Source organism: Gossypium raimondii, chromosome 7, assembly GCF_025698545.1.
Source record: "Gossypium raimondii isolate GPD5lz chromosome 7, ASM2569854v1, whole genome shotgun sequence".
NCBI lineage: Eukaryota > Viridiplantae > Streptophyta > Magnoliopsida > Malvales > Malvaceae > Gossypium > Gossypium raimondii.
In genome coordinates this window covers 9,964,445-10,036,533 of record NC_068571.1, presented here as the reverse complement: position 1 = coordinate 10,036,533, position 72,089 = coordinate 9,964,445, and the positions used below count along the sequence as shown (strand labels likewise).

General features: G+C 32.3%; 3 protein-coding genes and 1 long non-coding RNA gene across 6 annotated transcripts; 1 reads left to right on the top strand and 3 right to left on the bottom strand.

Moving 5' to 3' along the window:
- Window positions 1–14,134: 14,134 nt before the first annotated feature.
- LOC105801948 (protein JASON) lies at window positions 14,135–17,388 on the top strand. Of its 2 annotated transcripts, none has more exons than XM_012633322.2 (7): window positions 14,135–14,417; window positions 14,605–14,653; window positions 14,798–14,862; window positions 14,948–15,162; window positions 15,408–16,155; window positions 16,235–16,317; window positions 17,051–17,388. In XM_012633322.2, the coding sequence occupies exons 1-7, from the start codon at window positions 14,247–14,249 to the stop codon at window positions 17,157–17,159; spliced, it is 1,440 nt and encodes a 479-aa protein (XP_012488776.1). In that variant the 5' UTR covers window positions 14,135–14,246; the 3' UTR covers window positions 17,160–17,388. The 2 variants fall into 2 exon arrangements, with proteins under 2 accessions (XP_012488776.1, XP_012488768.1); XM_012633314.2 differs by having other exon boundaries at window positions 14,948–15,192.
- Window positions 17,389–18,353: 965 nt separating this feature from the next.
- LOC105801939 (uncharacterized) lies at window positions 18,354–23,133 on the bottom strand. Its single transcript, XM_012633303.2, has 10 exons — window positions 22,904–23,133; window positions 22,708–22,821; window positions 22,474–22,535; window positions 22,301–22,384; window positions 21,995–22,026; window positions 21,805–21,886; window positions 20,993–21,221; window positions 20,225–20,452; window positions 19,695–19,987; window positions 18,354–18,994 (listed from the first exon to the last, which is right to left on the bottom strand). Exons 1-10 carry the CDS (start codon window positions 22,925–22,927, stop codon window positions 18,637–18,639), a joined length of 1,506 nt encoding a protein of 501 aa, XP_012488757.1. The 5' UTR covers window positions 22,928–23,133; the 3' UTR covers window positions 18,354–18,636.
- Window positions 23,134–34,198: 11,065 nt separating this feature from the next.
- Window positions 34,199–43,953, bottom strand: LOC128042372 (uncharacterized). 2 transcript variants are annotated; one of them, XR_008197680.1, is made up of 2 exons: window positions 43,810–43,953; window positions 34,199–34,529 (listed from the first exon to the last, which is right to left on the bottom strand). It is a non-coding gene; the product is annotated as an uncharacterized LOC128042372 (long non-coding RNA). The 2 variants fall into 2 exon arrangements; XR_008197679.1 differs by lacking the exon at window positions 43,810–43,953 and adding an exon at window positions 34,819–34,962.
- A 9,976-nt stretch (window positions 43,954–53,929) lies between these two features.
- LOC105801964 (GDSL esterase/lipase At2g42990) lies at window positions 53,930–55,362 on the bottom strand. The gene is made up of 3 exons (XM_012633337.2): window positions 54,959–55,362; window positions 54,377–54,866; window positions 53,930–54,296 (listed from the first exon to the last, which is right to left on the bottom strand). Exons 1-3 carry the CDS (start codon window positions 55,325–55,327, stop codon window positions 54,103–54,105), a joined length of 1,053 nt encoding a protein of 350 aa, XP_012488791.1. The 5' UTR covers window positions 55,328–55,362; the 3' UTR covers window positions 53,930–54,102.
- Window positions 55,363–72,089: the final 16,727 nt, after the last annotated feature.

Here is a 72,089-nt window from a genome sequence, read left to right as displayed (position 1 = left end):
GAAATTTTAATGTTCAAGTAGTTAATTAAATAAAAAGAACTAAATCGTAAAAAAAGGTAAAAGTTGAGTTCTAATAGCTAAAGGAGCCAAATAGCTATGAAATCTTAAATTAAAAGACTTAAATGGTAATTAGACCATTTAATGAGTTAGTGGATGTACATGGAATGGTTTTATTGAAATTTTAATGGTTTAAAAGGTTAATTTAGTCATTTGGTAATTAAAAAGAAAACTAAATAATAAAATATGAACAAAACATTGTCATCTTTATCTTTTACTAAATTGAAACCTAAAAACACCATTAAAGAAAGGGGATATTTGGTCAAGCTAAAATTGAGTGAGGGGGATATTTGGTCAAGCTAACATTGAGTGCATGGTATGTAATTTTGTCTCGTTTTTAATGATTTTTATGTTTTTGAGGTCGGTTTAGCTTAACCTAGCTAGCTCGGGGTTAATTTGTAAAACTGTTAAAGGTTGAGGGTTATGCCATGAATGATTCTTGAATGGTTTTGATGTTAAATGATAGATTATGTATCTTTGTTGATAAGTAAACAAGTTTTGTAAAGTAACTTTTGATGAAAATGGCATTTAGGGATAAATTGTTAAAGATATAAATTATAGGGTTTTATTGTGAAAAGATGATAAATATGAGTACTTTCAAGTCCCTTTCATGTTTGGTTAATATGGAATTTGATTAAAATGGTTATATTTTAAGTTATAAGTTTAAGGACTAAATTGTGAAAAGTTAAAATGTTAGGGGCAAACTGATAATTAAGTATAAATGTGAATTATGGATTGAATTGAATGTTTAAGGTTAATTGAAGTATAATTATCTATTTAGATCAAGATAAACCACGTACGGGTCTAGATCATGAAAAAACAAAAGCCTCAGATTAGCTCGACTTCGTTTCTACGCTTTAGTCGTCGAGGTAAGTTCGTATGAACGTTTATCATGTTTATGTTATTCAAATTGAATATTATTATGCTATTTATAATGTAAATGTATTGAATTATAACTTTATCAATGCTATGATGAATTGACAGATATCGAGTCCATGTTGAACCTTACGAATCTATAGGATACAAATGACATGTCATTAGGGATTTCATGTTTCGGGTGCTAGTCTTGAATGTCCTACCGATGGCTGAGATCCTGCATTTGTTGTGAATACTCCACAGCTCGTGTGAGCAGCATCGTGTAGCTTACATTTCGACCCACAGCTCGCGTGAGCAATGATGTAAAGGAATATATAAAGGCATACTTCATGTGAGCTTCTCAGGTATCCGATGTAGTTTTAAATGGTTCGACGTGAAAGAAAAGGGAACTAATTGGTAAGTATGCAAAGGGATTGATTCATGGTTTATGGAAAGAAATATTGAGTTAAATGATGCATTTACTTATGAAATTCATATACTTTATGGTTGATTTTATTTGTATTATGAGCAAGAACACTAATTTGTGATATGGTGATGTTATATAGGCTATTACTAAGCATGTGGCATTGATGATGATTTATGTTTAACCTTTGAGTTGTTATAATGACATGGTAAGTTTAGTTTTAGTTTATACGAACTTATTAAGCAATGTTGTTTACTTAGTTTCTTTCTATTGTTTTATATATCATCGGAAGCTCGATTTGGTTAGAATCTCGTTGGAGATCTATCACACTATCCGAAGTTTTTTCTGTAGCTTTTGAGCATTTTGGTCAATGGTTTATAATGACATGTATAGGATAGTTTAAAATGATGTTTTGATGAACATGTAAATGGTAATTTGGTATGATTGTGCATTGATGTTTATGAATGGTTGTTGGACTTATCATGCTTGTTTAAGTAAGTCATTTTGGTCACTTTCATGTACTTGTATATAAGGTTCCTTTTATGGTATGTATGAATGGTTTGAATTGGTCATTGATGGTATGTTCTAGTAGTTTATTTGGTTTAGGTTGATTTGCATGAAAAGTGGCATTATTGGCATGTCTTGGGTAAGTAAATGAATAGGTTGTCATGTATGAATTGGTACATTATGGACATGTTTTGATGGATGATGTCTTGATATATTGTGGTACCCTTGAATGGCATATTGGTTAGTAGAATTAGGTTCTTGAAATGACATTTTGAAGGTGAGGACAAGGGATGTGTTGAGACACGATCGTGTGTCCCTATTTCGAAGGTTTCATGGCCTAAGCCACGGGCGTGTCTCTCAGCCTTGTGAGGCACACGACCATGTGACCCCTGTTTCCAAATTTTTATAACTTTTTCCTAATCTTATCACATTGTTTCAGATTAGTCTCAAATTGCTTTTAAGTTATTTTTAGGGCCTTAAAGGCTCGATTTAGGGACGGTATGTATGTATATGATTGGTTTACAGTGTGAGTACATTATTGAATGATGTTAAGTTTAAATGTTTACGTTTGTATGGTAATGCTTCGCAACCCTAATCTGGCGACGAATACGGGTTAGGGGTGTTACATTAAGGGTGTTGTTGACCAAGTTCTATGTTCAACGAATTCTAAGATTATTCAAACTAAGAGACCTAACAAGTTTGAACACAAGGATATGTAATGGGTATTGAATCCACTAAAAATGAATTCCTACGCCTAAGCAAAATATAAATTACAGTATAGGGAGTAAAGTTGATCCCATATGGACTGATCTATCTAAATTTGTAATTCATTATATCTAGGGCGTTTCCTAGGCAGTTTTTGTGCCCAAAATTTTTCAAACTTGTATAAAAAATAAATGGGGATTTAATATGAATATAACTAAATAATTGAAAATAAATAATAATGCAATAGAAATAAGAAAATCATGATTAAAATTGAATAAACCAATAAGAAGGAAACTCTAGCTTCAGGTGTGATTTTAACTCGACTTCAAATTGATCTCGGACAATGGATTTTCTCCCCAATCAGTGAGTCGGTTATAGTAATTGAGGAATAGCCTCAGACTATCAACCTTTCCATATGTAAATTTCTTGCAAGAACAACCCAACAATAACCCTTACCAAGTGAATAACCTTGAAAGCAACTTCCACAATTTAACTCCTCCACAACCTTACGAGCTAGAAGAACCTAAATCAATGGCCTCAACTAAGCGGGTCATTTAAACTTGATTGTTAACTCCCTTGATGAATCCAACCACTCGCTCAATTAGTCACGTCAATTTGTTCTTCGATGGGACAAATACTACAATTACAAATCATATCGAATCATCGTAGTTTGCTATCCAACACGAAATAAAGGGCACCCTTCTCAATTTGATGTTAAAATGACATTATGAGATGACCAAGTCTATCTCCTAAATTGGAGAATTAACAAATACGGAAATGAAGAGTGTTGGTGCATTTTCAGGCCTCACAATTCTAACTAAGATTAATTATCCGAATAAAACCAAAATTGAAATTTAGTTACTCATAATAAAAATCAATCAAATAAAATAAAATAGAATTTAATTTAATTAAAAAAATGGAGGAGTTAAGAGAACACGGTGCGAAAACAAAGAAAAATAATAAAAGAAAATTTAACTATTTACTCCACTCAAAATCAAAAGTGTCGTTCCTATCTTTAGCTTTTAAAACTAAATTAAAACCAAGTATTCTACTTAGTAAAGATAAAATTCAGCATTTATCTAACCAAATAAAACAAATATAAATAATGAATGATAAAACCTAATCCTAATTAAACTCTAAAATATATTATTTTTACAAATAAGGTTTAAATAAAAAATAAAAATATCCTAAAAATCGTGTTCTCTAATTTCTTTGCCATGCCAAAACTTACCAGTAATTCACATTTCAACTTGTATTCTAACACTTTGGACACGTGTTGCGCCTACATAAGAAGTAATTGATAAAGTACCAAAATTAGTAGCAACAATATCCCAAATTAATTAGAATTAACCACCAAAATTTGTCAATTAACCGCATTTTCATCGTGTATCATTACTATGGTGCCTTAAGTTATATTAGGCCAAGATGATACAAGCTTTGAAAGGATCCAAGAAGAAAACATCCATTTACATCTCACATTGCAATTCGAGTTTCATTTGATAGAAGGCAAAAACAAAAGCTTGTATGGAGAAAAAAGGACCAAAAGTGTCTCATTGTTACACATTAATCTTTAAAGGCTACCACTAATTATGTTTGGTACTTTGATAGTGGGTGTCCCAGGTACATGACCAAAGATGGTAGCTTCCTTAAAGGATTCCAAGAGAACCACAAAGGTGGGGTTGTAAATTAACCGAGTTTGAAAAAAAAAATTTTGTTCATGATCATTTGTTTATTTTTAAGCTTGTTCGTATTTGATTTGTGTTCATTAAGAAGTTTAAATTTGTGTTTGTGTTTGTTTATTTTAAATTATGTATATTCATGTTCGTTCGTTTAAGTTAAATGAATGTGTTGGTGAACATTAAACGAACATGTTCGTGAACATGTTCAAAAACATATAATTGAACATGTTCACAAAAATTTTCACAAATAATAAACAAACATAAAATAATCAAATATAAGTATTAATAATTATATTATAAATAAAATAAACACACAAACAATAATAATATATAATAATCAAATAATAAACGAGTTTTAAACAAACTTTAAATGAATATAAATGAGCTTGTTTACCATAAATGAACTTAACAATTTTTATTCATGTTCAGTTTATTTAATAAATGAGCCTTAAAATTTTATTTATGTTCATTTATTTAGCTTGATAAACCAACATAAATGAATAGAAACTAGACTATTCATTAACTATTTATCAAACTCTCTGTTAGTTTACAACCCTACATGAAGGTAAGGTGACCTATGGTGATAGCAAAAAGGGAAGGATTCTTGAAAAGGTGTTCTTAATGTAGAAGGCATGACTCACTGTTGAACGCGTTTCTTCTTGAAGGATTAAAAGCAAATCTATTAGGTGTCAGTCAACTTTGTGATCAAGGATACTTGTACACTTCACATAGACAAGTAGAAGGTGATTAGCAAGTTTGGTGAGTTAGTAATGGAAGGTTGTAGGACATATGATAATTGTTACAAACTTTTTGAACCAATGACTTGCAGTCCAACTAGCTTCTTTAGTTTTGTGCATTGACATGAATGGCTAAGCTATGTCCGTTTCAAGGGCCTTCAAATATTGGTGAGATATAATGATGTAAAGGGCTACCAAAGCTAGGGGAGTCATTCCAAAAGTTTATGGAGATTGTATGATGGACAAGAAGCAATGTAAGTCATATCCTCAATTGCAACTAATCCAAACATCTGGACCTCTTGAGCTATTGCCTATGGATTTGATTAAACCTATACAAATAGAGAGCTTGGGTGGGAAAAAAATGTCTTGGTTTGTATAGATGACTACTTCAGTTATACTTGGGTAAGGTTTTTAATAAAGAAATAAAAAACATATGAAATATTTAGGGAGAAGAATCGTTTGATCCAAGATATGGCCAGAATAATGCTTAAGAAGGGAATTTCACACAGGTTTTGGGTAGATATTGATAACACAACTATTCACATGATTAACATCGTGTTGTTAAGGAAAAAAAAATGGATGACTCCTTATGAAATATGGAGAGGAAAGAAGCCAACAATGAGCTACTTTCATATTTTTGGGAGTACATATTATATTCTCGGAAATAGACTATTAGGGTAAATTTAATGCATACATTGATGAGAAGATTTTCCTTAGATACTAAACTAATAGTAAAGCTTACAGGGTGTGCATCAAACACACAAGAACTGTCATGGAATCTTTCAATGTTGCTATCAAAGATGAGCCAACCAACTACCTATCTAATAAATATGCAAATGAAGAACTTGTAGCATTAAATGTAAAGCTAGTTATAACTAGCTCTGTAATTGAACCAAATCCTAAGTTACTTATGGTTAATCAACTAGTTGAACTTGATAATGATGATGACCATCAAGTGGATGATATTTCTCAACCTCAACCATCCTAAAGAGAGAAAGGACAATTCATTGGATAACGTAATTGGTGGTCTAGACATAGGAATCAAGATTAGAGGTAAGTCAAGGCTAAACTATCATGGTATGGTTGGATTACATGTTATACTTCCTCCATTGATCCTAAGAAGCTTGAAGAATGCTTAGCTCTCGCACTTTTCTTCTAGGCATTTTATCTGCTAAACAAATAAAATAGTTGAAAGCTTAGTATACAATTATTCTGCTAATAGCACATATAAAATAGTTGAAATATATAATAAGACCAATATTTATATTATGATATTACATATAATTAAATAATCGTAAAAGCTTACTACACTATAATTCGTAAATATCTTCATTCGTATCCTGGCAGACCCATTGAAATTGTGTACTAGTACTAGGGATGTTTTCGTTTAAGTTCTGTTCCGAAAAGGGCAAAGTTTGTGTTCTATCGTCAATGCCATCTCTACTTCCACTACCTATGTCAAACAAGTCTCTAGGGATGTTACGGAGTACAATGTACCAACCCTCATCAGTTGGATCTTTTGAGTAAAACACTTGTTTGACTTGAGAAGAAAATACATACGGCTCATCAATCAATTGTTGTCCTGTGTGAATCAATCGAGTGAAGTTTACCATTGTGAAACCAAATTGATCTTGCTTAATTCCACGAGCAGTATTAACATCGGCCCAATCACCTCGAAATAAGACAACTTTCCATTTGTCGTAGTAATCCAACTCAATTATGTCAGTAAGAAGTCCGAAATATTCCACATTTCCCTCGACAGGATTATTGTCCCTAGCACTAGCATAACTTGTAATTGAGGAATTAACAACTATTCCACAATTTTGCGTTCTCCTCAATCTCTCGCGATATTTTGTATGAAATCTGAATCTGTTGATGAGGAACTCACTATATCTTTTAACCACCTGATTTGGACCTTGGGAAAGCCATTTAACTTCATTGGTGATGTTCTTCCCACTCCAAACCTATTGAATGGAAAGTAAACTGATTAATTAAAAATGTTTTGAGTAAATATTATTATTTGTCGGTGAAAGCTCCAATTGCATACCGTTTGGCTTAACCATTCATGAAAAGATTCTGTGAACAACTTATTGATATCTCGATGTTGTGTTCTTCGGAAGCGCGAACGAGATCTCAATATTTGTTTGTACTCACTATGTTAAAAATATGTTCAGTTTGTTAGAATATAAACAATTTTTAATTGATGAATATTTATCAAATTTCTAGAACTTACTTGCGTAAAGGTTCCATTGATTCGTGGTGAAATAGAACATATCGATGTGCTTGTACCCACGATAAATCATCTAATTCTGCAATTTCAACTTTGCCGATCGGTTCTCCAAAACTTTGGAACAAATAATTATCGGCAAAGTTATGATCCGTGAGTCCAGCATTTCTATTTGGTCTGTTCAACCTTGTTTCAACATCTTCCAAATATCTTGCACAGAAGGTCATACATTCCTCTGCCAAGTAGCCTTCAGCAATCGATCCTTCTGGATAACACTTGTTGTGGTAGTAAGACTTTAATTTGGATAGGAACCTAAACACGATATACAATATTATCAAAAGTTGTAACTAAAGACATATAGGTGAATGAAGGAAAATTTTAAAAATTGTAATTAACACCTTTCTATGGGATACATCCATCGATAGAAAACAGGTCCGCCAAGAATTGCTTCATGCGGGAGATAGATTATCAAATGAACCATAATAGTGAAGAAGGAAGGTGGGAAGATTTTCTCCATGTTGCATAAAGTTAAAGCGGCTCGATCCTGTACCTTCTGAAGTTATTGAACATCCAAAACTTTTCTACAAATGGCTTTCATTATATTGGATAGTTCAATTATACAAGACATCACCTTCTTCGAAATACAACATCGTAGAGCAACTCGTAGTAAATCTTGCATCAAGATGTGATAGTCATGTGATTTTAGCGAATATAGTCTTCGATCTTTAACACTAACACATCAGGATATATTTGATGCATACGCATCTGGAACCTTTATATCCTTCAACACCATGTAGAACACTTCTTTCTCTGTCTTCGACATTGAGAAAATAGAAGGCGGCAACCGATATTTCCCATTCAGAAGTGGATTCGGATGAAGATCAGGTCGAATTCCCATGTCGACTAAATCAAGTCGACTCTGAAGATTGTCTTTTGATTTTCCGTCGACATTTAAAATTGTACCGACAATGTTCTCGCAGACATTTTTCTAAATATGCATAACATCAAGATTTTGTCGTAAAAGGTGATGCTCCCAATAAGGCAACTCAAAAAAAATACTTCTTTTTTTTCACAAGTCTGCCTCATTAGGATCATCCTCTTCATCGGAGTCATCATCAGTTTCATCATTTGATCTTCTATTTCTTTGCGTGTTTGCCGGTTGATTCATCTTCCGATAACTGAAATTCATATCTTCCAACATTAACAAGATTTCAGATCCACTTGTCTGCGAAGGAGCTTCTCAGAACTCTTTAGTACCGTCAAATGACGAACTCTGAAATCTAAATCTATGATTTTTTGGTAACCACCAACGATGCCCTATTTAAGAAAACTTCTTCCCATTGTATAACCATTACGAGCATGTTGGTGCAGCACAACAAGGACACGCATAACGACCCTTGGTACTCCAACCGGATAAATTGGCATAAGCGGGGAAGTCAATAATGGTCCACATCAAAGCTGTACGTAAATTAAAGTTCTCCTTTCTCAGCACATCGTATGTCTCGACACCAGCCCATAATTGTTTTAACTCTTCAATAAGTGGCTGTAAATAAATGTCGATATCATTCCCTGGCCCTTTCTCTCTAGGGATAATCATAGATAAGATAAGGGAATATTGCTTCATGCAAATCCACGGAGGCAGATTGTAAGGAACAAGCACTACTGGCCAAGTACTGTACGCAGTACTCATGATCTTGTAAGGATTAAATCCATCAGATGCTAGGCCAAGCCTCACACTCCTAGGATCGCTTGCAAAGCTTGGAAATTTATTGTCAAATGATTTCCAAGCTAAAGAATCTGCTAGATGCCTTAATAATCCATCATCCGGTCGTCCATCATGGTGCCACGTCATTGACTCCGCTGTCTTCGACGACATGAAAAGCCTTTGAAGCCTTGGTATCAGCGGAAAATATCGCAAAATCTTGACCAGCTTCTTTCTTGGCTGTGCATCATTTTCATCGTCTTTCCCATCTTCTGTGTTTCATTTATCCAACGGGATTCGCCGCATACATGAAAACACTGTTGGTTTCTCCGATCGCCCTAATACAACATGCAGTCATTCGGGCAACTATGGATTTTTTTGTACCCAAGGCCTAAATCTTTTATCATTTTCTTCATATCTTTGCATGACTGAGGGATTTTTGCAAACGGAAACATTTCTCTCAAAAACTCTAACAGCATTGTCAACGAGTTTCCGGTAAAATGATGAACACAGAAGGACATTGATTAACGAGTTTCCGCTAAAAGCCTGTTTTGGTTCACTTTAAAGTGAATCTTTAAGAACAAAACTAATGATCTTGGAAACATCACCGAAAATAATCCTAGGCTAGCGACTCAAGGTTATACTTAGTTGGAAGGCATGGACTTTGATAAGGCATTTGCACTAGTGACAAGCTGAAAGCAATCAAACTGCGACAAGTATTTGCAACTTATATGGATATCAAGTTATTTCAAATGGATGTGAAAAGTGTATTTCTAAATGAATTTATTAATGAAGAAGTGTATATGAAATAACCTAAAGGATTTGAAGAACCCAAGCATCCTGATCATGTCTATAAACTCACTAAAGCACTCTATGGTTTGAAGTAAACTCCAAGGGCGTAGTACAAGAGACTTTCAAGGTTACTAATCGAGTAAAGATACTAAGAGGAAATGTTGATAAAACCTTGTTAATGAAAAAAGAAGAAATGTAACATTACAATTTCTTAGATTTATGTAGATGCAATTATTTTTTGCTTAACTTCTCAATAGATGAAAGAGGATTTTGTAAACATGATACAATTTGAGTTTAGATGGGCATCATGGGGGGGGGGGAGTTCCCCTATTTCTTAGGCTTCCAAATCAAGTAGCTAAAGGAAATTATTTTCTTATCTCAAGAGAAGTATGCATGCAACTTAGCGAATAAGTTTTAGATTGGAGAATTTAGGAATTGTAATAGCTCTTATGTCAGTTTCTGATAAAATATGCTTAGACGCATGAGGGAATTACAACTGACTCAATTAACTATCGAAGTATGATTGATAGTTTACTCTACCTAACTACTAGTAGCCTTGAACTTTTCTTTGGTACAAGTGTTTATGTAATGCATCAACAAACTCTTGAGGAGTTACATTTAAAAGTTGTGAAGATGATACTTCTATATGTGAAATAGACATTAGATCTTGGTATTTGGTTGTTTAAGGATAAAAACATGAGCCTTGTTGGTTTCGGTGATACTGATGGGCAAGTAATGTGGATGATAGGAAGAGCATGTCTAGTGGGTATTTTTATCTTGGCTCGAAATTAGTATTTTGGTACAGTAAGAAACAACCTTTAGTATCATTTTCAATAACTGAACCTCAGTATATAGATGCTAGAAGCTATTGTGTATAACTATTATGAATAAGGCAAATGCTTGAAGGTTTTTTGGAATTGCACTGCCAATTGAGACTACTCCAGTCGAATCAATATCTCAAAGAACCATTTTCTTCACTCAAGGACTAAGCATGATGATACAAGGCATCACTTAATTAAAGAGTTAGTGGATAATGGAACCATTGAATTTATGCATGTATCTACTAAGAATCAACTGGTAGATTTATTTACCAAGAGCCTTGAAGTTGTTAGGTTCAAAAAATTAAAGAATTTAGTCGAGATGTGCTAACTCTGACTTGGCACCTAAGGAAAAGCACTAAAATTCAAATTTCAAGTTTCATTTTGCCTTTTATTATTTTTGGTAATTTTTTTGTTCCTGTTTTTATTTTAAAGGGTTATTTTTGCACCAAAATATTCAGTTTCCTTATTTTTGGAGGGAAAAACTTGCAAAAAATTTAGGTATTTAAGTTATGAAATCGAGTTGTAGTTGTCGTTAAACTCCTTTAACTAATCCTTCAACCTTAAAGAAACATTACTCTACAAGAAAGCTTTACTGCTACTGCCAGAAATCTATGGCACAAGTTAAACAAACCAACTTATCATGCAACGTTTGAGGAATCTAATTTGAGTTCACCTTCACTTAAATCTTCATTCAGAGAAGAATGACAATAGAACCTTGTGAAGTAACATCTTTTGTGATGCTTTGAGAAGACACCTAGGAGTAGCTAGTTCGAGAAGTTCAGCTAGATGTACCACTAGTTGCAACTAAGTAAAGCGGTGTAGTTAAACACTGTTGGTACTAAGAATGATAAGAATGCAGAAAAAGATGCTGGAGCAATTTTCACTGCGAAAGCTACAAAGAAGTGTTAAATACTTAGATAGTAGAATTCACGTGAGTACCAAATTATTTATAAGACATGTTACAAGTATTAAATAATTTATATATCTTTTGAAAAAAAGAACTAGTGTAACTTAATGATATTAATGTTAAAAACTTAGATAAGTAGAATTCACGTGAGTACTTACTAAATTTTGGTAAAGCTAAACATGTAGTTTTCAAACATGTAGTGTACAAAAAGTAATCGTGTGTGAAGAGTTCGAATGGGATAAATCAAATCACATCTCATCAAAACAAGGTTTGGGAATTAAGTATTTGAATTATGGGCATTAGAGTGGCATTTACATAAGTGTTCAATTGGTATGAAAGTGGAAGATATTAATGCATTAGTACTTCATACAAAAGTTAAGTTGAAGTGGAAAGATTTTGAGGACAATGTGGTCATGTGTTAGTGAATGAACATAGATGAACATGTGATGCTTTAAATGGTATTTTCGTGTAATTTAAAGTTGGAAAATGATTAAGAATGATTGGAATTGAATAAAGTATGTATAGGGAAGTCTTTGGGTGTGTTTAAGCTTAATTTTTGGCTCCCCTGCACCCAAGTACCAATACTTGAAAGACTTGTATTGGTACAACATCTATAAAATGCAACATATGAACAATATTAAGCAAAGATATTGGTACCTAGGGGAGTTGTACCGATACAAATGCCCTATTTTACCCTAATATAAATGTTTTCTCACCAAAAAGACCTCGAACAACCTTATATTGAAGTTGGATTGTAGAGTAAGCTTAGAAATGATTAAAAAAAAGTCTTAAAAGACCTAAAATTAACCTAAAGAATGAATTGAACTTGAATGTCATGTTTGGTACTAAAGTGAATTGTTTGACTTGAAATATATCATTTCCTGCTTGAGTTTAGGTTCGGGCTCAAGTAAGGGGTGTTACAATATGTTGGTTTTAATAATTAAGAAAAATAAATGTTAAAATTTAGTATATAATTAATCAATCTAAAATGTATAATTTGCAGTACTTGTATTTTGATTTTGGTTATTTTTTAGAATAAAAGTATCTGAGGTTCGTAATTGTCCTCTCAATAATATCATCTCCAATGTTCAAATTTAAGGTTTCTCATTGGGGTTGTAAGGTGACTTACCATTGGCATTTTAATTATGTTTCTTACTTTAATATGTCGGACTTAATGGCTTTACTTGTTAAAGTCAATATGGCTAGATTTCCTATGTTATTTAATCTATGAAATGCTCTTTTATGACATTTAAAAAAATTGATTCAATTATATATATAAAAATTAATCTAATATTTTTATATTGAATAAATATAATTATTTAAGTAATAAAATAAATAAATTTAAATTGATGTCACATTGATAATAGTGTTACGGATTCCAAAAATTAAATTAAAATATTTCATGTTTATAATTATATAAAATTAAATTTATAAATCAATTTATGATTTTTTTCCAGAACATCAAATTACATGGGTAAAATACTAAAAAAAGTCACTTTTTTTTTAAATTTACCGAAATGGGCCCGGTATTTTATTATTTATTGGAATAGACCCTTTTTCCCCTAAATCGCGTCCACGTCAGTGCGAGGTCAGGGGACGTGTCAACAAATCGCGTCCACATCAGCACACGTCCCCTGACTTCGCGCTGACGTGGACGCGATTTAGGGGAAAAAGGGCCAATTCCGGTAAATAATAAAATACCAAGCCCATTTCGGTAAATTTTTTAAAAAATGGCTTTTTTTGGTATTTTGTCCTTTTATTTGTTCGACGGATATGTGCTGCTTATCAAGACGAGTCAATTCTTCGGCTATTGCTGAAATCGAACAAATTTTTATGATTTAAAAAATTTTTAAAAAATAAATTTTTTTAAATTATTTAAAAATAGGGATTTAAGAGAAATTTAAGAGGAAATTGAGAGCAAATTGAGATTAAATATGGATTTGAGAGAAATTTGAAAGGAATTTGAGAGCAAATTCAGAGGAAATTGAGAGAAAATTTGAGAGAGGATTAGTTTGAGAAAAAAATAAAGGGTGGGGGTATTTATAGATTTTTTTTGACCTGTTGGGGGGCAATGGTCAAAAAAAGACCATTGCACTGCATTTACATGACGGAAATTGCGTCCCCGGGGGCTCGTGGCGACAAATCGCGTCCACGTCGGTAGCGCTTTTTGGCGTGGACACGATTCTTGACATCCCTTGACTTTCAGTGGCGACGTGGACGCGATTTAGGGGAAAATGGTCCATTCCGGTAAATAATAAAATATCGGGTCAATTTCGGTAATTAAAAAAAAGTGACTTTTTTTTATATTTTGCCCAAATTACATTACATCGAAATTCATCTATAATTTTCATATTTATCAAAATCATTTAAGTTGAAGTTAACTGAAAAAAATTACAAAATTAAAAATTGTTAATTACAAAAAAATATGATTTACAAGCCTAACAAGCGTTATTAGTGAGAAGAAGAAAAAATGGTAAGACATTCCTTCCAAAAAAGGTTCACCTGCTTAAGTTTACAACCAACATTCTACTCGCTACCCTTTCACACTTTTCTATCATTGCAACAATTACAATTTCATACGTGGCATTCCCACTCAGCGAGTACCAACAAGGATACAGACAGGTGAGAAGATAAATGTGGGTGCATTTTAATTTTTTTCCTTAATAACGTTTAATAAAGACGTTTTTAGAGGAAATAAATCATAATAATATTTCCCTCGTTTTGTGGTATTTCAAATTTCAAAAAACGACCCAACAACTCTCTCTTCTCCTTTTCTCTGTTAAATCATCGATTCTAAAAAATAATCCAAAAAACCAAGAATCCGATAAATGAAATGGTATGCGATTTTTTGAATCGACACTCAGGGTTAGGGATAATCTCGAGATCAGTGGTGAGGTTTCTTGATTTGACGGTCTGCAGAGCCATGGGATGTTTCTTCCACTGTTTCGGCGTCAGAACCGATCGTTCCCGCCCTCACCTCGTCGCTTCCTGTTCCAAATCCACTGTAATTTTTTGTTTGTTTGTTTGTGTTTTTGCACTTTCATTTCCAGTTTTCTTGTACCTGCGTTTGGTTTCTCGGAAAATTCAGTTCAAGAAACATTTTCTTTCCTAGTCTTTTTCTTTTTGTATTTCTAAAGAGAAGACAAACTTGAATAAAGCTAGCTTCGTTTATTTTCGTTTTGGCTGAGCAGGAACGTACTGTTTCTCGAAATCGATTATCGTCTCTCTTTGTTGATGAAGGTAACTATATCTGTATCGATTATCTAGCTTATTAGTCGATTTAGCTAATTTCAACATTTCCTTTTTTTTTTTTGTCCCCTCAAATTTGATTTTTCCTTTGTTTGAAAGTGTAATTATTTTGTTTTCTTGTTTTGGTTCTAAAAGAGAAAGGAGATTCTCCATCCAACGATTTGGAGTCTCCACAAATTAATAAAGTTCTCAAGGATGAGGTATGTACATCGAGCAATTCGGTTTAGATTGGTTGCTTTGTATGTGCAATGCGAATTACAATTCAAATTTTTTACCTTCCCGTAGGCTAAGTTCCTTAAATCTTGTGGCACAATACCAGAGACTCCGGTTGAAATTCGCAAAGCATCTAACAAGTTTAAACAGTCCCCTCCTTGTGGTGGAGATTCAGAGACTTCGAAGTATCGTTCTTGGCTTCCAAACACATCCATTGATAAGCTTCAGTTGGATAAGAAATCTGACCGGCCACCCACTCCAAGTAAACTTTTCGAGGTGTTGGGGAGGTCAGATTCTCCTGAAAATACACCTAGCAGGTTATCAGATTTAACTTCAGACTTTAAAAATTTTAATCAACAAATCGAAACATGTAATTGGCTTCTCACTGAATTTAGAATTGCTTTGCGGATAACAGTTTTCTTCTTAGAAATGAAGCAACAGTATCTGCAATTTTGTTGTGTGATTTTGTGAATACATTTTCGCATAATTTTGATGTCTACCTGACAATTGACTCGTGCTATTTCTTTTTTAGTTGTATATCGAATGCAGCAAACACTGGGATGTCCTCCATTTGTTCTACTGAAGGTAGTGAGGCGACGACTGCTGATAAAACAGCCAAGACTTGTATCTTTTCAACTTCAGCTTATGAAAGGAACAAGTCTGTGCGATTTGAATGTGAATCTGATGCTTCTTCTGAGTCTGAAAATATTGGTCAAAATCCGGAGAAACTTGAAGCACTAGGTTACCAAAGTGCATCAAAGTACTCGCCAAACCCAACCCCGTTAAAGCTTTCTGATGAAATGCAAACCCCAGGAACTGTTTTTCCCTCAAACGTGGGAATCTTTGCAAATGGGAAGACTCGGATCCGGTCTGAATACGTTCATTTAGTTTTGAATCCGGTTGGGAATGCCTCTCCGTTAAATGCAATGAAGAAAGAGCCATTGAGCTCCAAAGAGATGTTTAATGAGCAGGAAGAATCTCCTGAACGATTAGAAAATGGCACCCCCAAGCTAGGAGTAAAACAAGCTTCACTTGGTAAAGATTCAGAGGATGAAGGAAGCTTGTCTTCTTGGCTGAAGCCAAAACAGATTACCATAGATGATCCTGATAAGAATATTCATGTTACGTCCAGCAAAACCCCTCAATTTAATAGAACCCCAGGGGATAGACCCATCATAGGTATGGTGGCTGCTCACTGGAACGAAGATGAGTCTTCCCGCATCTCACCCAAGTGGTGGGATGGGAATGGAATCCCAAATTCAACTAATAAATACAAGGAGGTAAATCTTTTATTTTTCTGCTGCATTTCTACTTGCAGTTTGGACACCTATGCTTGATGGATCCTTGTCCTGTTTGCAGGATCAGAAAGTGAGTTGGCATGCAACCCCATTTGAAGAGAGGCTGGAAAAGGCTTTATCGGAGGAGAGTCTCATCTCTCAGAGGTATGTTTAATTTTCCCTTGCTAAATTCAATACCTATGATGCTATTTTATGTTGCTCTAATTTGGTGGCAAGCAGTAATGACTCAAAGTATTTCACCTCTAAAACTCTTAGGAGATTACCTGGCGTGGTTTAGTTGTGTGAAGCACAGTTTAACATAGATTTTATACATTTGCAATATGCAAGCATCTTTCTGGTAATACTTTCTGTAAATCAACACCAATATCTGCTTTCTCTTTTCTTGTTTTCTATTTTCCTAAATATCTTGGGGGGCTGAATTGATTTTTAGTATCTATACGCAAAAATGTAAAGGAGATTCTCATTGATTGACACCTTTTACTGGGAAAATAATTCATTCACTTTGCTTTGACATCTTTTGTCAAAAGTGTACAAACATCATCCTAAGTAGCTAGATCACAATCCCCTATGAATTGTGATTCAAAATGCTTTGCAGAAGCATTTACCTACTTTTGATATGAACTATTTTTTAGATAACATTGACCCCTTTTGACCAATTCGGATATCCGTGTGGGGGATATCCATGTTCGATGCTTACATCCAAATCCGAGTAGCATGTTTCAAATAGATGACAGAGGGTTATTTCGATCTGATTTATAATGTTCGGAAGATTCTAACATGCCCCTTCCTTATATGATCCATTATTGAGATGGAATTTAAATTGTGTTATTAGTAATGCTAATTCACGACTATATCTAATTGCTAGTTTTAATTACAGGAAGCCTGTTGACCGAACACTCATGTCTCTTGATGAGATTGATGAAAGCGACACAGCACTGTCTCAGCTGCGACCTTCCTCACATGCCAAGTCAGTTGTTTCATTCTGATTACAGTAATTGCTTCCGTTTTCACATTTGATGAACCCAGATGTAATTTTGAGTCCTTCAAAAACCTGAATCAATGGTAGAAAATCATGAATTGTGATTCATGGTTGGTTTGGCATGAGCCATCTAGTGGAGCTTTTCTAGGGATTCCATTGTAATCCAGCAGGGTAGGATCAATGCTTGAAGTGCAAACCAACGATTTTTTTAAAAGGTTTTATATCATTTTATAGTACTTGGCACCGGGCATCACTCATGATTTTATGCATAAGTTGGAGCACATTGTCCTTGTAACTTAGCTCAACTTTTTCGAGTCTTTATTTGCTTGCTCCCATTTTTGTCTGATAAAGATGTGAGGGGAGCTTTGGTGCATTTCCATGGATTATTTCTTTTACTGATAAAATAACATGTAGTCATCGATATACATGATAAAGTATCAGTTAAATCTTTAAAAAAAAACTATTGATTGAAGCTTCCAAAATTGGTTTATTAATTTTAGCCAACCATTGGATATAATTATAAATGTATTCATTATCCATGTAAAATTTTAAATCAATTTGACATTACAATATAATTGAGGATACCATTTCTTTAATATATGATACCTAACCGTTTAACATTTTGGACATCACATTGAACAAATAGTTTAACATAATTTAAACAATAGAGGCATGATTTTCCACCAATATCAGTAGATACCTATTTTAATTCACTTTTAAGCATAGTGACAATAAATAGTATAAGTGAAAAGAAATGCTTGGACACTTCATTATGCAAAACAATGAAAATACTTTGTTGTGTATTGAAAATCAATAATTTAATAAAGAGGAGTTAAATTCCCCAATAATGTTAAAGAGACTAGAGCTCCATATTGCAAATGAAAAATCAAGTCTTCTTTGTGAGAATTCAGTTGGGAAAGTTTGAAGCAATATAATTTTTGTAGTTTACAAATTCAAGTATTATTTCAAAGTCCTCTAATGACTCCCACTAGAAATACATGGTTAAGCCTAATTACCAAATTTGGTGATGGTAGAATTGAATAAAATCCAACGGCTCACTCGATATATTCTTTTGAAGTATGCGAACATTTGGATTGTTAAATATAAAAGAAACTTTAGAATGGTTATACATATAGAATTTGAAGTCAAGACAATTATTCATTAAACAAAAACAAGTAGAAACATATTAGTAATACCTTGATTTCAAATGAAGCTCCAGGAATTGAATTGTATAAAGAAATTGAAATCATTACAAACATCTGGAATTGTAGAAAGGATAGATCCTATAAACTTTAAGACAATCCATTAATAGCAATGCTTTCTCATAATTCAAAAAAAATAAATGCTATGAAGGTGCAGAATAGCAGGCTTAAAACAGCAAGATTGAATGCCCAATTCATACATAAGACCACGAATCTTTACATTTCTCCTGTTTAACCGACCACGAAATCCCTACAATCCATATATATGTGTGCGTGTATATATCAAGGCTGGTGGAAAGAGTTTGGTCCTTGGTCGTGCTGGTTATTGACTGCAGGGCTCACAACAGAAATATCATGGCTGCTTCCCTCTGCCTCGGGGGCTATCTCTCTTACATCAGCTATTCTTGCATCTGTTGCCTGAATATCACTCCATTCACCTTCACCAACTGGTTGGATGTTAACTTCATCCGCTGCCATGTGGACTACGCTCTCCTCAGGTACCGATGCTGTTCTCGAAACACTAAGACAAGCTTTGTCTACATTCTCTGACAACTCAACGTCCTTTGTATCAGGTGGACTGTTGCTAGTATTTGACGACTCCATCTTTTCCTCGAAAATTTGCTTCGTGTCACTCTGTTGTCTGCAAACAAAAATAGAAGACAATATCAACTTTCGTTGCACTGCAACTAAGGATATTTATGCTAGCTTCAGTTCTATGACAAGCAACTCGATAATTCTGAACCAAGCTTTATTGTTCCAGTATAAAAGTAGCAGTAACAAACCATGTCAACAAATCAACTAAAAATGGAACATATCTGACTAAATGATTGACTTAACCTGGATTTTAAGTAATTTACAGATGCTTAAAGTACATGGAGAATGGATTAATCAACCAAAAGGGGGAGGAAAATGAAAGTGTTGTTTGCATTACCATAGTAAAATAATAATAATCACGGACACAGTTCTTTTCTCTTAATGACCAATGATTTTGTCTTTGATTTTGCATTTCTAGATCAAAGAAGTGAGAAGGAAGTTGGATGAAAGCAAACACATTTCTATTCAGCCGCAGAGGTAGATTTCTATCCAAATATCCCCCTAGAGCAAATTAAAGATGGCCATGAAATACACTATTTTGATTATGTGAGATGTATAGAGGGATCTGCATTCCCCAGAAGCAAGATTCCGTTAGTATATCACAAAATTAGCTTGTCTTGTCAATTATTTCTACAACTTGTGTTGGTGTATCAAGTGCATGAATGTATGAACCATGGTTCCAAGGTTTCCAGAAAGGGTAAAAGCAGGATGATTATGATAATGCTTAAAAATATAATAAGTCAAACCTTTGGAGATGTGCTTGTAACGCATTCACATATGCAAGAAGGTCTTGCTTTTCCTTCACAGCGGCTGCCTCTTTCTGCTCTGCTTCTTTTATTCTTGCTTCAGCATCTGTTTCTGCAACTCTGACCTTCTCCTCTGCTCTCAGAACTGCTGCTTCTAATATTACAACACGCTCTCGAGCCTTTGCAAGCTCATTACGCCACATATGTGCCTCCTGCATGGCAGAGTCTCTCTGCTTGATCAATTGATCCCTTTCTTCACTTAGGAACCCAAGCCTTTCTTCGGACTCCCTCAGCTATAAACACCAAGGAAAAACTCCAAATAAACACAATTATGATGCTTATATTTGGACATAGAAATCATGGCTACCTAAATAACAACTTGGTCAAGACAATTAAAAGTAACTTCTCAAAAGTTAAAATCAACATGACAGACTTATGATTCTTGGATGAGAATTCTTTTAAATTCTAAACTCTAGCCACACCATGTGAGCAATAAGATTAGAGTTGCACAATTCCAGTTTTAGCTATACCTTTAACATGAATGCTTCCCTTTGTTTTTCTGAATCTTTTGTTAAGCGCTCAATTTCTTCACAAGCAATCCTCCTATGTTCATCCATTGCATGAGCTGCAGATGCTGCAGATTCAGCAGCTTCAGCAGTCTCAGAAAGTTTATCTGCTATTTCTCTTATTGTTGAATCACGAGCACGAAGATCTCGAGCCAAATTCTGCAGTTCCTCATCCTTGACTCGTAGTGTCTCCTACAAGAATTAGCTACGACTCAGAAAACAAAATCTTGGGAGAATGAAATGTCCTTAATTGACTAAGCACTAGCCACAATATAGAGACAAGAAGTCAAGTGAGAAAGCAGATTGAGAGACCCAAACAACACAAATTATACACTTATAGCTGTCAAGACGGGAACATCCACCAGGTTTAACAGCCCAGATTGGCATAAAGGTATTCTTAGGCACCATTATAGTCAGAATATATACATCAGCATCCAATTTGGCCCATTTCAACTAGCCCTCATAATCATGCTTCAAAATCTAGATTAATATAACAAGACATGCACATTATCTAAGTGCTAGCTAGAGTTACTCTTGCAAACATTTAGCATAAATGTGCACATTCACATATCTGAATATCAAAGCATTTGCCTAACCAGAAACTACACAAGGATGAACCTAGGACCCAACAGCTAGAGGAATCACCTCAACATCCACTTGTATGTTCAAATAACTTAAAAAGCACAGCATACAAGCACAATAGGTTGAACAGATAAACTGCTCATAGCATACCTTCATAATTGTAAAATCATCCATTGGGCCATCAGTGGGTCTATTTGCCACCAATCCTAAAACATTTCTCAAGGATACCTGCATTGCGGCTTCAATTTCTTTAGAACATTCCTTGGCTGTTGAATTGGCAGCTGCAACTACTGTTGCAACTGTACCTAATTTTGCAGAGCCGTTGCCACTTAAGGAATTGACAGCTTCTTTGTGAGCCTTTAGAACCAATTGTGTCGCACTAATTTTTGGAAGGGAGAAGAACACCGAACAGATGACATCAACCATATATATAAAATTAGTTGCCAAAAGAAGTCCATAAAACATATGGCAAGATACTTTTCAGACAACAAGCAGATATCCAGAGTCAACTTTAGACAATTGGAGAGAATGCAAAGAGTAATAAGAATTTATGCTTTTCTTTGAACATGAATCTCTTACCATTTCAGGCATTTTGGCCTCTTAAATACAACCAACCAAAAACTGACAAGTGCAAAAGGACATGTGAAATGTTTCTTATCAAGAAAGCAAGAAGAGTGTTACAAGAGAGTTAGAAGCACAACATGCAATCCTGACCCTTAAACACGAACATATATATTCCCTCCCCTGCTTTCAGAAAAAAAAAATATTCCCTCCCCATAAGTTTGATTGATCCGTCACCTTTGAAGTTCAAGTACCCACCGCATATCACCCACAAGACATCATAGCATAAACTTGTTCGATCAAACTTATGGAGAGGGAATACATGTGTGTGTATCACTTCTGAAACAGAAAACAGAATAACAAAAAGACTGATATAGTGCAGCACATTGTAAAAAACTTACTGTAAAGTTGATACCCAAGCTCTAGCAGCACCAGGCGTCTCTGCACAAAGAAAGTAGTCCTTTTTCTGGGGTGTCCCAATATCTAAATGGTATAGTTAAGAAGCACACAAGTTTAGCAACTGAGAACTTCCACAAACATAAGCAAAAAGACCCTCGAAGCTTTTCAGTTTCTTAACAAGTTATTGGATACAGAAACAACAGCCATCATACTTTGGAAGTCCACTGTAATGAAAAAACAAACAAACAGAAAAGATAGGTTAATAACAATTCCCAGCTAAAGAATCGAGACTCACAGCAATAACTCGGAGGTGACAAATATGGATATATGTCAACATTGGCATGATCATTTCTCTTTTCCATATATTTCAAGGATCATAACTCTGTGCCTATGTCCAAATATATATCAAACACAAGTGCCTGTGTACTTTAGGGAAAATAAAGTCCAGGTAACAGACAGCAACAATCAACCAAACAAGGAACAAGAAAATTGTCTTACTGAAAGTTAACAGGAGACATAGAGATGACGCTGTTTTCATCAAACGTGATGATTCCCTTAATACTTGGCTCATTCCTCCTAGTCCTACAAAAACCAAAACAACAGAATTTCTTGTTTAATTTTCAGTGTTTCGAAGAAAACCAAAAATAATTAAGAAATGGAAACACACTTACTTGTATTCCATTTTCCCCGTCGTAGGGTCTAATATCACCCACCTTTCATTCCATTTCCTCAGCTGTTAAACCAATGTACAGTATATACATCAAATTGCTTGAAAATTCATGAATTTAAAAGAAAAATACAAATTTATGAAATCCATAACTGATAATAGAATCGAAAAACTAAATGAATTTTAATACTGCTTAATTCCAGTAATAAAATTGAGAGAGAGAAGAAGAAGATCGTACGGTCTCAGATCGCTTGAGAAGTGGACCTTGGAGCAAGTTCCTACCGGAGCCAGAGGCCAGTTGGCGTTTGATCTTTTCCAAACTGTTTTCCGTAGCATCCCTAACTCCTTGTTCCTTTTTTCCAAAATTAAATACCAAGAGGAAAATCAATTCCAATCACCACAAATGGAGGAGGAGGAGAAGAAGAAGGATTTACCGTAGAAGCACCATTGGAAGCCATGAGAGAAGAAATCCAATAGAAAAGCTTTAATCTTCAGCCCAATGAAAAAAAAAGAGAGGAAAAAAAATGGTTAGGGCGAAATATGGAATATATTTGAAGGGAAATTGGGGGGTGGTGTTGAAACTGAGAAGGGCTGTTAGGTTTAAGGCATAGACTAGCAGTTAGACGTAATGCTCAAAAAACTCAGATTGAAGACGAAATAGTTGATTCACTTCTGTCGGTTTTTTATTTTCAGGAGTTTTACTACCTATCATAAAAATATACCCACTTTTAATATTTAATAAATATATGTAATGATTTGATAAAATAAATAATTTAAGAAATTAAATTTTAATTTTCATAAATCATTAAAATCGATTAGGTGTTACATTGATTGGCATTGTATTAAAAAATGATAAAAGAAATTATAATGAGATTAATGTTTTAAAAAAGAATTAAATAGCTATATTTTAGATTGTATTTTAATTTATTTATTTAGAAATAAGTAAATTGATTTTATAGAAATTTTCTTAAAATTATATCATTAAATATTTATTTTGATGTTTTATATATAAAAAATATTAATAAATTTAATCCTTACATCATTTCTAGTCTTTTAAAAGCAAATTGGCCCTCATTATTTTCATTATTCCTTGGTGCTATTTTGTTTTATATTTCACATTGATAAATAATTTAAAATTATAAAATAAAAAATGAAAACAGTTCCAAGAATTCATCAAGAGAAGGGCCTCCCAGTGAGGTCTATTCTCAAACCTTGTTAATAATGAAAGAATAGAAGAATTAGAAGCTACCATATAATTCAAAACAATTCTAAATGTCTTTTCTAATGTTAATCTAAAATGTAAATAATTTTAAATTTAAAAATAAAACTTCCAAAATTTATGAAAAAAAAGCCTCCAAAAATTATAAAAGAACTTTTTAAGAATACATAATTTTGGAAATTTTAATTAAAATAAATTTCAGTTTCAATTTTTTAATTTAAGATTTTTTAAATTTGAAAACAGATACTTTTTGAAATTTTTATAGGTTTTTTCATAATAATTGGAATTATAATTTTTAACTTTTTTTAGTTTTAAAATTTTAAAATTTTACTTCAACAATAAAAGTTAAAAAGTTGAAGGTTAATTTACTTCTAATAAAAGAGTAAAAGTCAAACCGATTAACACAATAAACTAATTTACCCATTTTCAATATAAAATAAAATCTGCTATGATATTTTTATCACATTTTATATTTTCTTTTCAAGTTTTTATCTATTTTTAAAAAAAAAAGTATTTTTATAGAATTTTAATTTTATGAGATGGAGTAACAAAACAGTGATTGTTTAAGAGGATTAAATGATGCCTTTCCTTTTGTGTTATTCTTTACTCCTTTTTGAGTTTTATGAATGTAAGCAAAGTATAAAAAGTGAATGCTACTTACCTTCCTGCCTTCTTTTGATTAGCTTCTTTCTTTGTATTTGCTCTCCTAAATTTAACATTAGGGTGGGGTTAACGGCGAGATATGTGTTTAAATTTAATCATAGTGATGGTAATAAGATGAAAGTACAAATGATCGTTTAAGGACATTAATTTAGAAGTGTTGATAACTTAGTAAAGAATTGAAATTATATGTATATTAAACAATAAAATATAAATTAAAATATTTTTTATTAAATAATAATTAAAATAATTGTATTACAACAAAGTTTTTTTATTAAATGTGGAATTTAATCCATGTACTTTATCTTTGTACTTTTGTTTACATTACTCCCAAGAAAATATTTTTTATTATTTCAAAAGTCACACCAACAAATTTAACAAAATAATTTTAAAAGTGTTAACAATGGGACTGAACTTTGAAATCTCAAAAGGTTGGACTAGATTCCTAAAATAAAAATACAATGACTAAATTCTAAATTTACAAAGAAATTAGAGACTTATGACATATTTTAACAAACAAATATTAACTTAGTTAGAAAATTATTGAAAAATCATTTCTTATAAATCAATAAATTGTATTAAGAGAATATTTTTACTTTTTAAATTTTCATATAAGATATTTAAAAAATAGAATTAACTGGAAATTTATCATTTATTTAAAGATAAATAATTAATCCCATTAAAAAATACATCATCAGCTAAGAAGAATAAGAAGAAACCCAAATAAAATCTTGACCTTGCAAATAGCGACACCAACCTTCAAACTGGTTATTGGTCACGGTCTCTTCAACAATATCCTTTTATATATATTTTTTATTTTTTATTTTCAATTCACTATATTTTCTTTGAAGACTGTAATGGTTCTTGTTTTAGTTCAATTTGTTTTCTCTTAAAGTAATAGTGGTTTTTGTTTTTGTGACTCTATTTTGTTTGAAAATTTGATGGTTTTTCTCCATTATATTTTATTTGAAAGCATTGGTAGTTTTAGTTTTTAGTTTCTAGATTCTAGATTCTAGTTGTATTATGTAGTATATATAAGATTCGCCAAGGCAATGGTGCCACAAGATCTATGGGGAACTGTTCTCAAAAGGACTTGTCATGATAGAGCACTACGATGATTGTCACAAAATTAGACTCTGAGACTGTGATGGTGATGATGAGGAGAAGGATAAACCAATTGAGACTTGACCTTTTATGCATCACTAATGTAGTAGGTCTCCTAGGCTCTTGGCAGTGGTTTCTTGTTTGGCTAAGTTCGAAAGGTATGATAGCTTGGAAAGTTTGGCCAGGTTTGGCAAGTACAAGAGGCTGGGAAGCTTAAGCAACTTGGCCTCCACCTCAATCTTGGCCAATAAGTTGTATGATCACAATAATTGGACCATTTATTAAAATATAAAATTTTAATATCAATATAAAACATTCAAAATGCAATACATTTTAAAACATATGCTTCTAATTTTACTTCTAATAAGAGAGAAGTTGAGATTCTCAAATGGGATAGGCGCTATTCACGAAAGTTGAGACCACCCTTAAAATTGTGATATCATAAGGTAACCATTTACTTCCATGTTCCCCACTCTGCCCGGCTTACATAGTCATGCCAAAACCATTGACCCCCAATTGTATGTTTCAGCTATTTAGGGAATCAACTAACAATGGATGAAACATGGTATGAACTTTGTTGCCAAACTTATATTAGCACATCTCTAATTAGCCAGAGGATGTAAAGTCTTGTAGGACATTCAATATTAAGGGAGTTGGATACAGTGAAAGTACACTAAAGTGTCTCTTCAACCATGTAAAGTTAATCTAAAAACCATAAAAATCAAACTTAAAATTAGTACCCTTTCCGAATGCATCAATAAGTATGTTCCCATATTCTTATTAGATTTTCTTGTTATTGTTAGCTTGTCAATTGGAAGGCACGTCAATAATGTTACATTTGCCACATAGAAAATGAAACGTATAGGTTTCAAGTCTTTATCATCCAATCATAGCACAAAGGAATGTTGAGACAAAAGTAAAATCTACAATTTGACTAATGTGATAGAAACCAAAATCTCTTAAGTGAAGAATGATTTTATCATCAGGCCATTCTATATCCAAATGACTGTGGCACAGAGATACTAAAGATTCTTCCATTGTTGTTTCATTCTCAATGACATATCATTCTTCTGATCTTAATAAGGAGCAGTCATTAAGAACTTTGAAATTTGAATTTAAGGTTTAGTGTGTATTTAGGATAGTATGCTAGAACTGTAAAATTCTAATATAAACTAAAAACCACAAATCAAGAACTGTCATGTTAGATCATTAAGAATAAATCAAGAATAAAAATAAATGCTGAAGCATACTTTAATTCATTGATATCTTGAGATCTTGAAATATTGTGGTTTTGATCTTCCAAATTAACACGTAATTATTTTATAGAATATGACTTTTCTTTTCTCGAAGATGGGATGCTAGAAAAGTTACGTATGTCTAATTTGGGGACTATAACCCTAATATATAACTTTTGCACATTAACATCAATTTTAATTAGCCCATCATTAATTAGAAATTAGATACTAGAGTATCTACACATATTTAGCCCATACTTTATTTAATAACTGAAGCACAATAAGCCTTAACCAAATTAGATCACTTTTAATTTGGCTAACCTTTATGATAGTAAATTATAATTATAATTATTATATATGTGATATTCATATTTTTCCAACAATCTCTCACTTGGACCATATATATCTACTAATTATCTTATAATTACATGTCACGATATAACTTTATGAGCTCAAAATCTTACTATCATATCCAAAAAGTATTTCGAACAATCTCGTCCATTAATTATGTCAACATAGAACCAAGGCAAAATTTGTTACATATTGTAACTAAATCCATCCCTAATCACGCATATTAGCACAACCAAATGACATAGATCAAGTATGGATATGTAGCATGGAAATTACATACAATGTGATCTAAACATGTCTATTTTCAACTAGTCCACTTTAACCTCTGTGAGATCAAACTTTACCAAAACCAGAGTGTAAATAAACCAAATAAACTTTATTTCTGTGAAAAATAACCTTAATATTCGTAAATTGAAATAATCGAAAATGTGTTTATAACATAAAGCATTTAAATTACAAACTCCCACTAAAATTGAATATTTTGAAATTCCATTACACCCATATAAGCATTGTGCTCATAAAAACCTTGGGTGTCCCTTAGTAAGCGAATCTACAATCAAAGAGTTCATCCCAATATGCTTAATAGACAGCTGACCTCTAAACTCCTATTTTAACAACTAAGAATTTAAAGTCTATGTGCTTTGACTTTAATGTGCTCCTATTATCATTAGAATAAAGGACTGCCATTTATTAATTTGTACCTTAGTGACAAAATTTGTATCCATATTCCACTAAAATCAAAGTCTGTATACTTGATGGTCTCTAACTTATCAAACCTATGATATGTAAGTATGTAATGTTTTGCTTTCTAAAAATAATGTATGAATGTTTGGTTGCTTTCCAATAATCCATACCTGAATTTGCTCAAATATCTACACAACATCCCAACAATGTACACGATAACCAAACTCATACAAACTTGACCATACATTAGACTTCACACTATTGAAATATAGGGAATCTTATTCATTTCCATAATCTCAAAATCATTCTTTGGGTATTGATTGAGACTATGCTTACTCCCACTGAACTTGTAATATATACAATCATTAATCAAATTCATCTCTAAACCGAATGAGGTAATCACTTGGAAAATATTGTAATACCACTAAAGAGAGGCCTACTTAAGCCCATAGATAGATTTCTTTAATTTGTAAATCATTGACTTTGCATCATCGAACACAGTTTTCTGGTTGCACCATTTAAATCGTCTCATCAATATTACCATTGAGAAACACAATCTTGACATCCATCTAGTGTAGCTCAAGGTCAAAATATGTCATTAAAGCCATTATAACTTTCTCTAGTGACCCTTCTAAATGGTATTAGTTTTTAAGGTTGTAGAGTTTGTTACTTAACTGTGAGGTTTTATGACATTGTCTTGATCAAGAGTTACTATTTGAATAATATCAAGTATAATAGATTGTTTCTCATCTTTATCAATAAAAACTAAAATAATGTGTTGAGGAATATCAACATATTCCTCTTCAAAGACAACATCCTTAATTCTCTCTCTCCTCTCATAAATTCAACATTCTTAAAGAATGGATTATTTGTCTTAAAAATAACCTTAGTGGTGGGACCATAAATTTTCTAGCCCTTACATATTTTAGAGTATTCAAAAAAATCAAAGGGATCAACAACACTATTGGACATAAGTAACACCCCACACCTGACTCAATCACTGAATCCGAGCGTAGGACATTGCACTATGTTGCCAAAGAAATTCGAATTTTAATCGCCAACAATACTATCAAGAAAGGAACTTATAAAATTCTTTTGACATTTTGAAAAAAATAATTTACAATCATTTATTGGTTTTTAAAATCAATCTAAAACACTTTAGAATTGGTTTCTAAATTATTGGAGGGGTCCGAGACCGAGTACGGGTCCTCAAGGGTCAAAACAACACAAAATAGGGGAAATACCATGCTCTGCCTGACTTGTATTGGTACAAGGTCCTTGCTACTGAAGCATAAAACATACTATCTGACTTATGTCAGATTTACTAATTTTACCCAATTCTAATATATAAATAAATTAGAGCACAAATCAACATAAAATAAATTAAAGTAGTAAGTTCATATGAACTTACATGGCAAAACAGCAACAAACGAGTTTTCAAGGACTAATCGACAATTTTTACTTTACCCTAATTATCTCTAATTTAGTCCAACTCTCAATCTATAAATTATTCAGTTAAATTTATCAATATCAAATATTTTATAACATTTCATGATATGCATAAAGCTATTTAATTTTAATTTTGAATACCCTTAAGTTTTGCATTTTATTCAATTTAGTCCCTAAAATCAAAATAGTTATAACTTTCAATTTTGAGTTTCAATTTCAAAACCAATCTCAATCACATCCTTTTAGGACCCTATACTATCTAATATTATATAAATTTCACACCAATTTTACAATTTATACACTTTGGTCCTTTTGAACATAACTAACAATTAAACTTTACAATTTAGTTCTTTTTCACATCTAAGCTTAAAATATATCAATTTAACACTAAATTATTCAAGAATTCAACAATGGAAACATTCAAAAACTTTAACAGTTTTACAAATTGGTACATGGGCTAGCTAAATCAAACTCTCATGACCTCAAAAACATAAAAATTATAAGAAAATGAATTAATTGCACTAACTAATTGAGGACAGAAAGCTTAAACTCTTGAAAGCTTTTATTCGATTGTGGTTTTGATGGAGAAAGATGAAGATGGAGGCTTCTTATCTTTCTTTCCACTTAATGGTTCTTTTATAGGAAAATTAATCCTTTAATTATACTTAATTTAATCATATTTTAATAAAACCATTTCTAATTACTTCAGTTAATTAATATATAATGCTATTGTCCCCTTATATACTTTAAAATAGGTCTATTTGCTATTTTAGTCCTTTGGTTAATTACAATTTAAGTCCCTTACTCTTTGACCAAGTAAAAACCTATAGCGATAAAATTTTTATAATTTAGTCCTTATACCCTAATTAAGCAATTAATAGGAAAAATTAAAGAATCATATTTTAATATTATTTTATGCCAACTTCGTAAATTGGGGTTCCGAAACCGCCTAATTTGGCACCACTAAAAATTGGGCTATTACAGAAAAACTAAATTACAAAACAATTAAAATTAGACAATTAACAATTCAATACACAAAAGTGGTCAGCTGATTTCCATTTTGCTTATTAGCCTTTGGATTAGGGATCTAAAAGGTTTAAACTTCTAATTGGTTCAATTTTACCTCTCAGTCACCATTTTACCAAATTAGACGATTTAGTCCAGTTCATCTCTCGGCCTCGCCAAACTAACTTAGGACAACCAAATTAGTGTTCGATAGGATCTCTTTTCGGTCTCACCCACCTAAATATTCACCTAGAGGCGTTAATTCTAAGTTTTGAAGTTTATTCAATTTTGTCTAGTTTTTACGATTTAGTCTCTGTACCAAAAACTAACCAAACAACATTTTCATCAATCGACTACCATAGATTTAATTGCCTAACACCATTATCATACAACCAATAACCTTACACATATTTAAATTATACATTCAAATAAGCGCAAGAATAGGGTTCAAGAAAGCTTAGAACTTTCTTGGTGGTTGCTTGAAGAAGATGATAGCAACAACAATGGAGGTGAGAAATTCCAACAAATTTTAGATTTTTACACTTTGAAAAGAAGATGGATTTAAACTATATTAAAAGCTTTGGATGAATGAAAATACAAGATGAAGTTTGAGCACCAAAATGCAAATAACACCAAGCTATAGTAGAAACTAACTAACTAACAACTAAAGCCAGAAAAATCTAAGAACTAAACCCTAAAAATGGTGAAGAAGGCTAACTACATAGCTAAAATGATGATAGAAAAAATAAAGACAAAGCTGGCTCCTTTAGTTTTCAGCCAAAAGTGGCTTTAACATTTGATTACAATCCAAAAAGGTGACAAGAATGCCCCCAAAAGTTGTGTTTTGATTGGAGATGATGTTGGAAAAAAGACTACCCTTGCAGCTATTTTCTCCCCATTAGGAAGCGGTGTCGTGATAGCAGGTTTCGGTGTCACGACACCTTAGACAATAGCAAACTCGTGGATCTTGGGGGTCTTGGTGTCGCGACATCCACTGGTTGGTGTCGTGACATCAATGGAGTTGGCCTCAATTTTTTCAGTTCAACACTGTCAGAGGTATCATGAACTTGGAGGCACAGTGTCACGACTTTGGCTCGGTGTCGCGACATCCTACCCTCGGTATCACAACTCCCACGACAGTAAGCTCCATGTTGATTTTGCGTTGAAATTTTGCATCCTCAAGGTGAAAGGACTTGGTGTTGTGACTTCCATGGCATCATTGTTGCGACACCCACTCTGAATGATGTTTTTCTTGAGGTTGGACCATTACCGTCTCTTTACACCAACTCAATCACATCGCACTGTTTGGCCAATTTGGGTCTCAAAAGGGGCAAAACTAAGAAAAAAATGTTTATTAATTATTAAAGTTAAAAATCGACAAAAACATATAAAAGCTACTTAAATTGCTTGAGAATAAGCTCCTCGAATTTATTGGAGAGCCTAATTTGACGTATTAAATCACGACAAATCATAAATCCATGGCATAAGTTGTTGCCAACAAATAACTTTGTTCAGTGGTGGCTTATATTAACCATTAAGGACTTTGGTTAATTGCTATTCAATTAATTGATCATTGATAACCATTTGTTCATTAATACTTAACCTTTACGATTAAGTTCTATGTCACTTAATAATTTGAAAATACAATCCACTTTTGATGTCTTCTCTGCGTTATAGCTAAATAATAACTTAATAACACTTGATAAGATGCTTAAATTCAAAAATTTAATTCAATCAGCCATCGAAGAGACGTGAGTGACAACATTGGGCATTTTAAGGTGCTCGACTTACATCAAGCTCATTCATTATCCATGGTTTATCAATGGTTAAATAACACATTAATACTTTAGCCTAATATCCTTTTAGGGACATGCTTAGTTCCCACTTAATTATCTCTATTTTAATTGCTTTACAATTTGATCCAGTACTATTTAATTAATAAGCCTCTGACCCGGTCCCAGTACTATTTTAATATTCTATCAATAATTTGAACTTTCTAATTCAATTACAACATTCCTATTCTATAGTTCCATACATGTTTTATAACTACATCATTTAAGACTTTGGATGACTTAGATTAATAAATTTGGTCCCACAACTGATTTTTTCAACACTAACGAAAATTGGGTAGTTACAACACAAGTTCTCAAATTTCCTTTTAGAGGCATAATCTAATCTCTTGTGCCACAATGAAGTCGAATTCTTAATGACTAATTTGTATTTCTTACCTATTATGGTAGTATGCAATGAAGCATTAAATGAAACAATAGTATTAAATAAATATAGTTCATCATGAATTTACATCAAAACACCCATAAAATTAAACATATATCCATATTAGATACCATCAAACCAATTTAATAAAAAATCATAATTAAATTTATAAAACTTTATCAATGATCTTATCATCAATACATACAAAATTTAAAACCATAATCTTTTATGAATTCAAGAAAATAATTGATGCATAATATTTTTGTAGCAAACTAATAAAACACTTATAACTGTTGGCACTTAACCGGTGCCTTCCCAAATTTTAGATTTGAGTTTTTTTTATTAAATTAAAATCTCGAATGCTGCAACAAAATAGGAATCTTAAGAATCAATTTGCCTTCAAAACACAACATTCAAAATCAAAGCTACATTAAGAAATTTGGATCTATAATTAATCAAAACCAAAAAACTTTAACATAAATTCCAAACATCGAACATATATTATTCGAAATCTCAAATCAATAATTCGAATCTATAACATCCTAAGAATGAGTCAATAAAAAATCGATTTATTTTCAATGGTTCGACATGACGAGGCTAGGATATACTACTTGATAGAATCGTAAAATTAATAAAAATTTTGATTTATTCTCAATTATTTGATATAACGAGGCTCGGATATACCACTTGTTAGAAGCTTAGAATTCTAGTATAAAACTTAAAACTGTAAATCAGGATCTGTTATGTCAGATCATCAAGAACAAATTACAAACAAAATTAAATGCGGAAGTGTACCTAAATCCATTGATATCTTGAGATTTTGAAATCTTATGTTTTGATCTTTTAAATCAACACACATTATTTTAGGGAGGTCTTTTCTGAAGATGAAATGTCAAAAAAGTTACGTGTAATTTAGGACCATAACTCTAATATATAATTTTTGCATACTAGCTTAATTTCTAATAAATCCGTAATTAATTGAAATTATTTACTAGAGTATCTATACATATTGAGTCCATACTTTTTTAATAACTAAAGCCCAATAAATTTTAATTTGGACTAACATTTTATGATAATAAAATATTTTTATTACATATGTGATGTTTATAGTAAAGTATTTTCGAATTCTGTGTGAAAATAAGTTACTTACAAGTTTTGAGGTTAAGATTTTGAATAGTGCCTCAAAACACATATATGGCGTGGTGACCTTAAATTTTCTCATTTATGTAAAAAAATAAAGATAAGATTCCATTAAGATATTTAACTGTATTTAAACAGTGACACCGCATCTATCATATAACGGCAAATAAAAATAAATTTACGTGTCTTTCAAAATGCTGAAAAGAATAATAATAATAGATGGCAAAATTTTTAATAACATATAAGTTATTCTTATGTTCATCTGTGTTTTTTATTCAGAATAAATCCGTGAATGATTAAAATTATCAAATAAAATTAATTTACATATTAAAATTATTAAAAGAAACCTGATATGGGAAATCAAACTTGATGTTGAAGACCACACATAATGGGGATGCCCACTATCGAATCAAAGATATGATTCATTTCGCCAACTTCAATTCCACCACTGTTTTCAATGAAATTGCTTAAAATATGATATTTTATGTGCTGAATAAATTTCTTTGATCATAGAATGGTTTGATTACGGTTTTGAAGTATTTTAAATAAATATTATTGTTTAAAAATATTTTTGAGAATATTTATTTTAAATATTTTGTAAAATAATAAATATTATTTAAATATTATTTAAATTTGTGATTATTTTGATATAAAATATATAAACTTAATTTATAATAAAAATCTTAAAAATAATTTATTAAGTTATTAATATTATGATATAAGTAATACTTGGTGTAATAGCCCATTTTTGCCCGGCCCATTCAAAATAAGACCAACCCAAAATCATAACATTGCCCAAATACCCTTGGCCCAATACACTAGGCCCTAAACCTAAGCCTATTACACCCGAGGCCAATTGTGTAAACCCTAGCCTAACTAGCCGATAGCCTCAGCGCCACTATCGCCCCACGCCACAGCAGCACCCGCGTATTGCGCACGTCGCCTTTGCACGTCGCGCATGTTGCCCCGCACGACACACTCCTTCCACGATCTCCATACCTGCGAAAACACAAATACAAATGGGAATACAGACAGAATGAAAGGGGAGGAAAAAAAGAGGGGATACAAGGAGGGATTGGATTTTTGTAACAAGGGTTAGAAAAATTCTGTATTAAAAAACATCAAAGACAATACAAAAGAGAAAGAAACAGAAAAGCAAAAAAAATATTTTTTTGAAGGTATCTCATTTTGTTTTTGTTTTTTTTTTTAGAATCTGTGGGATTGTTGTTCTTTTTCTTTTTTTTTTCTGTTATAAAACAATAAAAAGGGTAAGGTGAAGGAGACTTACCATTGCGAAGCACTGACGCCCTCCTTTCCTCTGTCCGAGACGGAGTTGAATGGGCGGAGGTCTCGAAGATGAAGCGACCGAGGCTGGGGACGGCGTTCTCCCTTCTGCAGATTTGAACAAAAATGCCTTTTGATTTAGGTTTTAATTTGGTTTTAAAATGTTTGCAAAAAAAAGGGTATTGTCTGGCCCAGTGATCTGCGCTCTTTTGCCCTTAATGGGCCATTTGCACAATTAGTCCCCTGTTCTTTGAGGGGTGCTTAAATCAGTTTTTTTAATTTTGGCCACACATTTTAATATTGTTTCAATTTAATCCATGTTGTTGCGCAGCGTTTGGGCGATTTGGATAAATTACCCTTTCGATCCTTCCCCTATTGTGCGCATTTTAATTTGCTCCTTTTCTCGTTTTCTATTTTTGAATTCAACCTTTAAATTCTGTTTATTTCCAAATTAATCCTTCAATTGTCATTTAAAGTTTTTTTTTTATTAATACTGTTAGATTGTTATTATTACTGTCTTATTGTTAGTATTATTTATTATTATATTAGATATTAATATTATTATACCTATATATATTTATACGCATATGTATGTTAATATATATATGTACATGTTTTAAATGGTTTTAAAATATATAAACGTGTCTTGTATATTTTATTATTACTATATTTTTCTTAGTTTTATATGCATTCGTACATATACATATGTTTTATGAATTTTATATCATTTTCATTTTTCCTTTTTAATTCTATATATATATATATATATATTTCTTTTATAATGTACATATTTATACACTATTCAAAGTTATAATAAAAGTATTTTTCGCATTTTATATATATATATTTTCATATTTTCATAATTTGCTAATATATTATGTCTATACATTTTATGTTTATTATTTTTAAAATGCATGTATATTTTATTATTGATTCATTTTCGTGATTTTTGTATACGTATATATGCACGAACATTTTATCATGTTTTTAAAGAAAATATATATATTGGTTACATCAAAGTATTAAAATCATTTTTTTTTAAATTTAAATATTTGGCAATCATGATTCTCGAGAAAGATCGTGTCCTAACTTACTGGATCGTGATCATTTTTCGATGAATTTAGAAACCTAAGTATTTATTTTACAATAAATTCGCAATTTTCAAATAAAAGCTTATTCTCGGGAATCAAAAATGTCGGGTCCTAACTTACTGGTCGTGACATTTCGTCATCTCGAAATAAGAATTTCTAAAACGAAAGGTGCTATTCGGTATTTGAAATTCTGAGAAATTGTGCCCTAATTTATTGGGTTTCGATTTTTCTTTATTTGATCTAAATAATCGAATACCCTTTTAGATTTAATTGTGTGAGTTTTAAAATCAAAAGACAAACTTAATTTTAAAGATTTAAAGATATTGTGCCCTAACTAACTGGGTGTGATATTTTATTTCTTTGAAATAGGAATGTTTATCTTTTTAATTCATCCTCGAGTTAAAATTTTTTATTTAAACTCTTTTCAAATTTTCGACATCAAGACATAAAATAATCAAATTTGGTACCGATTTTTGGGCGTTACGAGGGTGCTAACCCTTCCTCGTGCGTAACTGACTCCCGAACCTATTTTCTCAAATTTTGCAGACCAGAATTGTTTTTATGGTGAGCCGATCACACCTTAATAAATGATCGGTGGCGACTCCAATTTTTTGTTTTTAAAGTCGATAACTTATTTTTGTTTTCAAAAAAATGGTTTCGACAGCTTGGCGACTCCACTGGGGACGTTAGAGAGTCGAGCCATAAATTGATTAGTTCTTGTCTTTTTGTCGAAAAGGTTTTAAATTTGTTTTAAATCACAATTTCCTCTGCTGCATTCATTGGTTTTTATCATGATATGTTTGTTTAATTGGTCTAGGTTTGTTAGGGTGTTTGCATTTTACATTGCATGGATGATTTTACCCCTTTAAGTGGGAGTGAGAAACTAGTCCTTTGTGAGGTTTTCACCTCCGTGCAGGATAGTGGATCGCTTTCGGAATACATCTGTACCTATGTCTTCGTGAGATTTTCATCTCCGTGCAGCCATAGGGAAATGTATTCCCCTGAACCGAACTTGGTCCATATGAGCCTATAATGGGTGAGGATCGAGGAATCTGCTGGTTCAGGTACCCTTGCTCTAAAAGCCAAACCTCATATAGTGAACCTTAGGAACTCACCTTAGGTAAAATTACTCTAAACCTTAGTAGATACCTGACTAGGAGTTATTATTATTATTATTATTATTATTTATTGTATTGGATTTAATGTTTATACCTGATACTAACTTGTTGTGTTTTTCTTTGATTGCATGACATTATGACTGCATAGCATTTCATCCTAAAAGGTGTTGAATCACGTTCAGTTGCTAAATAAAGAGCTTGTCATAAGAAAATGGGTTTCTTGATAAAGTGGAAGATAATACGGCTGCCTAAATATATTCCGAGAAACACAATAAGGGCGATGAAAGAGTTTGTAACTTTACTTGGTGGCCCGAGGATTCAAGATGATTGTTTAAGAGCTTTCAATATTCCAACTTCCTTAAAAAAGCTAATGAGCATTGCGAGGATTGGTAGACAATAGATTGCGACTAGGATCAAGGAAAAGGAGATAGAGGAGACACCATTTTGAAGAATTCGAAAGGTTTATCTTAACATTCGGATGAAGAAGGAGAAGATGTCATCGCCTGGATTATGAGGGCAAAGACATATATATATCCACTTTATGTAAAGAAATTTGTCTTCTAGTAAAGTTTTCTAAATGGAATTGAATCAGAATCAACGTCTCTTTTATGCATTCATTTTATGCATTTGCATTGCATGACATCATATGCATTAAAATCCATTAAAAAGCCCTAATTGGTTAAAATCATTCCTCAGTTAATCTGGAAACCAACCAGCCAACCCAGCACCGTTACGGTACAAGAGCGAAATTAAAAAATATGGACCAAATGTTGGAAAAGCTCGAGCAGTTTCAAAAAGAAACGCAGGATCATCTTCAACAGCAAATGAAGGGACAACTTGAGAAGATTCAACAAAGTTTGATGGATAAAATGGAGGAATCACAAGGAAGCATGATGACAAAGTTAACGCGATTGTTGACTAAAGGAAAAGATAAGGGAAAGAGCCCTGTAACAAATATTGAAGAAGAAGGTGAGGATGGACTCCAGTATCCTCCAGGCTTCACTCCTCTACATGTGCAGCACCAAGCGGAAGTGTACCCCTGTAAATCTTCTGTTACGATTAGGCCCCAACAATTTCAGGCCGATGCTTCGAGGTCAATGAATTTCTAGGTCGGATCAGGCTTTAGTCTTGAGAATAATCCTACTAATCCTATTATTCCTGATTTCAATGAAGTAGTTGAAAAAGAGAGAACAAAAGAGGAATTACCAAAGCAATTGGAGGAAAAATGGAAGTGGATTAAGGAGAAATTCAAAGCAATGGAAACTACTGAAAAATGCCATGGGATTGATGCTAAGGATTTAAGTTTGGTACCGGATTTAGTATTCCCTTACAAATTTAAAGTGCCGAATTTCGAGAAGTATAATGGGACCAGTTGCCCTGAGGCCCACATTACCATGTTTTGTAGACGAATGGCTGGGTATGTCAATAACGACCAGTTATTGATACACTGTTTTCAGGATAGCCTCGCGGGGGTAGCGTCTAAATGGTATAATCAATTAAGCCGTGCTAAGATTAGCTCTTGGAGGGATTTAGCACAGGCTTTTATGAAGCAGTATGGACATGTGGTGGAAATGGTTCCTGATAGGATCACTTTACAAAACATGGAGAAAAAGTCGAATGAAGGTTTTAGACAATACGCTCAGAGGTAGAGGGAGGTGGCAGTGCAGGTCCAACCACCACTCCTTGAAAGAGAAATGACGATGCTCTTTATAAATACGTTGAAGGCCCCATTCATCACACATATGTTGGGAAGTGCCAAAAAAGCTTTTCTGACATAGTTATGAGTGGTGAGATGATTGAAAGTGCTATTAGGAGCGGAAAGATTGATGCTGGAGGAAATAACAGAAAGCAAGCCCCAAAGGAAAAAGAAAATGAGGTGAACAGCGTGAACACGTACAGCAAATCGATTACGGTGAATCAGCCAGGAAAGGTAGTTACTAATCAGCAGGGTTCATCAAGACAAGAATCAGGTGTGAAGTCAGGTACTGAGAAGCTCCAGTTCACACCAATTCCGATGTCTTATAAGGAGTTGTATCAAAGCTTGTTCGATGCGCATGTTGTTGCTCCTCATTACTTAAAACCCCCACAGCCTCCATACCCCAAATGGTACGACGCAAGTGCACAATGCGATTATCATGCAGGAATCACGGGACATTCTATAGAAAATTGCATTGCCTTTAAAAAAGTTGTTGAAAGGCTTATCAGTATGGGCGTTGTCAAATTTGACGATTCATCCAGTGCAGAAAATCTGCTACCTAATCACTTTTGATAATGGGGTGAATGTGATGCATGAAGAAGTGGTAGGAAACGTTCACATCAATGCCATACATGGAGACACAACTAAAGAAGAGATCTTGTTAGATATTCGCCTTTGTAAATTTGGGAGTGTTTTAATTAATTGGACTATAGAAGAAATCTCTGTGGTATTTAGAACTTACTTAGAGTAATGTTCAAAACACACTTGTTGCTTTTAGCCTAGAGGCAATGAGAATTCCATTGTGAAATAGGCTCATGTTTGAACGTCATTATTCTATGAATACATCTTTGCATTCATTTTTTTTGAGCTAATATTCTTTCATTCTTTTCGAATAATTCTAGATTCTTTCATTCTTCTGGATTTTCTTCCAAATCATTCATTCATTTAATTCATAATCATACTGTACAGATAGCTATTCATAAATTTATACATTCTTTTGTATATTCTTTGGTATTTATTATGGGCCCCCAGATATCAATGACATGAATGACACTGCTACAGATTTAGAATCTCCTTTTGAGTAAGACATGTGTTTAGAGGGATCTCATCACTTTGAAGATGACATAGATTGTAGCTTATCTCCAGACTTGTTGAGGATGGTAGAACAAGAAGAGAACGAATTTTACCTCTTGAAGAGACAATAGAGATTGTGATTTTAAGAGAATATGCATAACCGGATATACGAAGCAATACCTTGTTAAGTTACTTCAAGAGTTCAAAGATGTCTTCGTATGATTATACCAGGATATGTTCAGGTTAAGCACTGATATTGTAATTTGAGTAATTGCACAACGTTAAAAATTTACAGTATGTTCAAGATTCATATCATGAACGATGCAGTTAGAATTCTTTGTTGGGGCAATGCCTTCTTCTCTGGCTTATCCCGTTGAAGTCAAGTTGTCATTTTTCTGTATTCTTGTTGGACTTCATCCTAATTGAAGTGGAAGATCTTACGAGGAAGACCTTATCTGGAATAATATTGATTCTGATCGAAAAGGATGACCTGGACTTGCCTAATCTTATGAGTGCAGATTCAATTCAAAAAAAAAAACACACACACACACAAAAACAAAAAGAAACAAAAAAACTTCCACTGGGGCAATGCCTTTCTTTTAGCTTATTACGATTTTTTTCCATTGAAGGTGAAATTCTTTTTCTCTGGGTATTAGCTGAGCTGAAGTAGGATGAAGATTTAATCTCGATACGATCAGTTGAACTTAATTGAAGGAAAAAAGGCTAAAAGTTATTCGTCACGGTCAGATGTACCAAAAACGGATAATGCGAGCTTATAACAAAAAGATTCGTCCTAGAGTATTCCATGAAGGAGACCTGGTATTAAAAAAGATCATTCCTCTACAAAAGGATTTAGAGAAAAATGAGTGTCAAATTGAGAATGTCCTTATATTGTAAAGAAGACCTTTTTTGGAAGAGCTCTAATTTTGAGTGAGACGGATAATAAAAACTTGTCTAATCATGTAAACTCGGAATCAGTTAAGAAATGCTTCGCTTAAAAAAGGAGAGGACCAAGGTAAAAACCCGCAAAGGACACTTTGAGTCACAAAAAAAATGAAAAAAAAGATGTGAAAAAAATAAAAACGGAAAAATGAAAAGTGAAAATGAAAAAGTAAAATGGAGAGGCTAGGGTGAAAAACCCGTAAAGGGCGCCTTAGACCAAAGGGGATTTGAGTTGAAAACCCGAAAAGGGCGACTCGAATTTTGATCAAAATGGGGCATGCGGTGATCTTGCTATGCTTGAACCAGCAGGAAAGGGTACGTGATATCTTGGAGCATTGACAGAGTATTGTAGATCTTCTAAGCACATGTCAAACTCAGAATGGTCTTCAGAAAGTTTGTACAGAGAAGTTCAAGCTACGATATCTGGGGCACCTAGTCTTTATACTGTTTATATTTGCTTATTCTTGGAATACTTCATTCTTTTTCAAGATACAAGTCAATTTCTCTTTTATTCTCAATATTCTTGATAATTTATTCATTGCAAGCTGTGCTCTCAAATCAATTCTATTTTACCTGTCATTTTGTTCTTTTTTGCAAACGTGTTGCATTAGAATAATGATCAATGGACTAATAAAACTTTCACAAGGGAAGTTTTGCATATTACTCTAGAAGTTTCTAAATAATACAGTAACCTGAAACAGGACTATTGTTTAGAAAGCACCAAGTTTAAAAGGTTGAAATATCTCGGAAGGAAAGGTCTAAATTGAGACTATCCCTTCAGATTTTGTTGTCATGACATTGATTGAACAAAGTGACAAGATGTCGTGTTGGTGACAAAGCGTCAATGAACAAGTAAGCAATAATCACCAAGCAATAAAAATGGGTTTATTTGGATAGGAGAATCCTTCATTCATGCATAGACATTTGGTATGACACCCTGAGATTGGTATGAAAGACCAAAGTGCTTCATATTTTGCATCCTTGAATTGCGATAGATGAGGATTGAGAAAAGACCAAATTTTTCTACCCTTGGGTTACAGCGGGAGAAAGATAGTACAAATTTTACGTCCCAATGGATGAATCTTTGAGGTTTACAGTGGGGGGTAATTTGATCAAGCGTTTCTTTGGAGATGTGATCCGAACAAAAGACGTTGTAGCACGTCAGTGATACGACTTTAATAAACTTCGAGTAAGGACAACCTAAGCGGGATAATTTTCGAAAAATAAAATCTTGCATTCATACAAACACCATTCACACATGTCTAGTTAGGAGCATTTGATTCATTTTGATCATGCCATCCTAATCATTAGGCATAATTAGGTTCATTATACAGGTCATGTTCCTCGGAGAACAGATCGGTGAAATCACAAAGCTTTGCCTCCCTGGGTTACAGCGGAGCAGGTTGAAAATAACAGATCTTGCCTTCCTACATCGACAGCGAAGAAGATCGAAGATAGTAATTCTATCTCCCTGGTTGGCAATGGAATAGATTGAAGATTACAGATCTTATCTCCCTAGGCATTAGTGGAGTAGATCGAAGATGACAGATTTTACCTCCCTGTGATTATAGTGGAGTACATTGAAGCCAGTAATTCTACTTCTCTGGGCAGCAGTGGAATAGATTAAAGATTTCAGATCTTATCTCCCTAAGTAGTAGTGGGGCAGATCAAAGATGGTGAATTTTACCTCCCTGTGGTTATAGTGGAGTACATTGAAGCCAGTAATTCTACTTCCCTGGGCAGCAGCGAAATAGATTGAAGATTTCAGATCTTATCTCCCTAGGCATTAGTGGAGCAGATCGAAGATGGCAGATTTTACCTCCTTGTGGTTACAGTGGAGTACATTGAAGCCGTAATTCTATCTCCCTAGTTGGCAGTGGAATAGATTGAAGATTACAGATCTTATCTCCCTAGGCATTAGTGGAGTAGATCGAAGATGACAGATTTTACCTCCCTGAAGTTACAATGGAGTACATTGAAGCCAGTAATTCTATCTCCCTGGGCAGCAGTGGAATAGATTGAAGATTACAGATCTTATCTCCCTAGGCATTAGTGGAGTAGATCGAAGATGGCAGATTTTACCTCCCTGAGGTTACAGTGGAGTACATTAAAGCCAGTAATTATATCTCCCTGGGCAGCTGTGGAATAGATTGAAGATTACAGGTCTTATCTCCCTAGGCATTAGTGGAGTAGATCGAAGATGACAGATTTTACCTCCCTGAGGTTACAGTGGACTACATTGAAGCCAGTATTTCTTACTTCCCTGGTAGTGTAGTGGAATAGATTGAAGTCATGACGGCGAATCTTGTTTCCCCGACATTGCAGTTAAATAGATTGAAAACCCAAATCCTATTTCATTGTCGTTGCAGTAGAGTGGATTGAAGCACTAGTTCCTATACCTCTGAAGATGCAGTAGGAAGGAATGAGGCTATTTAAAGAAGAAGAGAAGCACCAAGGTCCGGTATGACCGGGCAAAATTGGGTTTTTTAGTCTTTGCTCTGTTCCCATTACATGACAACGAGCAAAGAGGGGCAGCTGTAATAGCCCATTTTTGCCCGGCCCATTCAAAATAAGACAAACCCAAAATCAGAACATTGCCCAAATACCCTTGGCCCAATACACTAGGCCCTAAACCTAAGCCTATTACACCCGAGGCCAATTGTGTAAACCTTAGCCTAACTAGCCGATAGCCTCAGCGCCACTATCGCCCCACGCCACAGCAGACACCAGCGTATTAAGACGTCGCCTTTGCACGTCGCGCATGTTGCCCATACGACACACTCCTTCCACGATCTCCATACTGCGAAAACACAAATACAAATGGGAATACAGAGCAGAATGAAAGGGAGGAAAAAAGAGGGATACAAGGAGGATTGGATTTTTGTAACAAGGGTTAGAAAAATTCTGTATTAAAAACATCAAAGACAATACAAAGAGAAAGAAACAGAAAAGCAAAAAATATTTTTTGAAGGTATCTCATTTTGTTTTGTTTTTTTTTAGAATCTGTGGGATTGTTGTTCTTTTCTTTTTTTTCTGTTATAAAACAATAAAAGGGTAAGGTGAAGGAGACTTACCATTGCGAAGCACTGACGCCCTCCTTTCCTCTGTCCGAGACGGAGTTGAATGGGCGGAGGTCTCGAAGATGAAGCGACCGAGGCTGGGGACGGCGTTCTCCCTTCTGCAGATTTGAACAAAAATGCCTTTTGATTTAGGTTTTAATTTGGTTTTAAAATGTTTGCAAAAAAAAGGGTATTGTCTGGCCCAGTGATCTGCGCTCTTTTGCCCTTAATGGGCCATTTGCACAATTAGTCCCCTGTTCTTTGAGGGGTGCTTAAATCAGTTTTTTTAATTTTGGCCACACATTTTAATATTGTTTCAATTTAATCCATGTTGTTGCACAGCGTTTGGGCGATTTGGATAAATTACCCTTTCGATCCTTCCCCTATTGTGCGCATTTTAATTTGCTCCTTTTCTCGTTTTCTATTTTTGAATTCAACCTTTAAATTCTGTTTATTTCCAAATTAATCCTTCAATTGTCATTTAAAGTTTTTTTTTTTTATTAATACTGTTAGATTGTTATTATTACTGTCTTATTGTTAGTATTATTTATTATTATATTAGATATTAATATTATTATACCTATATATATTTATACTCATATGTATGTTAATATATATATGTACATGTTTTAAATGGTTTTAAAATATATAAACGTGTCTTGTATATTTTATTATTACTATATTTTTCTTAGTTTTATATGCATTCGTACATATACATATGTTTTATGAATTTTATATCATTTTTCATTTTTCCTTTTTAATTCTATATATATATATATATATTTCTTTTATAATGTACATATTTATACACTATTCAAAGTTATAATAAAAGTATTTTTCGCATTTTATATATATATATTTTCATATTTTCATAATTTGCTAATATATTATGTCTATACATTTTATGTTTATTATTTTTAAAATGCATGTATATTTTATTATTGATTCATTTTCGTGATTTTTGTATACGTATATATGCACGAACATTTTATCATGTTTTTAAAGAAAATATATATATTGGTTACATCAAAGTATTAAAATCATTTTTTTAAATTTAAATATTTGGCAATCATGATTCTCGAGAAAGATCGTGTCCTAACTTCTTTGGATCGTGATCATTTTTCGATGAATTTAGAAACCTAAGTATTTATTTTACAATAAATTGCAATTTTCAAATAAAAGCTTATTCTCGGAATCAAAATGTCGGGTCCTAACTTATTGGTCGTGACATTTCGTCATCTCGAAATAAGAATTTCTAAAACGAAAGGTGCTATTCGGTATTTGAAATTCGAGAAATTGTGCCCTAATTTTTGGGTTTCGATTTTTCTTTATTTGATCTAAATAATCGAATACCCTTTTAGATTTAATTGTGTGAGTTTTAAAATCAAAAGACAAACTTAATTTTAAAGATTTAAAGATATTGTGCCCTAACTAACTGGTGTGATATTTTATTTCTTTGAAATAGGAATGTTTATCTTTATAATTCATCCTCGAGTTAAAAATTTTATTTAAACTCTTTTCAAATTTTCGACATCAAGACATAAAATAATCAAATTTGGTACCGATTTTTGGGCGTTACGAGGTGCTAACCCTTCCTCGTATGTGAATCGACTCCGAACCTATTTTCTCAAATTTTGCAGACGAATTGTTTTTATGGTGAGCCGATCACACCTTAATAAATGATCGGTGGCGACTCCAATTTTTTGTTTTTAAAGTCGATAACTTATTTTTGTTTTCAAAAAAATGATTTCGACACTTGGAATATATAAAATATCTTTATTTTCACGATTATTATTATTATCACAATGCGAGTTATTGTTATTTTGGTATTAACAAATATTCAACTTAGATTATAATATAAATATAATAAAATAATTTATGATAATCCATTATTAATATTGTGATTATATGAAATATAAATTTTAATTATTTTAAATAATTAAATAATTAAATAAAAGTTATTTATAAAATTTAATTTAATTATATAAATAATATTTATAATTTTCCATCCAAATTTATTTTTGAAAGGCTAAAATCTATTATTTTTTAACCTAGGCTTGAAAAGTAATTTTAAAACCTAATGGTATTCTTCCATAATTGTTGGGTGGCTGCATTTCCTGAATTGTTTCAAACATTGTACTATCCTCTTATGCTTTTGGCAAGATTGCAATGTTTACTTTTTGCTTACAATGGGTTTCAAGCATGATAAAAATTGCTCGAGAGAAGAAAAGTTCCAACTTTAAAGACGACATTGTTTGGAAAGACAGTTATAAATTTTAAACATAAATTGTAAAATAAATATAAAAGATATAAAATAAAATATTTTTACTATTAGTTACAAGGTTTAATATAACATTTGGTACTCTTCTAAATATATATTTATACAACATTTGGTAACTGAATTTGATACTTTTCTTAATTCGGTATTTAAGCTTTTTAGTTCAATTTAATACCTAAACTTGTCAAATATTATATAAATTACCCCAAAACACCAATGGTGCTAGTTTTTTAATGAGGGACAAAAAACAGTTAATATATGACTAATATATGAAAGATGAAATGATATTTAATTGTACGAATGATTATGTTTCTTCCGTCTTTTTAAACGATATGTTTAAATTTTACTTTTCATTAGGATTGAAATTACTTTGATTATTAATGATAGGAATGATTGAAAAAGAATAACATATGATGGATGAAACACCATTTTAAGGTTTACGAGCTTGATAGTAACTTGTTCCCAACTATTCAAAAAATAACTTAACAAGTGGGTCATTCTTGACTTCTATCCTTGATCAGTCATAGACTATTATCTTCTCTTTAAAGATGGCCCATAGGTGGAATCTTTGCGGATGTGAAGATCACAACTTTGAAGTTCTGGATTCACATTCATAACACTCATTTCACTATAGAAATAAGGAAAATCTTCAGACTAATGACGAGACTTTGAATCATTTTGAGTTTGGTGATGTGACGAAAAGCTTAAACTCCAATGACAAGGAAACTTTCGTCTCCCTGTTATAATTATTGTCCAAGGTTTTCTATGCTTGGGGTAGACTGGGTCGCACCTCTCACAGCTATTTTTGCCTATGATGGGAACAGTACCTCCAAATGTCCAGGACTGGGCCTGGGGACAGTTCCACCCGTTCTTTGTTATGAGGGTCACTATTTCTTGGAGAATCATTTTTTTTTAATCATTAGCTTCTTTGTTTATGCTTATACAATTAAACCCCTAGTAATGACGACAGATGTTGATGAATGTACCTCCTTACCATTTTCATGGCAAATGCGGCATATAGCAATTTCTATTTTGAAATTTAAATTGCTTCCATCAATTAAAGTTGTTGTTATTTAATATGAAATTATTTAATATATTGTCCGTAGAGATTTTGTATTCTATAGTCGGAAAATATTTTATAAGAGTATAATAAAATATTAAAAGAAAATATATAAGTCAATTTTAAAATTACTTGTGAAATTAAAAAAATATACCGACAATATACAAAATTTCATGACGTGGACTGTTGTAAATTGGTTCTCAACCATAACTACGTTACAATCTTCTTAAAGTATTTTTGTCATGCTACATTTAAATTGTGTTTTTGTTTCAAAGCATTCAAGTAAAATATCTAGTAATTTTTAAATCTTAAACAATAAAATACAGTTAGTTAATCACTCTAAATAAGTATCGTTTCTATTTTGATCACTCTAATTTTTTTTTTTTTAATTTGGTCACCCAAAAAAGAAATTGATCAAATTGGTCACTTAAATGGTAATAGAAGGCTGAATATGCATTTCCACGTTAGTCACTCTAAAATTAAAATAAACTACCTGTTAGTTACTTTAAATAGGGGTTCTTCCTATATAGGCCACCCTCAAGCAGTACATGAAAATACACAGTTAGTCTTTATGTTACTATTTAATGGTGGAGTGACCATTTTGATTAATTTCTGTTTTTGAGTGACCAAATTAAGAACAACCACAATTTAGAGTCACTAGCACGGTAGTTTACCCCCCCCCCAAAAAAAAAATAGAAGAATCACAATTCATGTCAAATATGTAGAAACTAGTTTTCTTACTCGATAGCGCATGGGTTTGATTGTATGTATCAATTAAAATATATTAAAATTATTTTATAATTTTATATTAATTAATTTTATAATTGATATCATAAATAAGTTTAAATCATTTTATAATTCAAAATTTTATTTGATAAAAATAATATCTTAAATTATTATATGTATATGATATTGGCAAAAAAAGAGTGCATAATTTATTGTAATAGTATAAATACTTCAGCTATTATATACAAAAATTTTCATATATTGATAAAAATTATATGTAAATGCAGATAATTGAAACATTAACTATTTTGAATTTAAATTTTATGTGCATAATAATACTATCACATGCAAAATTTTGTATATGTGTTCTTAAATTTGATTAAATTTTATACATGTAAACTTTTGCATATAAAATATAATCTATATAGTAAAACCATCACATGGATACGTACAAAATTTTGTATGCAAAATTTAGTTAATAAAACTAAGACATAAAATTGATCTAATGTTATATTTTTAATTTCGTATTTAAAAAATGTAAAAAAAATTGAGAATTGCATACATTGAGATTGGTAAAAAGGGTGAAAATTTATACTAAAATAAAAATTATTTGTAAAAATCAAGAAAAACATATAACAGATTTATAAAATACAAACATTATTATAAGAATAATTAAAAGAAAAATCATATACTATGATCGCATAAAGGAACTGAATAATTAGAATCATATAGAGAGAATAGACTAAAACAAAATTAAGGACGAAAATTGAATAATCATATATCATTTAGGGCCTGAAATAAATAAATTAAAAGTTCAAAAAGGGACTCAATTGCAAAATTTAAAAGTATGACAAGGCACTACATTGAAAATTTTTAAACTAAATAAAAATATAAGGACTTAAAACGCAAAAAAAACCTCATTTTTTTTTACAAAACCCATACAAATACCTTCTTTTTATTTGGGTTTGGGTTCTCAAAAATCAATTATGCAAGGCCCACAATCCTCCCCACTTGTTCAACTCTCCATTTTCTTTCACTTTTTTTACTTTCCCTAATTATGTTAACTTCTTCCCAGAAAATATGAGGCTTCTATGGTTATTTTTTACTCTCATCAACTAAGTTTTCTTAACTTTCACTACGGCGAGAATTCTAATCCGATAAAGTTCATGTAATTGGAAATTTTGCCCTTTTAGTCTTAGAATTCTTCTCATTTTTCAAAAGATTTTCAAAAATTTCAAAATTCTTTTGTGTGTAATAAAAAATAATAATCTAGGAATTTAAAAAAATTTAATTCATTTATAATAAAAATGATAAAAAAAACTAAAATTAATTAGAATGGCGAGTCTTGAGCGTCCTGGGTCTCCTTTGCCTTTGGATTTGGAGAGAGTAACAAAGAAGGTTAAGAATCAAGATCATAGGGAAAATGATGAGGATGAAATGGTGTTGGATGAGACTTTGCCAAAGAGAGTGTCCTATAAGGAGATGTTGATGAACAGAAGTGATTCAAAAAATAAATCTAACAGAGAAGATGATGTTTTTCTAGATGATAATGAAATCTTTATTCATGAGGATGATGTTGAAATCTGTTTGGATGGGAAGTACCCTGAGATTTCATTTTCAAAACATGTGAATGATTTAATTGATCAGATTATGAAGAAAACGTTGATTGCTGGACTTCTTGCGGAAACAAACAACTACAAGGCTCTAGATAGTAGAGTCAAAGGTTTTTAGAATCTGTCGAGTGATTATCAATTGGTTGACCTTGATAATAATTATTTTCTGGTGAAGTTTGCTAGAAAAAAAGAATATAAGGAAGTTTTGATAGGCGGTCTATGAATGATTTATGGTCATTATCCGACTTTTTTTACTTTCCCTAATTATGTTAACTTTTTCCCCAGAAAATATAAGGCTTCTATTGTTATTTTTGTCTCTCATCAATTAAGTTTTCTTAACTTTCACTTCGATGAGAATTCTAATTCGATAAAGTTGTTCATGTAATTGGAAATTTTACCCATATAGTCTTAAAATTCTTCTCCTTTTTCAAAAGATTTTCAAAAATTTTAAAATTCTTTTGTGTGTAATAAAAAAATACTAATCTAGGAATTTTTTAAAAACTAAAATTAATTGGTATGGCAAGTCTTGGCAATCTTTCTAATAGTGTCCTAATTTCTTTACAGAAGTGACACTTATTTGCCATTCGTTTTTTTTTTTCGCCATTAGGGACATTTATAGGTGAGTTTTTCTTCTTTTTAAACTTGTTGGTTAAGTCCTTCGTTAGCTCCTTGATCCACAAGGTTGATGGAATTACTTTATTGACTCTTTAATCTTGATTCCTCCTGAAGGAGCTTACTAGCCAATTCATTAACATCCCACTTATCTTTAATAGAGTTATAGTTAATTTGGAATGGCCCATAATTTGGAGTTAGAGAGTTCAATATGAACTACACTAAAAAAGAATCATCCACCATCATCCCCAGGGTCTTTAGTCTTGCTGCAATATTATTCATCTCGATGATATATTCTTGCATTCTCCTCAACCTATCATAATTCATGGTCATGAGTTGTGCCATTAAGATACCAAGTGACTTATCCATAGAATGAAAACTTTCTACCACAAGCATAAGATATTCTTTTATGCTTTTAGTTTGTGGAATGTTGGCCTTAATATTGTTGGCAATAATCATTCGTAACAATACAAGGCTCAACCTATTTGATTGTTTCCATTGTTTATGGTATAACATATCTTCCTCACTGCTTAAGTCAGCTATAACAACGAGTTTCTCTTCTGATAGTGCTAAGTCAAGATCCAATCAAGATCCAAAACACCTAAATGGTACTTGACTTGTTCACTCTATTCAGAGAAGTTTAACCCATTAAATAAAGTAACAGATGAAGCTTATGAATGAAAAGAAATAGCTGCAAAATAATACATAAAAGCAAAACAATACATAAATGCTGAAAGATTGATTCATATGTGCAAACAATCCAAATACTAGTTCTCCTTTGGGTAGATACTACAATATACCATCATGAATAAATACTAATAACCTTAATAGACAAATAAATAATTTTCATCGAATATGCATCTTGTCTTTGGACAGTCAAATGCATCTAACAAAAATATTAATTTGTCACTATACTTTTCACTATTCATAAGATAAATAAATCATCTTTGGACAAATTCAAGTTCTAATTAGTAGTGAAAGTTAACTATCTACTTTTCATCGTAATCATTTAACTAATTACATGGATATTGACAATTTAAACATGCATAATTTAATTGAAATCTATAAAATTTTCTAATTTAATCACTTTAGTACTAACAAATTCACATACACATCAATTTTTTTTAAAATACAACTTTAGAGGACAAAGCTTTAAATCCCATTTATGTAAAATACTTAAAACTCTCATAATATAATATAATATATCCTCAATTTCAATCATAATACTTAAAATATTAATAAAATAAAATTATGACCATTATCTTTAATCAATTTATTATATGTAGGCATCAATTAATTGAACCCTAATTAATAACAAATATCGGCCATCATGAAAGTTATCATACACGAGGGACACCACCGGATATGTAATCCAACAAAAAGGTTTCATGGTTTTAGACTTTACTTTAATAGTTTTTTAATATAACATTTAGTACCTAAATTTAATATTTTTTTAATTTGGTACCTAAATTTTTTTGTTCAATTTGATAGCCGGATTTGACACTTTTTCCTAATCTGGTATCTAAACTTGACTTTTTTTCTTAAGTTGGTACTTAATTTTTTTTGGGGTCTAATTTGATACCTGAACTTAACTCTTTTTCCTAATTCGATACCTATTCTTTTTTTTTGTTCGATTTGATACTTGAACTTGTGAAACGTTTTACAAATTACTCCATATACTAATAATGTTGTTTTTTATGAGGTCGCAAAAATAATCAATGTATGATTGAGATGTGATAGGTGACATGATATTTTTTTGTACTTTGTAAGTTTAATTACTTTAATTATTTTATTAATTGAAAATAATGAATTCCTTTTAATTTTGGTTTTAAAACTTTTTTATTTAATATTATTTCGTTAAGCATAGTTCAATACTTAATTTTTAATATGAATTTACTCTAATATTGACAATATTTTGTAGCATAACATTTGTTTTAATACCGTAGTGTTTTGTGTAATTTGTATAATATTTAATACGTTTAGATGCCAAATTAAACCTAGAAAAACTTAGGTACCAAATTAAGAAAAAATACCAAATTCAGGTACCAAATATGACCCAAAAAATTTTAAGTGCCAAATTTAAATAAATACCAATTTCAAGCACCAAATATATATTTTTTTCACGTTATATATAATCAAAAGATATAAAGAAAACCTCATGATATTTAAAATTTTCATGAGAATTGTTTTTAAAGTCGTGAGATTTATTGGTTTCATTAATCATAAATAAAAAGTAATGCACTAAATTCAAACGTATTTCAAGTGGACATTCATCTTAAGTTTAGTTTGAAACCCTAATTAGAAAGGGTTATAGATTCTCTTATTCAGAAATTAATTTATATTTTAATCATCCTATCTAAAATACTGTTTTGAATAATACAATTTTACAAGTTTAAGAATTATTTAATACGAAATCAGAGTTAATCAATAATTTTGATCAAACTGATTTTTCCTTTTGATTTTTTGATTAATTATACAAACCCTATACGATCGACGTTATAATATTTATATGTATATTACGTATTGAAATTCATTACGTAAAGGGATTAATTTATAATGATCAATTTTAATTTAGTATATTCATCAAATATTTAAATAAATAGATATAATTTAAAATTATTAAAATAAAAATTTTACTCCTTTGAATTAGATCATATTATTTAAACTAATTAGCATATAATTAAGCTAAAATGTTACAAGAAGTAACCAGAGGATTTTATTTTTTTTCGTGCTTTGACGTCCAAATCCTCACCTCACCTTGTGAAGTCGGCAGGAGGAACTCAGATAAATAAGGGATTTTTGAATAGATAGTCACGGGGTGTAGAGGTATTCATGGGTCGGGCCTAGAAAAAAGTTTTGGTCGGCATTCTAGGCCCGGCCCGAAATATGTGCCTGAAATTTTGTTCAGGCCCGGCTCGGGAAAAATTCCTAAACTTAAGTCCGGCTCGGCCCGGTCCGGCCCATTTTTTAATAAACATAAAAAATTTATTTTAAAAATAAAAAATAAAAAATATATATTATATTCGGGCCGGGCAGGACTCGGAGTAAAAAAGTGGTACCCGAAGCCTTGCCTGTTTTCTAAACGGGCCTTTGTTTTGTCCAAACTCATATTTCGAGCCTATATTTTTATCCGAACCTTCCCATATTTTGGGCAAGCCATTGGGCCGGGTCGGGCCGCCCGGCCCATGAACACCTCTACTGGGGTGGGATGGAATTTTTTATCTTATAATTATAATAATTAATTTTATCGTGATAATTGGTTTTAACTATAATAAACGCACCACCCATTTTAAAGTACCTTAAAATTGTAGACAAAGTTTGCAAATCCAAAACGAAAGTGACTGCCACAAGGACCACATCACTGAGCTGCTCACCCCTCGAGATTTGCACACATGATTAAGCACAGGACGGCTTCGGAATTTGAAGAGAGGCATGAAATGACTTCACCCCCACTATACTTCCCTTCTATTGGCCAAGTTGGCCGGTCAGATGCACCCCCAATCTCTTCTCCTCATCGCCATTTATGCTTTATTTGCACCCTATTTTTTATTGTAGGAACTACCCTTTTTCATGCATGACTCTACATATGTCACCAACCAACTTGTTGATTTCTTAGGACTATGATGGATTGTTATTTGTTGCTTTGTGAAGGACGTCGTATGGATTGGTATATTTGTTAAATCAATCGACAATTGAAAACAATTTGAGCAGAGATTTCGGTGCTTACCAAATATAGGTTGAACTCCCAAACTAATTCTAATAAAAAAATCCAAAGTAGTAATTGTAACAAATAATATTAAAATTATTTGAAGCATTAAATCTTAATCATGGCACTGAATTTAGCAGTTGGTTGTTGAAAATCATAGTACCATTATGGACAGTCAAATTACTTATATGCTTTCACCAAAAATTAAAAATTTACGAGTCACCTACACAAATTCACTCCAAATTTATTGCCATACAATGCCTCGCGTATTGGAGTTGGAAGAAATTGGCCATTGCCGAATAATTAGAGGAGATCATAGAAACGCTAGTTTGAGGGAAGGAAGCATTTCATCTGACATTATCTTGTTTGCTCTTTCGGAGGGATGAAAGGCATCCCAAAATACATACTTGTCTGCATCTAAACAGGTGTATGGAGTAAGGCGATTGCACAGTATCCCCGTCTCAAACAGCCCTGTTCCACAACATGCTGTTTCTGCAACCTCAAATCCTGTCACTCAACCAACAAACTTCAGTCTTTATCCCACCTTATACCATACATATTGAAATGTGTGTCCATTAAAAACTTACCGTATTGGGAGGGTTGTGTGATCAACTGCGAAAGCAACTCATAAACATCTGTGTACAACACTTCTAATCCTGGAAGTTCGATCGTCAGCTTTACCACCGAAACTTTTAACTTTTCATTGAACTTCAAAGCAACTATATTGCGTTCCTCCGAGCAGCTATGAGGGATCTTTAGGTTCAATGTTCTTTGCAGTGGCAAACACCCCATCGGTGGGAGTCCGGTCAGGGACAACTTCCGAGCTCCCAGACTGTAAATTTTCCTAATGAAATCCTCAGCATTGCCGATGAGGAAATCCTCGTATTTTGGAATGGTGAATTGGGCCCTCCTTTGAGGAAAGTTATAGTAGTTTATGAGGAAATCATTGGTCCCTACGCTTATAATATATAAGGCCTCGGAGATGACCTCATTCGCTTTTTCATCACCAAGATAGGCTCGTAGTTTGGTTTGGTAATCCTTGAAGAATTCCACTTGTTTCCATAAAGGAAACACTTTCTGTCAAATACATAGTCAGTCAAAGGGTTAAAGCGTTTAATGACATATAAGTTTGTGTTTTTTTTTAATGGCATATAAGTTCATTGAATTACCAGTATAGCAGCTGTAGAGTTGTCGTAGCCAGATCCAGAAGAACCAAAGCAAACACCAGTGGCGAAGTCAGAGATGCTAAAGGTAGGGTCCAAGTAAGCCGGGATGATAGGTTTGAGCCCAAAGCCCTCGGATACGAAATCTGGAGGAAGCCGGCCATTGCAGAAACGTCCGGTGGGGGTGCCACCGGGAAAATCACGGCCATAAGGCTCGAAATTGCACTTGGCAAGTGTTGGGAGGTAATTGTTATTACCCGAATCAATAGATGAATCTCCAAAGACGATTATAGCTGGCACTGCAGCTATAGCTTTTGAACTGATGGCTAAGATTTGAATGTAGAAAATCCAGGGAATGATAATGGATGATGCCATGCCACTTCGATAGTTCCGGTGAGCATGGAGCAAGCTGCGAGCATTTATAGATACATTTATAAATTATTGTGCTGGACTGAAAAATTAAAACTATATAATAAATATATTTATAAAATATTGAATCAAATAATAAATGGGGTTTTGTTGAATGATAAACACAAATGTGAAAAGTAAGGTTGCCTAATGATTTTTTTTCACACTAACTAAAAAAAAATATTTTAGTTGTCTATCTAATTTTATAAATTTATAAATTTTGTCAAATCACTTTAAAATTAATAGAAAATTAACTTTTATTAATTTTACTAACGTGTCATGCACGTGAATGACAAGTTAACATTTAATTAATTTTAAAATTAAAAAATATTTTATAATTTTAATAATTTTAAAAAATTTATATATTTTTGAATTTTAAAAATTTAAAATTAATTAACTGTTGACATGTCATCCATGTAGCAACCCATGTTAGCAAAGTTAAAAATCGTTAACTTTTCCATCAATTTTAGAGTGATTTGATAAAAAAATACAAGTTTAAAGGCTAAAAGGTGAAAATTGTAATGAAAGGTTAAAATGACTTTTTTGTAAAGTTAGAAGGCCAAATAAGTCATTATGACTTCTTATTATGTGTGTATCTTTTTCTATGTAGATGTAAAATGATAAAATGCCCTCAAAATAATACAATTTACTTTATGAAGTATAATATTTTGTCATTATTCAACTAAGTTAAGTCGATTGACTCGTAACACTAACTCAATCAAGTGTTTAATATATAGCCTAGATAAAATATGACAAGTCTAAAAAGATTAATCTTCATATATGGTAAAACGAACATTAAGATACTTTCATTATACCAAAAGAAACGGCTTTACTTGTAAATTGGTATTTAAACTATACAAATTTTTTACCTTGGTACTTCAAATTTTTTGTCACATATAATATCAAAATTACTTTTTTTTTCAAGTTGGTACCTCCATTAGTTAACCCATTAAGTCTATTTATATAAAAAAAATGCTTAACCTACAAAACGGAACCTAAGCTATGCCATTTTTTTCATTTTGGCACCTAAATATTTTTCTTGTAGAATATAAGAGAAAATAATACCATTTATCTTCCCTCTCTTTTTTTGCCACATGACAATTTCTAATTGATAATATTTTATTAAATAGATTTAAGGTAAGTTTGGATGGACGGTGCGTTTACATGTGGTTAATGTAAAAACAGTGGTGGCGATGAGATTAGATATTATAACGATACTGTAGCGTAAGACAAAAAGTAAGCTAAACGCACCGCACCCCACCACCTATCCAAACCGACCCTTAATGATTTGATCAACGATTTAACTAAAATGGGTACCAACTAGACGTGCTCATGGGCCGGGCGGCCCGGCCCGACCCGACTGCCCACCCGAAATATGGGAGGGTTCGGGTAAAAATATAGGCCCAAAATATGAGTTTGGGCAAAAAAATGAGGCCCGTTTAGAAAACGGGCCGGGCCTGTTTAGAAAACGGGTTAGGCCTTGGGCACCACTTTTTTGGCCTGGACCTGGCCCAGCCCTGCCCGAATATAATAAATATATATTTTTTAATTTTTAATTTTATAATATTTTTAAAATACTTTTTTATTTTTTATTTTTAAATTAAAATTTTGGTGTTTATTAAAAAAATGGGCCAGGCCAGGCCAGGCTCGGGCTTAGGAATTTTTTTCCCGGGCCAGGCCTGGACAAGATTTCAGGCCCATATTTCGAGCTGACCCAGGCTCGGGCCTAGGACGCGGGTCGAAATTTTTTTCTAGACCCGGCCCGGCCCATGAGCACCTCTAGTACCAACTTGGGAGAGTATTTTACGTACCAATTTGTAGGTTAAACTTTTTTAAAATAGACTTATGGTTTGACTAATAGTTTCACTAATAGAAGCACTAATTTGAGAAAAATTGCAGTTTAGGTACTATTTGTAATAAAAAAATTAAGTATAAAAGAGAGTATACTTTAAGATAACTTATTTAGTACATTATTAATAGACTTTTTAGACTACACAAACACATGAATATCTTATAATGTATAACGTATAGTAAAATATTAAAAAATATTTTATGTCAATTTAAAATACCCATTTATGAGTTAAAGTAAAATGGAAAATAGCAGCCAAAAAAATTGGGTGGAGATTTCGAGAGAATGAAAGAGACAGAAATTGGATCACGTGTTTCCTCTTCAAGTAGTTTAACATGCATTTCCCTGGTGCAAGGGTTTAGGGTTATTTAAATATAAATTATCAACCTCACATAAAATCATTAAAAAAAAAATTAAAGTATGAAAAATATAACATAATGGAAACATGTTTTAAAAATGAAAGGTATAAGCTTCTAAACTTTGGTAAACAAATTAATTAAGTTCTTCTCTTAAATTATATTAATTAAATTATTTGACCAACGTTTTTCATCTTTGAACATTAGAGTAATGATATGGTCGTCTTAAGCTGTCTGACATGGTGCTCCATGTCAGCAAAAAAATACACATAAATCTAAATATTTATTTAAGTTTTTTACGGAATGAATTTGGACAAATAGTTAAAATTTTTAATTATTAAAATTTTAAAATATTATTAAAATTTATAAAAATATTAAAATTAATTTTCTTTAAAAATATTATATGTATATCAATGATTTAATTCTATTGATACCTTTAGGTTTTAAAAATAAATATATAAATAAATTTTAATTTCGAGTTAAGACTTTGTTTTTAGATTTTGGGATTGTACGTTTAGTACTTTTAGATTTATTTCTCCATATTATTGTACTCTTATTTGTTTACTCATTTAGTGAAAAGTCGATACCTTCTTTGCCCGTGGTTTCCCCTATTTGAGGGTTTTTCACGTAAAATATTTGTATTCGTTCTTCTCTACTTTTACTATTTCATTGTTTATAAAGGTCGATCCCCAACAAATTTAATAACGTTTTACAAATTTATAATTTTTAAAAAATTAATTTATTTTATAATTTAAAAATTAAGTCTAAAATGAACCTGGACAAATAGTTGTAGATTCATTCTATTAAAAGATTAATTTTTTGAATTTATTATGTTTTAATTTTCTTTTGAAATTTTTTATTTGTGCTCAAAATTATCATTGATATGGAGTACCACTTTATCTTTGTAACGGTTAAAGATGAAAAAAAATTTAATAGAGAACGACGAAAAATATTAGTCAAAGAATTTAATTGATACAATTTGAGAGTTTGAGGGTTGTTTGACTGAGCACATTTTCGCATAGAGGCTTAATTGATTTTTTCGCCAAAATTCAAGGACTTATATACTCTTTAGCCAAAATAAAAATATTGTTTTCAATTAGCCAAACATGTTTTGTACAAACAAAAGAAATAAAACAAAAAATTGAAAATTAAAAACAATATTTTATTTTTCATTTTTAAAATATAATTATTTATTTATTTTTTTAACGATCTCATTATATGTTATAATCAATTTTGCTCTTTTTGACAGACACAACACTAAAAACTACTCATAACCCCTCCTTAATTTATAAATAGGAGAATAATGCGTTTCAGCGCGCTCAAACTTACATCTTCTTGCAAGGACAATAATATCAATACCAATTGAACTAAGATTCAATCAACAGTTTACTTTTTCTATTTTATAAAAATTGAAAACGAACGTTAGAAATAATCCAACATGTTTTACAAATTTAGAAACATGTTTTATAGAAATGAAAAGGTTTATACGGATTCGACCCATGTTTTATTTTGTTCAATCGGATTCGGCCCATGTTTAATAAAATAAAATAATGAAAATAAAATTATTGTTTCCAATTTTTGAAGCATGTTGTTTTTAACTTTTTTTATAACAGAAATATAAGAAATAGAATAAAAATTACATTTATATTGATTCGAATTAGGATATAAATTTAATATTTAAAAATTGATAAAAACATTTTTATATTTATATGAATTTAGACGAGAACCAATTACTTTAAAGTTAAAACTTTTTTTAACCATTTTCACTTTTACAAACGTTTTAATGAAAACAACATTTTTATTTCCTTTTATTTTAGAGTTTTTTATCCAAATAATATAAAATAATTAAATAAATATTGAAAAAGGATAAGGGCCTTAATATTTACCAATCTAAGCAAAGTCTACAGTGTAAAACCGGTGATGCCTGATCAATCGGTGGCACCCGTCTCCCTTGCCATCGATGATCTCACTTTAAAAAATATTTTTTATGCCGTTGATCAATAGGTGACAGACCATCAAATCGGTATCACCTAACAAGTGACACCGACCTGGCGGTCTACCATCGATGTGACCCATCGATCACGGTTCGGATTTCAATACCCAATAAAATTTAAATTAGTCTTTTTTTTTCAATTTTTGATTTAAGAAAAATTATATAAAAATTATTTTTATTATTATAAAAGGGGGTTGGTTCGGTCCCCCTTCCTCTCACCCAAGTTATACTTTGTTTTAAAATTTTTTTAGTACAATTAGTTAATTTAATAGTAGTTTAGTATTATTAAAGTATATTATTTTGTTAAAAGTTAGTACTTATTATCCCTGAAAATCAAAACAAAAGAATGTTTGAATTTTTTAGTATAATTAGTTATATTAGTAGATGTTTAGAATTAAGGTATGATATTTGTGTTAAAAGGTTAGTACTAATTATTTTGCATCTTTTGAGTTTTTTTTTTTTAATATTACAAACACTTGGATGGTCCCTCCCTCCCTCACCACAGCCGAAGGTCTCCCAAAAAAACAAGTATGTATTTTTTTTTCTAATAGTATAATTATTGTTAATAGTTTAGAATAGTGTTTAAAGTTTAATTTTTCCTCTAATAATATGTTAACTTAGAAAAAATTAGAATTGTGTTAGTTTAGATATTTGTAATATTATATTTAAAAAAATAGAATGGTGTATGCCAATTTTGTAGTGTATATATGTTTATTTTATTTTGTAGTGTATTTTTTAAGATAAGTTTGGTAGTGCATGTTTGTTTTAGTAGAAATGTTAGAATTTTATATTAAGATAGAATTGTGTTGAAAGTAATATTAAGATTGGTTTGACCGGTGTATTTTTTATTTTAATAATAATTTGTATCTTTTAAGATATAAAAGTGAACATTATATGTTCGTTTGAGTAATTAGATTTTTGTTGATTACGAAAATGAGCTTCGAAAAAAATAGTTGTTGTGACTTTTATATTGTTTATTTGTTAAGTCGATTATTCAAAATTTAAATTGTTTGTGCAGATATTGATATGCGTTTTAATTACTGCAGAAGTTCATACAGCTAGGACAATCCATTTACTGGTAAGAGATGTTCTAAGGATGTCACAATGCAATTAAGTTCCTCGTGGATGGTGATGTGGTAACCGATTCAAGCCACATAGCAGATCCTGCAATGCTCTGCTATGACTTGCTTGGACCTCTCCCGGTGATAGTACCATAGATTTACGGGTTTAAAACTTTTGTGGTTGAAGGTAAATTTTGAAATATTATTGAATTATGAGACTGAGATGGAGAAGATTCAAGCTACTCAGGCCTGTATACTATAGCTTATAAGGGGTACTTATGTCGGATTCCAATAATAATAGAGTTCACTTGATGTACCTACCTTTACTGACTGATTTGCAAGGTGCTCATTCCTACAACTAGGTTCGGCAGTACTAGTGACGCTATATTGTGAGCTTTGTTGGGGAAAAAGCACAGAACAGTCGACATAGGTGGCTGCCTGATACTGCTACAATCTTGGGCGCTATACAGGATGTCATTTCTGGAATCAGTGGGTCACCAAGTACACGTGTTCCCACTTGTGAATAGGTAAAAAAAAATTGAATTAAGATTTTTTTCATGAAAATACTTTCTAACGAATTTGGTTTATATTTTTAGATGATATATTTGTCTGAAAATCTAGAAGTCAGAAACACTCATTGTATACTGATAGATGATCGAGGCATACGTCGTGGATGAGGTAATTTATTTTCAAAAAATTAAATAATATTAATGTCATGTAATTAGTTTATTTATTAAATTATGATGTAATTAGTATTTTAATAATGTGTTTAATTGTGCAGTTTGTGTAGATGCCATATATCACACCAGACGTTGCTTCCGTCATTCCTCTGTCAACTAGAGCTATGCAATCGTGTGGTGTGTTAATGCACCCGTGATAAATTTTCAAATGGTGGAGTGGTACACCGGGGATCGGGTGCTTCATCAATTCGAGTGTTATCAACATATTCCAGACATTACTATACAATTAAGCAAAGAAGTCTACGGAATTGACAAGAAGGGAAAACATGGAAAGAATTGGGCATTAGAGCATCAACCATATATTGTGTTGTGGAACGTCCGGTTGGAGAGAAGACCTTATTTGGAATCATGTTTTCCTGATTTCACTCCCTTGAGGGATTATCAGTAGTGGTACATGCAGAATGGGTTGCCCTACTTATATGGAGGCCAATTGATGGTAGTTCCTCTACATATGGAATGACGAGATCCCCTACAAAGTCGTTTACGTTCGCTGTCTCCTTCACACTACCCGAGCCCAAGCTGACACTTTTATTATCATACACACACTCAAATGGTAGTTTCTATCATCCGAAAATAGGGGTTATAGTTTTGCCCTTGAGTACTCGGGTTACGCAATACACCTGAAAATGGGTGATTGTAGTTCCTATCAGCAACCGAGCTCACCAATGATGTTTGACATATTTAGCCCATTGTCACCCCAATACGACACCTCTCTCGAGCAAACATTTGTGACCAACGATTTTTCGAGTTTGCTCAGTACACCCCGAGGATCGCTTATGGGTGATGAGAATGTCAATTTGAGTGAGATGGGCATTGACCATCGGGAGCACCTACAATGCGAAAGAAGGTCACCACAGCGATACACCCCATTGACAACCCAGTCAAACCATAGATTTTGATGGTTTTAATTCAAATAATTCTGATTATTGTAATGTTCAGTTTATTTAAAGTTTGACATATTTTATTTCAAGCTAAAGATTATCGCATGTTAGTGAAATATTTGAAACAAGTTCATGCAAATATACATGCCCATCAAGTTCATTCAAAATTTTACAAGTTCATGCAAATATACATACCCATCAAGTTTATTCAAATATTTTACAAGTTCATGCAAATATACATGACAATCAAGTTCGTTCAAATATTTTACAAGTTCATGCAAATATACATGACAATAAAGTTCATGAAAGTATATGTAAATAAAAGTTGATAAAAGAATGAAAATTCTATACATAATTTACATTCTAGTCGACCGAGATAACTCTCCTGGGTGGTAGTTTTGATACTGGCATTTGCTTTGATTATGACCAATTGATCTACTCATGCCACAATGTTTAATGTCAACCTTCTCCCTTATGCCTATGTTTTTTCTTATTCGAGTGACATGCAAGTGACCTTTGGGCTTTCTACAGAGACTACAGTCTAAGACCAACTCGAAAGTCGACGAAGGAACTTCCCAAGTTGACACATCCCACATTGTTAGGAACTCATTTCCTTAAATACGTAACGTGCGTTCCAGTATGTATACCTCATCGATATATTGTTCAACATTGATAGAGGCATCAACTCATGCTGCAATGACGCGAGCACACGGATAATGAAACGTCTGGAATTTCCCACAGTTGCATCGCCTGTTTAGGAGATCGACTCTGTATGTCCTAGGCGGGATACCTAGTCGACAACCGACAGTTTCTATTACCTGAAAAGTTTTAAAATGTCAATAATATATTTCAATATTCATGGTCCTCACTCTTCGAATGTTGACCGCCATTGCCTTTCTAATCGTCTCGACATGCACGAACCTCGCATTCATCTGGTTTACTTTTCTAAGCCCCATTATTGGCATCAATGTGGTCATTTAGTGGAAAGTAGCTCGAAATACGTATGCAATTGGGAAATGTCGTATACGCCTCAATACCATGTTAATGATCTCTACCAGGTTGGTGGTCATATGACCTTATCGTAAACTGTTATCGAAACTTTGAGCCCATTACCAATGCTTCATACTCTCAAACCACTCTTGTAACGTAGTATTTGTTTGACCTTACATATCAGCTTCGAGGTCAACCAGTCTCTGTCTGAACCGATGTGGTTCTAGCTTGTACCCTGGATCGTTACAACATGTTATATGTCATTTCACAAGCTCTAAACATATGGAAAAAAATTAGACAGATAATTCATATTTTTGAATTCCTTGTAGAAGTGCGCGGTAATGTACTTAATGTAATAGATGGATCTCTACAGAACACTTAAATGCCTAATTATGAAAATTAACCTTTTTGATCTATCAAAAATTATGCAAACATTTTCTTGAGTGACAACATACCTCCGGAAGTTCTCCAAGAAAATTTTTTACGACTTTATGTTTTCTTCCTTAACAATGGCAAATGCTATCGGTAGCAAGTTCTGATTCTTATCTTGTGCAATCGTAGTAAGGAGGATCTACATATATTTCCCAACAGCCAAGTCCCATCTACTTGCATAAGCGGCTTACAGTGGGAAAAGGCCCGAATGCATGGATTGAATGTCTAAAACATATGGTGAAAAGTTTTTTTCCCCCGATGTAGTTGGTTGTCCCGGTCGTAATAAGACAACATTTGTTAGTAAAAAAAGTCACTGAAACGTACTTTTACATTGTAATAATCCACCCTTAGAGTTTCTTGTACGACGCATCTTAATTTCCATACAACTGATCCATAGTTATTTGTTTAGGCAACCATGCATTCCGGTATGAAACTTGGTACTAGAATTGTTCTTGCATTTCGATAATCAAAATCGATACAAGAATTGTGGGCATGTCTTTAACCATTGCCAATATGCAGTTGCAAAGGGTTTTTGAATCAAGCTTGCAGTGGTCTTGCATCATCTGTGCAGAAGTGCATGTATGAAGCCCAACATATTTCCATATCTCCAACTGTTGAGACCTTTTATAAATGTAGCTCATACCTGCCACTTGTACCGTTTTGTCAATTTTCAACACTCACCAACATAGATCGTTAGTTTAGAGTCAGCCACATTGTAGTCGACAGACACCTTCATACTATAGCGCTTGATGACATTGACACACTCGTCTTTGCTCAAGAATATTTGACCCACAAAAAAACTCTTCTGATTCAAGATATACTAACATCAAGTGAACAGGGATTATGTCTGGGTACTAGTGTAATATTCTTAAACCGGGTCTAGTAGTTTAGTGTAACAACCCAATTTTTAGTAGTGTCAAAAACAATGGTTCGAGACCACTAAATCCGACGAGTGAGTTTGAAAATTTTATTATTTATTTATTTACGAGTCAAGTGTGATTTTAAAAAGGTCTTTGAATTGATGATGTGTGTTTTAGACGGATTTATTAAGTTAAGTGGTTTCAAAAACAAGGTATCAAGACCTTGAGTTCATAAACCAAGCCGTAAATATTTTTATAAATATTTACGAAGTGTCATTAAGTTAGTATTAAAGTTTCTTTAGAAAATTTTAACATTTTGATAATTAATTAATTAAAAAAGACTAAATTAAAAAGGTGCAAAACTTGCTAAAGTGATAAATAGCTCAAATGTTGAATGAGGAAGGACTTGAAGGGTAAATAAGCCTAAAACAAGAGGCTGGATGGCATGAGTGTAGAAAAATCATGAAATTAGTGTGAACAAGGGGTAAAATTGGAAATGAAATAAAACTTAATGGTTAAAAATAGGATTTAATTGAATATCTAGACATTTCTTCAAAATTCTCAGCCAAAAACACCTTTGAAGAACCCTTAAGAAGCTGGTTTTTCATATTTTGTTACAAGTGAGTTCAATTCTTGCTCTTTTCTTGAATTTTTTTATGTTTTTAAGACGTTTACAATTTAGTCCAACTATCTATTTCATTAGTTTTTGATTTTATGGGTAATTATGAAAGTTACCATTGATGAGTGTTGGATGTTTGTGAAAAATTAAGATGGATTTAGAGTTCTGATTTTGTTATATGATGATTTTATCAAGTGATTTCAATAGAAATTGATTTTAGGACTAAATTGTGAAGAACTAAAAATTAGGGTTATTCTATGTATCAAAGGCTGTAAGATATCCTAGAATAATTAGATAGTTGTTAATTGAGAAAAATTAGCTCAATTGATAGGATAATTAGTAAAAGACTAAATTGCAAAAATTGTAAAAGTTGGGGTAATTATGTAACTTTGAAAATTGAAGGGTATTGATTGTGAAGTGAATTGAAACTAAAATATATGCTAATGCATGAATAATTTTATATTTTAGATCAAGAGCCAGAGATCAACGAGAAAAAGGAAATTAATAGAATAATCTCAACTACTACAAACTTACAATTTAGCCTAGGTAAGTTGGCATGGTTAAATTTTAATGTTATAAATTAAATTGATGTATAGTAATGTCTATTTATTTATATCATTGTGAAAATAAAATTATTGTTAAAGTTATGAAATTGAATTGAATGTTCTGAGAGAATGGAATACGGGATTGAGTACAGTCGTTCAGTGCGAAAAAAGAATTGACGACAAATTACCCAAGTAATTTGGGGTTTAGCATTTGTTGTGAACTTCCGTATTTGCTTTTTTTTAAGCTCTCATGAGCTTCAGTTATCTCATATGAGTTTCAGTTTAACATTTCTGGGTTTCAGTTCAGCTCTTTTGAGCTTCAGTTTAACCCTTATGGGTTTCCATTCAACTCTTATGAGATTTCGTTCAATCCTTACGGGTTTTCTTTACCACTTATGTGCTTCTATGCAGCCTTCGGGCTTCTGTTTACGATATACTCATATCCTTAAGACGTTCACTGATTTGACAAAGGTTGCTAATTCGGTAAGTGACATATGGAGTTATTATTCATAGACTTGATGATATTATTGAATTTGAGATGAAACAAGTGAATTCATTAATTAAAGTTGTGGTTGGCAGGAAATATGTAATGAATGATTTATTTAAATGAATTGTTATAGTATGTTCGGTAAGATTTATGTTTAAATCCAATGAACTTATTAAGCTTCATTAAGCTTACTTGTATTGTTTAATGTTCTTTGTAGATTTACGAGAAGTTGGGAGGTCGAATCAACACATCGAATCACACTATCCAACTTGCCGGTAGATTTAGCTAAATATACTATGTTTTATATGGCATGTATAGGGATTGAAATGGTTGTGTAAATGTTAATATTACATTTTGTTTATGTTTCATGTTAACTTATATATGTATGGTTTGTCATGTTTGGTATAAATGTTTGTATGGGTATTGAATGAATTGGTAAAGCATGTTAATATAGGGGGTTGCATATGTGAATTAATTTATGTTCTAGCTTAGATTGTTGAAATATATGTGATAATATAATGATATTAAAGTTAGGAATTGGTTGTTTTGGAGATCTTATTATTGTCTATATGTATGAAATTGGTATGTGTAGATTGAAGTAAAAAATGTGTGAGAAAAGATGCCTTAAATGGCTATTTTTGTCTACACGGGCAGAGACACGGGCGTGTGTCTCAGCCATGTGTCACACATGGCCTGGCACACGGGCGTGTGGTCTGGCCGTATGTCCCTTGCACTTTAAAATTTTAAAATAGAATGCCAAGGTTTTTGCACACAGCCTAACACATGGGCGTGTGTCCCCTGCTCCTAAGAAAAATTTTGAAATTTTGGGGAAAATTTCCTGAGTATCCGGTTTAGTCCCGATTCACTTCTAAGGTGTATATTAGGCCTTGAGGGCCCATCTAAGGGACAATATGAGTGTTTTATAATTGACTCTTGATATGTATAATAAGAGTTGCAAAATGTCCATATTTAATCTCTAAAGTCCGGTAATACTTCGTAACCATGTTCTAGCGATGGATAAGGGTTAGGGGTGTTACGTTTTGGGTATATTTTTCGGGTTTTGAGTGTGAAACTAGAAATTTATAGGGTTTCTTGTAATTCTTAATTTAATTTAGGAGGTTAATTTAATCTAACATCGATTAAATAATAATCCGAAAAATTAAAAATAAATAAATGATATTTTGAAAAATTAGTTTTAAAGATTCTAAATAATTATTAGTGAAAAAATTAATTTGGGTTGAAAAAATTTTTAAAATAATTTTAATTTGGGGTAATTTGAGTAAAATTTAAATATTAATTAAATAGTATTTAATTGTAAAACAATAGAAAATTTAGAGTATTTATATGGCAAATAAACCTTAAAATTTGAATTTTAGAGGGAAATGATTAAATGATAAAATAAGAGAAATGTGGGAGTGATCGTTAGGCAAATTTTCCAATTTTTAAATTTCTAGTTGGTGGTTTCAGTTTTAAAGCTAATGTATCTAGCCCACTTTTCACATATTTTAGAGCTTTAAAATTCATTTTCTTTACATGATTTTAAAGATCTATCATCAAAGAATAGATCCAACCAATTTTCTCCTCAAAATACTCTCTCAATTCACCCGAAATTATTCTCAAAAGTAGCAAAAAATATTTTGAAATTTCTCAAGTTTCTTGAATCAAGATTTTCAATCAATGAATTAGAGTGAATCAAAGGTAATCTTTAATCCTAAACCTATTTTTATGATGATTAGAAACATTTTTACATGATTTGAGAATCAACTAAAGGATATTTATCAATTTCATCTTCTTCCACAAACACATAGTTCTTTAATGGTGGATCTTGAATTTTGAGAGGAAATCCACAAATCAATGGATGTTCCAACTCAAAATGGATCTATTAAAAATTTTTTTATCTTATTTATCAAGATTAAACATGATTTGTGAGGTAATTTAAAGAAATTTGATTTTCATCATCTTCATGAACCGATTTTCCGGAATTTTGTGAAAATTGATTTAAAGATGAAATTGATGCTTAGTATAAGTGTATTTGGTCTAGTATTGATGATTGAAAGTGTTTAGGAGGGTTGGACAGATCGATTTTGTGAGGAATCGAGTTTTCGACTTGATGTTACAAATCTAGTAAGATATCTTTGTAAGAGTATTTCGATTAGTATAATTAATTAAAATTCGTGTTTATTATAGCATTGGAAAGGTGGTAATGTCTACTTTATCTCTATTGAAGCTCTGAATCTTGAAAAGGACCGAGTTAACCGAAATTGAAGCTTGGATTTGCTTGGTTCATCACTAGATTATGGTAGGGAAAATTGAGTGGTAAGTATTTCTAAGGGAAATTTGGTAAATTGACCCTTAATTATGTTTAATTAGTAGCTTAATTGATTATTTCAATTGACTAATTATGGTTGATTGGCTGGTTTTCATAATATTGATATTAAAAGTGCAAGAATTGAATTTTTAAGGAATAATGGTAAGTGAGCTTTTGGGTGGTGTTGTATTATTTGATTAGGTTAATTATGTGGATAATTAAATCATATTTATTGGAGTTTTTGGTCATGATATAATAGTGTTACAATTGGGAATTGAATATTGGAAAATGGAAAATGAAATACTTGATTAAATTGGGGTGTTAAATGGCTATGTTACATGTTACACATAAGCATCTTGTCACATTAAATTGAGTACAATAATGACTGATTTAAATGCTATGCTTGATTGAATATATTGGCAACATGCATGGTGGATCCATTGGATATAGTTGGAATGCCATAGGATTTGTGAGTACTCACATTTATTCGTGACATTGTGAGCATAAGGCTCTAGGTGGACTGATTTGTTTGGAGTAGATAAGGGAGTGTTGAGCATGAGTATCCACTCATTGGGTTATTTAAGGTGTTATAGGGGAGTGTGTGCTTCAGTCTACTCAACTCAGTGGACTATATTGTTATATCATTCAATGTTTGTAAGCCATGATTGATTGATTCTTGATAATGATTAAGCATATGGAAATTAAATTGACATGTTTCTTAATTATGGCTGATAATTAGTGATTGATCGGTTGTCATTTAAGTATGATTTGGATGTTGATTTATATGTCGTTTTTATTAACATTCACTGAGCCTTTTAAAGCTCACATCCTCACAATTCTTGTAGATAATTGTCGGGCTTGAGAAGCTGAGGAGCCGAGAAAGATAGTTCTAAGAGACTTAGGCTTGGTAGAGACTTTATTACACATTTTAGAGACTGTAATTGGCCATTGTGGAACTCCCGAGAATTAGTTTAATTTTGGTTGTAATTGGAGTTTAGACATTGGACATTTTATTTTGGATGGTTTTATAATAATTTTGAGGCATGTTTGAGTTTAATTATTGAATGATTTACGGTGTATTGTTTCTTGATAACACGGTGATTGATAACACGGTGTGTAAGGCATGAAATTTACACAAACAATTGTTTAATTGAAGCTTCCATAGAGTGGTTTACTAGCGACTAAGATACGCCACTTGTTTGATTTATTCGGTGTTTGATATGCATGAAATTGAATGCCTAATTCTATTTAATTGAGACTTAATTGATGACAATAAATTCAATTGAAGGTGTATGTATATGTATGTTAATTAATCGTAGTTAAATCAGGTTTAATTGGCCGTTAAAATATGCAAATTCTTGTTTTAAAATGAGTTTTTCGTAGAAATAGGTGCAGTGGTTTTCACACGGGCGTGTGCCTGTCCACACGGGCATGTGAGGGGTTGCATACAGGCGTGTGGAGACTGGAGCTATTACACACGGGCGTGTGGGATTTCCACACTAGCGTGTGTAATCGGTCTAAAAGTTTTTCACGGCACGAACACAGGTGTTTAATGACACACGGTATGTCGATTTTGGGGGGTTTGAATTTGTCTCTTTTAATTGGTATTCTAATTTGTTTAAGTTACAATTTAGTCTTGGAAATTGACTAGTCTAATTAGAGCCTTAGACGATAAGAAAACTTGGTAAAATTTTAGCATTAGTCTCGTAATGGATAAAATTCGATAGGAACGCACTTAATTTATAATTCAAAATAGGTACTGCTAGTGTGCATTTGTTACAATTTATTTCTTAATAATAAATACTTGAATTAGACATAGTAAACAAACTCAAGTTAAACCGGAAATTTTAAGGCTTGTATAATTTGACTAAAAGAAGGTCGGTAAACACTTAGCTCTAAAATCAGGTTAGTTTTACTATAGGTGGTAAAATGACAAAAATGCCCTTAGGTTAAATTACCTAGGAAAAGTTTAAATTTAGCTTGTAATTTGCTTCTGCACTAATAAATAACTAATAATTAGATAAGATTGACATGTTATAAGGTCGGGGTGTGTCTTGGGTGGTCGTTAGCCGGAGAGTTACTTAGGTGGCTAATATAATGTTTTGAATTCGGGCCATCTTGGTCGAGTTTAGGGTGTCACAACTCGGGGAACTCAGAAGCATGCATCGTATCGGGATCGACGATCAACATATGGGCCTTGGGATCATTGCTATGACATTACCATGACTCAGGTTTCGGACTGAAGGGGCGTGATCATTTCCATCATCTACTCCTTCACCGTCGGTATTGTCTAGGACATTGTCTATATTGGGGTCACTAAAATTTGCACACTAAAATTTTCACATTCGTGATCAGAATAATCATTATTATCAGATTCATCTTCACCAAGCGCATCGGTTTCAATAACAACTATATGTATTTGTAATCCATCACCGTATTGATATGAATATCCAATGTTGAGATTGATGTCAAAATTGCGCACAGACGGCCTCCTATCAACGGATGCACTAGGAACCTCTGTACACGGGTCTTTAACTACATATTGTTGACTTAACTAAGTTACATTTTCAACGGATTCCACATTTGCTAACCTAACAAATAACTGAATCGGTTCAGTGTTCACCCTTTTTGGCAGGCAATACAATGCGACCATTGTCTCGACGTCGTTATCATCTAAAAGTTCCATCTTGGTAAATTTGATAGGATTTGACGAAACTAGAAATTTGTAGAATAGTTTCGTCATTCTCCTTCCATAATGCCAAGACTATTTTTCACTGACCTTCTCTTTCATATCACCGACAGGCAATTTCATATCGAATCTTATTCCTATTTTCTAGCGAGTTTCAAAAATACAACCAACAGTTGTTTCTAAAATAACATCATCGGAATGAATGATCGCAAAAAATTGATTCTCCATTTTTTTCCAAAACTGCAAAAATACAACCAAGCATCTTAGTACTAATCTTAACACTAAATACACTTTTAACACATAAACTACTACTCAAAAAAATAACTAATTTTACTAATAAAAACAGTCTTAAAACTAACTAAATAAACTAACATTTTCTTTCTTCTTATTTCCAGTGATCGGGAAGCTTCAACTCTGTGTGCTTAAATTTTTATTTTACCTTTAGATGTGTGGGGGGTTAGGAGACCAAACCAACCCCCTTTTATACTAATAAAAATAATATTTATACAATTTTTTTAAATTGAAAGATAAAAAAACTGATATAATTAATTTTATCAGGTATTGGAACCCGAACCGTGATCAACGAGTCACATCGGTGGATGCTTCACCTAACACATCAACTTTAAAAAATATTTTATAAAATATTAGGGTGCCGCTTGACACATCGGCGGCCCCAATAAAAAACTATTTTTTTTCCGTTTCAAACGTTTAAAATACAGTGTATATTTGGGTGTCCAATACTAGTGCCACCGATTGATTAGGCGACACCCAAAATATTTTTTTTAAAAGTGAGGTCATCAATGGCAGGGGAGAAGGGTGTCGCTGATTGGTCAGGCGGCACTGATTTTACACTATAATATTTGCCTAGATTAATAAATATTAGGGTACTTATCCTTTTTCAATATTTATTTAATTATTC

Bases quoted from the DNA above. Each gene is read 5' to 3' on its own strand.
- LOC105801948 (XM_012633314.2), top strand. From the start codon at position 14,247: ATGGTATGCGATTTTTTGAATCGACACTCAGGGTTAGGGATAATCTCG. The intron at 14,418-14,604 runs GTAATTTTTTGT...TTGGCTGAGCAG, and splicing joins CTTCCTGTTCCAAATCCACT to GAACGTACTGTTTCTCGAAA. The intron at 14,654-14,797 runs GTAACTATATCT...TGGTTCTAAAAG, and splicing joins GTCTCTCTTTGTTGATGAAG to AGAAAGGAGATTCTCCATCC.
- LOC105801939 (XM_012633303.2), bottom strand. From the start codon at position 22,927: ATGGCTTCCAATGGTGCTTCTACG. The intron at 22,027-22,300 runs GTAAGACAATTT...TTTTCATTACAG, and splicing joins ATGTCTCCTGTTAACTTTCA to TGGACTTCCAAAGTATGATG. The intron at 18,995-19,694 runs GTTTGACTTATT...TTTTGTTTGCAG, and splicing joins TTACAAGCACATCTCCAAAG to ACAACAGAGTGACACGAAGC.
- LOC105801964 (XM_012633337.2), bottom strand. From the start codon at position 55,327: ATGGCATCATCCATTATCATTCCCTGGATTTTCTACATTCAAATCTTA. The intron at 54,867-54,958 runs GTAATTCAATGA...TGTATTTGACAG, and splicing joins ACTCTACAGCTGCTATACTG to AAAGTGTTTCCTTTATGGAA. The intron at 54,297-54,376 runs GTAAGTTTTTAA...GTTGAGTGACAG, and splicing joins CACACAACCCTCCCAATACG to GATTTGAGGTTGCAGAAACA.